The sequence below is a fragment of the Hydra viridissima genome, unplaced genomic scaffold (assembly GCF_058129835.1).
Source record: "Hydra viridissima isolate aposymbiotic clone 2 unplaced genomic scaffold, HvirCarnegie_v1 scaffold_1, whole genome shotgun sequence".
Lineage (NCBI taxonomy): Eukaryota > Metazoa > Cnidaria > Hydrozoa > Anthoathecata > Hydridae > Hydra > Hydra viridissima.
Genome location: NW_028324300.1, coordinates 638360 through 699307, shown reverse-complemented (window position 1 = coordinate 699307; position 60948 = coordinate 638360). Strand labels below are relative to the sequence as shown.

General features: G+C 29.5%; 3 protein-coding genes, 1 long non-coding RNA gene and 2 pseudogenes across 8 annotated transcripts; 3 read left to right on the top strand and 3 right to left on the bottom strand.

Moving 5' to 3' along the window:
- Positions 1–5031: 5031 nt before the first annotated feature.
- LOC149892785 (zinc finger MYM-type protein 1-like) lies at positions 5032–7305 on the top strand. Its single transcript, XM_090076645.1, has one exon. It carries the CDS (start codon positions 5065–5067, stop codon positions 7303–7305), a length of 2241 nt encoding a protein of 746 aa, XP_089932771.1. The 5' UTR covers positions 5032–5064.
- A 5091-nt stretch (positions 7306–12396) lies between these two features.
- Positions 12397–13806, top strand: LOC149892784 (uncharacterized; annotated as a pseudogene).
- An 11-nt stretch (positions 13807–13817) lies between these two features.
- LOC149892783 (uncharacterized) lies at positions 13818–27708 on the bottom strand. 2 transcript variants are annotated; one of them, XM_090096571.1, is made up of 2 exons: positions 27555–27708; positions 13818–15058 (listed from the first exon to the last, which is right to left on the bottom strand). In XM_090096571.1, the coding sequence occupies exon 2, from the start codon at positions 15035–15037 to the stop codon at positions 14111–14113; it is 927 nt and encodes a 308-aa protein (XP_089952697.1). In that variant the 5' UTR covers positions 15038–15058; positions 27555–27708; the 3' UTR covers positions 13818–14110. The 2 variants fall into 2 exon arrangements, with proteins under 2 accessions (XP_089952697.1, XP_089952153.1); XM_090096027.1 differs by lacking the exon at positions 27555–27708 and adding an exon at positions 20978–21142 and having other exon boundaries at positions 14093–15058.
- An 8036-nt stretch (positions 27709–35744) lies between these two features.
- On the bottom strand, positions 35745–38790 carry LOC149892782 (extracellular calcium-sensing receptor-like). 2 transcript variants are annotated; one of them, XM_090098740.1, is made up of 2 exons: positions 38763–38789; positions 35745–38488 (listed from the first exon to the last, which is right to left on the bottom strand). In XM_090098740.1, the coding sequence occupies exon 2, from the start codon at positions 38427–38429 to the stop codon at positions 35874–35876; it is 2556 nt and encodes an 851-aa protein (XP_089954866.1). In that variant the 5' UTR covers positions 38430–38488; positions 38763–38789; the 3' UTR covers positions 35745–35873. The 2 variants fall into 2 exon arrangements, with proteins under 2 accessions (XP_089954866.1, XP_089954863.1); XM_090098737.1 differs by having other exon boundaries at positions 35745–38790.
- Positions 38791–41960: 3170 nt separating this feature from the next.
- Positions 41961–44387, bottom strand: LOC149892781 (uncharacterized; annotated as a pseudogene). The gene is made up of 3 exons (XR_016454102.1): positions 43830–44387; positions 43479–43551; positions 41961–43141 (listed from the first exon to the last, which is right to left on the bottom strand). The product of XR_016454102.1 is annotated as an uncharacterized LOC149892781 (transcript).
- A 1223-nt stretch (positions 44388–45610) lies between these two features.
- LOC149892780 (uncharacterized) lies at positions 45611–47787 on the top strand. Of its 2 annotated transcripts, XR_016445157.1 has the most exons (4): positions 45611–45734; positions 46411–46446; positions 46727–46750; positions 46966–47785. It is a non-coding gene; the product is annotated as an uncharacterized LOC149892780 (long non-coding RNA). The 2 variants fall into 2 exon arrangements; XR_016445156.1 differs by having other exon boundaries at positions 46727–47787.
- Positions 47788–60948: the final 13161 nt, after the last annotated feature.

The window sequence follows — 60948 nt, the reverse complement described above, 5'->3', positions numbered from 1 at the left end:
ATATGTGACTGTGTGGCCAAATTTTATTTTCACGGTTGAAACTTTGATAAAATATCGATACTTTAATATTTTTTCACAGCATTTGTTGATTGAATAAAACGTTGGTAAGGTATAATAAGAATTGTTGCGGCCATGACATGAATCTCTATAGCCGCAATCAGTAAATTACGGCAGAAAAATTTAAATTTTTAGGGGATATTCCTTAAGCGAAAAAACCCATAACTTTCGTGGCTGCCGTTAAACTTAAACTATGTGGCCATCGCCATAATGGCCACCCCTTAGATCGGCGCCTGTATATATAAATATATCAATGATATATTATACAGTGAGCAAAAAAATTAATCATGCAGCCAATAGAAATTAATAAAAATGCATTTTTCTCAAAAAGTATAAACATTTTGAAAAACTAATTTCACCAAAAGATAGCGCTTAAAAAATACATTAAAAATCATATGTTTGAAAATAAAAAATTTGAATTTGTTATATTTAAAAAAATAAAAAACTAACTTTATTGAAAATTCCTGACAAAAAAATTAATCATGCAACTAGAAAATTCGAATGGTAAGTATCAAAAATTATATTATATTTAATTATATTATTTATTTATATTAATTTAAACTATATATTTATATTAATAAACTTTCCAGCAATGACCAGCATTGAAAATATAAAATCTAAAAGAAGCTACACATCTCATTCGATCGAGCTTCGTGCACGAGTAATTGCGTTATGGCAAGATGGCAAAAGCCAAAGATCAATAGCTAAAACGCTATGTATATCGCCTGCAACCGTTCAATCCATCGAGGAAAAGTTTAAAAAAGTTGGAAACCTCGAAAATCAACCTGGAAGAGGACGCAAACGAAAGATTATGGCGCGTCAAGATTGATCTTTGATCAAAAGATTCAAAATTAATCCAAGATCTTCAACAACAGCAGCAGCAAAAGAGTTGGAGGAGAGTTTTGGATTGTCTCTCACACCGCAAACAATTAGAAATCGCTTGCATGAAGCGAATTTGCATGGACGAACACCACGCAACAAGCTGTATATAAACCCAATCAATAGAAAGAAGCGGCTCGAATGGGCAAAAAAGTACGTGGATAAGCCACAAGAGTTCTGGGACTCAGTCATTTGGTCTGACGAGTCGAAATTCAATTTATTTGGCTCTGATGGAGCTGTAAAGATATGGAGGAAGCCAGTAAAGATTAAACATGGTGGCGGTAATATTATAGTCTGGGGATGTATGGCAGCGAGCGGAGTCGGGAAATTGGCGTTTATTGATCAGAGAATGGATCAATATTTATATAAATTAATTCTGTAAGATAATTTAAGCTCATCTGCAGAAATTGTCGGGTTGAAAGATAATTTTATCTTTCAACACGACAATGATCCTAAGCATACGGCTCGTTCGGTCGTCGAATATTTAAAAGTTTCAGGGTTCAAAATGCTCGAATGGGTTGCTCAGTCACCAGACTTAAACCCAATCGAGCATCTTTGGGCTCACGTCGAGAAAAAATTAAAAGATCGACGAATTTCGAAGAAAGCCGATCTGAAAAACTTAATTTCGAGTTTTTGGTCGGAAATCGGGTCAGATATTAACAGAAACTTGGTAAATTCAATCCGTAGACGTTGTTTAGCCGTCATTCAATCAAATGGTGGACCTACGCGTTATTAATTTTATATTAATTTTCTTTATATTTAACTTATATTAATTTTTTATATTATGCATGTTTAATTTTTTTGCCTTGGCTTTTTGATTTTTTATTTCTTTTGTAATTTTTCGTAACTTATATTATTAATTTGTAATTTTTTAGTTCCTTTTTCAATAAATTTATATATAAACTTTAACTATTTAATATAAAAATCATAAATTTTAACTTAATTTAGTTTAAATTCAGTTATAAAAAGTTTTTACTATGGTCCATGATTAATTTTTTTGCTCACTGTATATACTAGATGTCTAACTTGCGGAATTTTATTGGACGAAAAGTGAAGCCGCTTTTTTTGTTTACAAATTGAATCCGCCATTTGTAATAAGGGCAAAAGCTATATCCGACGTGTGAAATAAAAGTTAAAAATGCATGTTTTTGCCCGAATTAGAAATGGCTTCCACGGCTTCACTTTTCGGATCGAAGTTAGACATCTAATATAAATAATATATCATTGATATATATATATATATATATATATATATATATATATATATATATATATATATATATATATATATATATATATATATATATATATATATATATAAAACGAAGAAACAACAACTATGTATGGTACTTAAAGTTTCATGCCTAGCAGCAATCATCAGCCATGAAATACAAATCAAAAATCTATATAAACCGTTACAAATTGCAAAAATTACTGTATCGTGTGCTCTGACGTCATATTAGGAAAAAGAGGAGGAAAAGAAAGAAAGAAAGAAAGAAAGCAATAAAGAAGTAAAGAAATGAAAGAAAGCAATAGAGAAATAAAGAAAAGAAAAGAAAGAAAAGAAAAGAAAAGAAAAGAAAAGGAAAGAAAGAAAAGAAAGAAAAGAACGAAAAGAAAGAAAGAAATAATATAGGCCTAGTCACCAGTATCAAATTTCGAAAGAAGAAATTTATTTCTATGCCTGCATTTTGAAACCAATTCGTTCTTCTTATTCAATAAGGTACCTTCATTAAACTTGATAATCATGTACTTCTCATGCAGGCATAGCATGCAACATTTTGTGGCCGGGTTGTACGATTTGCAATGTTTGATTATCTTCCACTTAACGATAGGTGTGAAATTTTCTTCTTTCATTTTCCATATTTCTTTCGATAGTTCTGTGTCGTTCTTATATTTTTCAATGTTAAAGGATTTTTGGTGGTTTGCATACCTTAGTTTGAAAGGTGTTTCGCTGATGCCGTAATATATTTTTTCTTTTATTACTGGGTTGCTGGAAGAGATGGTGGCTTGGTAGACTATGTTTTTTGTAAGACAATTTTGATGTAAAGGACACTTAGTTTTATTGATGCAATTACAGGTTTTTTCTGTAATGTTGGGGTTTTTTGCTGCTGGTTTTTTTGCAGAATGCTTTGGTTGTGGGAATTTATGATGTCTTTTATGTTCGGCATGCAGCTGTAGCTCACTTTAATGTAATTTCTATTGAAAATCTTATGGAGTTTGTGGGTTACTGGGAAATGTTTGTCGACCAGGTTTAAAAACCGCTTTCCTATATTTGTGCAAACATTTTTGCTGTAAGGAGGATTGAACCAGATAATTCTTCGCTTACGACTTTTGTTGTTAACAGGTTGTAAATTGGGGATGTATATAAGCTTTCGGTCGTAACCTGATTTTTCTAAGGCTTCCTCGTACATAAGAAGAATTTCTGAAGATTTTTTCGCTAGATGAATTGGCAGACAATCGTAGCTTGATGGAATGCGGGATCTGCTTTAAAATGTTAGGAGGATGGTTGGATTCAGCATGAGTATAGCTTAAAACATTTTCAGGTTTACTATAAGGCCGGAAAGAGCAGTCATTGAGGTTTAAAGTGACGTCAAGATAATTGACAATTTTCAAATTACATTGGATGGAAATAAGTAAGCCATTGTCTTTGAAGATTTGAACAAAGTGCTTTTTTATTCTTTCCATTTGCGTGCCGCTGGTGTTTCTAAATATAGCTAAACCATCGTCTCGATATAGTCCAAAATCAGCTTTGTTATAATGTTGCGATAGTTGGAAAAGTAGGAAAATGCCAACAAGTTCACAAACCTCGGCACCGTCAAAAGCACCCATGGTAACATCAAACAAACCGCTTTTCTTTTTAACCCAAACTTGATCATTATTGAATAGTATCGATTTTCTTGCGTGTTTGATAATCATTTTTTGATCATTATTAATTGTTACGTGCTTCTCAGCAAAGCTAATTGCGTTGTTTAAAAGATTTTCATTGATTGAAGGGTAGAAGTCATTTATGTCAAAGATAAGAAACTTTAAGTGGAAGATAATCAAACATTGCAAATCGTACAACCCGGCCACAAAATGTTGCATGCTATGCCTGCATGAGAAGTACATGATTATCAAGTTTAATGAAGGTACCTTATTGAATAAGAAGAACGAATTGGTTTCAAAATGCAGGCATAGAAATAAATTTCTTCTTTCGAAATTTGATACTGGTGACTAGGCCTATATTATTTCTTTCTTTTCTTTTCTTTCTTTTCTTTTCTTTTCTTTCTTTTCTTTTCTTTATTTCTCTATTGCTTTCTTTCATTTCTTTACTTCTTTCTTTCTTTCTTTCTTTCTTTCTTTCTTATATATATATATATATATATATATATATATATATATATATATATATATATATATATATATATATATATATATATATATATATATATATATATATATATATATATATATATATATATATATATATACGGTAAATTGGGTTTATCACTAAGTGATGCATCCATGGCCGCCGAGAGGGGGGGGGGGGGGTAGACGGGGAAGATTCCCGGGGCCCCGTGTGTGTACAAATAATTTTTTTTCATGAAGTCAAATTTATTCATCACTTATTAAATCTTCTTTATCGCTTCCAAAAAATCTTAAAGACTAAAAATGTTTTTAACAAAAATGCTTCTTTTTATTCTTACTATTTTTCTTTTGTAATATTAAAATTCAAATTTTTTCAATCGAATTTCTTTCAATTGAGTTTCAATCGAAATTAAAATTCGAATTTTTTCGAGCGACATTGTTAACTTTTCATTTGTTAATTTTCTTTTCAAACGTTAACAGTTGTAAAGATTGTATGACTTGATCTCTCATTAATGCTGCATTTTAAAATTTTCGTTTTAGACACTTGTGATGTTTTTTGTAAGCGTATATTTTAATTTTAGTTTACATTTTGTAAATAACATATACGTGTTAAATTAAAACTTTTGAAAAATATTACAATTGCGTTAAATACAAAATATTATTATTCAAATATTAATATTATTTTAAAAAAATGTTATTATTCGTAAACTTTAATTTGTATTATTTATTTATAAATTCTGTATAAAGAGCTACGTTTTAATTTCTGAAATACAGAATATGATTTCTCGCCATAAATCTGGATACGAAAAACGAAAAGAGCGACAAAAAAGAAATGAAGAAAGTTCTAAAGGTATGAGAACACTAGAAAATTTCGGGTTTAAAATTTCTTCAAAAAGACAGAACGATGACTATTGCGATAATGGAAACATTGATGCGGACCCATTAAGCGCAAGGAATGAAACTGAATTTGTTGGAATTTCCGCGCAATCTGATATTTCGACACTTTCTTTGAATACCGACTGTGCCAACATCGATATTGGAGTGTTAAAAGTAAATTTAACACCAAAAGACGTAGAAGATGCCATTCTAAGAGGCCCAGTACCACACCCAACAACATTTCCTGTAGATAAACGCGGTTGTCAATTCCCTACCTATTTATTAAGCTTTCGTTTAAAAAATAAAGAAATAGTTCCTCGTGATTGGTTAGTTTGGAGCAAATCTAAAAATGCTTTGTTTTGTTTTCCTTGTCGTTTATTTTATAAATTTCATGAGCAAAGATCGACTTTTGCTACAGAAAATGGTTGGCAGGCTAATAGAGGGTACAAAAAATTATATGACAGAATACCTGACCATCATAAATCTTGTTATATCCAGTGGCGAAATTTAGAAAAAAATATTAATAAACATACCACAATTGATTGCTTTATAGTAAAACAAATACAAAATGAGACACAGAAGTGGAAAGGTTTATTAAAACGATTATTAGACGTAATTTTGTTTCTTGCTGAGCGTGGATTGGCCTTTAGAGGTGTTACTCATTTGATTGGAGATTCGAACAATGGAGATTTTCTAGGATTGTTAGAACTTTTAAGTCATTACGATCCGCTTTTAGAAGAACATTTAAAAAACGTAAAGCAGACACAAAAAGAAAAGCAGAGATTGCAAGTACATTACTTATCGACAGACATTCAAAATGAATTCATATCATGCTGTGCAGATTACTTGAGAACTTGTATTTTAAAGGAAAGAGAAACTATGAAATATTATTCCCTTATTGTAGACGCAACACCCGATTCTGCGCATATAGAACAAACTACATTCATTTTACGGTACGTTACTATTAAGTCCAACAAATTCGAAATTACGGAAAGATTTCTTGCATTTGTTGACTGCAATAAGAAGACTGGAGAAGATATTGCTAATTTAATTCTTGAAACTCTACAAAGGTATAATATTCCTATAAGTGACTGTCGCGCACAAGGATATGATAACGGATCTAACATGAGTGGATCATATAAAGGTGCACAAGCTCGCATTTTGCAAATTAATCCATTGGCAATTTTTTCTCCTTGTGCATGTCATAGTTTAAATTTATGTGGTGTTCATGCAGCAGAATCTTGTATTCAAGTTGTAAGTTTTTTCGGCACTATACAAAAATTATACAATATATTTAGTAGTAGCCCACAAAGATGGGAAATATTAAAAAATAATACTGGATGTTCTTTGCATACTATGTCAAATACACGGTGGTCTGCAAGAATTGAATGTGTTAAGCCCTTTGCTGAAAAAATTAATGAAATTAAAATAGCAATAAACGCTGTTTTGGAATTAAACTTAACGTCAGAAACTCGATCAGATCTTATCAGAATAAAAAAATATATGGAATCTTTTGAATGCTTAGTACTGGCAAAAATATGGCACAAAGTTCTAGCAGCTATAAACTACAGAAGTACTGTTTTACAAGCTCGCAATGCAACAATTGATGTAGAAATAACCAATTTGTCAAGTCTTCTTGTTGAATTAAATACAATAAGAGATGGTTGGGATACTATTTTAAATGAATGTAGATTGTTGGGCACATCTTTACAGATAAACACAGAATTTTCGGGGAAAAAATATACTAAAAGAAAAAAAACAACACACGAGTTAAAAAGAACACTGGCAGAAGAATTTAGAATTAATGTTTTCAATGTTTTCATGGATAGCATTATTGGAAATATGACAAGAAGATTTAATGCAGCAAAAGAAAGAGATTCTTTATTCAATGTATTATGGTTGTTCCGTGACTTAAATGATCAAGAAATACAAAGTAAGTGTGAAAAGTTGCAAAATGTGTATGAAAATGATATTGATGATCATCTTAGAGATGAAATACTACATTTAAGATCAATTTATGATGCCAATATACAAAATATTTCTCTTCAGCCCGTTGAGTTGTTAAATGAAATAAAAAACAAACTGGATGTGCTATTTCCAAACATTATAATTGCAATAAGCTATTTTGCACAATTCCAGTGACAGTTGCCCAAGCAGAAAGATCTTTTAGCATGTTGAAAAGAGTAAAAAATGTATTAAGATCAACAATGACACAAAACCGTTTAAATGACTTAGGACTTTTATCTATTGAAGCCGAAATGGCTATGAAAATTAATTTTGAAGAAGTTATTAATTTGTTTGCGAGTCGAAAGGCTCGCAAAGCTCTATTATGAAACAGTGTTTAACATTATTTTTTGTGCACTTTTTCCAAACTTTAACTTTTAAAAGATTTAAATAGTTTTGACTTTTAAAAGATTTAATTCATTTTCATTTTTAATTTTCAATGACCAGAGCACGCTTCTAGCGGTCCTGAGTATATGATTGATCATATTGAGGGCCCGTTAAGAAAACTTCCCCAGGGCCCCAAATTTCTCTCGGCGGCCCTGGATGCATCCAATTTATATATAACACCCAATTTATATATAATGTAAATACATAATACTTTTGGTAATGGTGACCATTACCAACAGTATTTACATTATATAATAATTATCTAGTGGGCATTTGACGCCCTTGGACTTCCAAAGACGAATAAATTTGGTCCGAGCTTCCGCGACCGCGAATTAGACGTCTATGGAGGTCCAAATTAGTTGAATTTCGTCTTGATTTGTAATTTGGTCGTCTATAAACGTCCAAATGAAATATTTTGAACATTTTTTTTAAACACGCTTGCGTGAACTATTAACCACCATTGTTTTTTTTGTTTTTGAGTTTAACAGCGCGCTAGCCAATAATATATTTGAACCAGATATCTAGATCGCGCTTCTATCATGAATTTTTTTATCAATAAGGTTTTTTTATCTGCCAGACAGAAACAATGATATATCATATACGATATATATATAATGTATCATAGGACAGAAATGACTCAATTACAAAAACAAAGTAAAACAAAAAAAAAATTGAAAGTTTATATAAAGCGGCTATCGACTATAAAAACTTTAAAAACTTGCTTCACTTTTTCTTACGGAATTTCTGTGAAGTTAGACATCTAGTTAACATATATAATTGGTGCTAGCTGCTACAATTATCCTGGCTTCCTGTAATATCATAGAATGGAGCGTAAAACATATAATTAAAGATTTCAAATCGATTTAAGTGAAAAATATCAAAGGTATAAATTATATAATATAAATTTTTAGTAAAAGTAAGCTGAAATAAATGTTAGTTAAAAAACTTCTTACAGTTTTAGTACAGATATTTTAATCTACTAGATTAAAATAACTGTAGACATTAAGTATAAAAGTAGACTAAAATATCTGTAGATTATCCACAGATATTTCAATCTACAAGATTAAAAGAGAGCTTCCATCTTTTTTTCCTCTTTTAAAATTGTGCAGTTCTTATCAAAATTATATTCCTTTTTTTTTAAAAAAAATTTTAGAAAAATTAATGTTAAGTATATTTGCCATTGATACATTCATTAGTTCCATTAAGTTTTTTTTTATTCTCAGGCTACTTTAGTGCTGTCATTATAACTAAAAATGTTCTACCAACCAAGACAATGGTTCCTTCTCATTGGGTTAATTTAGCCAAATGTATTGTTTATTTCCCACCCAGAAGTTACAAAACTCTTGAAACATATATTTCTGAGTGGGTTGTTCCAGAGCCAGGATGGAAAAAGTTTAAGTTTATTGCATTTATTTTGGAAGCTGGGACATTGGAGATATGCAACCAGATGCTTTAACTTCAAACAGAAAATGACTCAGAATTAGGGGTGGTAAACGATTAACGATTAATCGATTAATCGATTAAAAACCATTAATCATTAATCGATTAATTAACAAACGATTAATCGATTAATTTTTTTTTTAATATGACAACTTTGCGTTTTTTTGTTTCAAAGATTTTTACGAACATTTACAAGCGTTTTTTTAACGAACAAGACTTGTGTTGACTTCTATGTTGATTTGCCTATATTTTCCGGCATCCGGTCAAATATTAGTATAAACAAACAAAAACAATGCTTTTTTCATAGTGCCGTTTCTTAACCACCATTTACAATGTCGTTTGGAAAAAACCGCTCTGAAGTTTGGAAACACTTTTTATTGGAAAATAAAGGCAAATCAACATACAAGTGCAAACATTGTTCAGTTGAACTTAAATTCCATTCATCAACTTCAAGTTTCTTGTATCATTTAGAGCACAAACATAAAATTTATTTGACAAAAGTTATTTTAGAGAAGTCTAAAAATATACAGCCAAGTATTGCTACCTATTGTAATAATACAGGTAGCAAAGCTGAAGATGTATTAGCTCGTTTAACTGCTGTTGATCGTATCCCTTTTACAACTTTGGCCAATAGCAAAGATATTAAAAATGGCTGGAAAGCTCAAGGACTTAAAATCCCTGATGATCGACATGCTATAAAGACAATTGTTATGAACTACGCAAACTCAATTAAGTTCAAAGTTGTTCAAGAGCTTCAGCAAAAAAAAATTAAAAGGAGAAAGGTTTTCAATTTCTCTTGATGAGTGGACTTCTGGTAAAACTAGAAGGTATTTATGTCTCAATGTACATTGTTCAGACAAATGTCACTATGGTCTTGGGATGATTAGAATAAATGGTTCGTTGCCTTCAGAAAGAGCTGTTAATATTGTTATTGAGAAATTAAATGAATTTGGCTTAAATTTGATTAATGATGTTTTTGGATGTGTTACTGACGGTGCATCAGTAATGAAAAAAATGGGACGAGAAATGGGAGTTATACACCAACTTTGCTACTCCCATGGAATTCATCTTGCTGTATGTGATATTCTTTATAAGAAAAAAAGTTTAGAAATAGAAACAACTCAAGAAGAAATAATGACTGATGAGATTGAAAATGAAACATCTGATTCCGACCCTGATGATGAAAACAACACTGAAGAATGCTGGAATGAGGAAAGTAATAGCTCTGTTTCACAGGAAATCCAGTTTAATGAGGACTATGGCGTTATCATATTGAAGGTTCGTAAAATAGTCAAACTTTTTAGAAAATCTCCTCTTAAAAACGATTCCCTTCAAAGTATTTGTAGAACAGATTTAGGAAAAGAACTCAAGCCTATTTTGGATACTAAAACAAGATGGAATTCGCTAATAAGTATGTTAAAACGGTACTTAAAATTAAAAAATGTTATTGCAAAGGCTCTTGTTGATATATCTAGAACAGATTTAATTTTAAAAGAAGAGGAAATAAAACACATTTCTGATATTGTTCAGGCTCTACACATTGTAGAGTTAAGTGTTATGGAACTAGGGAAAAGAGACTGTGATCTGATAAAATCTGATAAAATTATTTTGTTTTTACTACAAAATCTTAAAGAACAAAATACTAACATTGGTCAAAAATTATTTACTGTTGTCTCGGAGAGAGTTGTTGAAAGAAGAAATTGTAATATTGCTGGTTTACTGTGCTTTTTACATAACCCAGCTGACTATAAATCAGACTCAGAATTTCCAGATAATCTTTTGAAATACCCACATAAAAATAAAATTGCTAAAACTGCTAGAGAAATATACCTATGTTTATTTCTACATGAGGAAGTAGAAGCAGCATATCAGTCTGAGTTAGAGTACACTTGTAATGAAGAACCATTAAGAAAAAAAACTAAAGGTAAAGAATTAGCAGAAATAATAGCTAATACAGCTTCAGCAGCAGGAAAAACTAAAGGGATAACTTTTAAATCTTCCCCTCAAGAAGTTTTGACATGCATTAAACGTGAAATTGCAGTTCTCGAAAGCACTGGAAACAGGCCAAGTTCTTTAGAAAAGATTTATAATGCCATGCTAAGTCTTCCCCCGTCTTCTATAGAAGCAGAAAGAAGTTTTAGTGCAGCTGGTTTATTTGTTACTAATTTAAGAACTAGCTTAAACGATGATACTGTTGATAATTTATGTTTTTTAAGATCATATCTGATTAAAAGAGAAATAAAATCATAAAAAATATAAATTACTTTTTATTAAGTTATAAACACATTTTTTCTAAAATTAATCGAAAATTAATCGATTAATCGATTAATTTTTCGAAATTTAATCGTTAATCGATTAATGTAAAATACCGATTAATCTACCAGCCCTACTCAGAATATTAAGGTTCATTTTTTTGGCGCTACTGCAGTTTCTCCCCCCCCCCCCCCCCTCCTCCTTTTTTATGATTGATTCTGATAGAGAATTTTATGCTGATTCAGAAAAATATAAAAGCATATACCAGAAAATCAATGGAAAGTGCTCTAATTCGAAGTCAAAGTTGTAAAAAGTCCCACTAAAAACCCTAATATTCGCCATTTTGAAAATAATAAGTTAATGATCTTTTTGCTGACAAAAGCAATACATTAATAGCAAGGTTTTTACGTTAAAAAGTCGTAAAAGTATGTTTATCTAGTTTTTTGATTTATTAGAGAATAAACTATAATGCAAGTAATGTACTTTTGTAATAAATTAAAAAAAAGAATTTAACAGTTTTTTTTCCTAAAAGAAGAACTTTTGAAACTTAGTTGATTGTTGTTTTATCACATGTAAAATTTAGAAATAGTAACCTTCAAACCGTTTTTTTAAATAAAAAAACCAGCGTACGATACAATGATAATTATTCATCAGTTTGTCTGCATTCTCAAATTCTATGTTCAACCTTTATTTGAAATCTTCCATTAACTTCATTTCGTTATAACACTTTCGTTATAATACTTTAAAACAAAAATTCAGAGGCTAATTGAAACAAGGTTTATTGCGCAATGTAACGGTAATTAGTTTTCGTTAAAAATGAAAGCGTTTTGAAAAAAATGGCGAATATTAGGGTTTTTGGTGGGACTTTTTACAAACTTTGACTTCGAATAAGAGCACTTTCCGTTGATTTTCAGGTGTATGTTTTTATATTTTTCAGAATCAATCATAAAAAAATGGGGGGGGGGGGGGGGGGGGGGGGGAGAAACTGCAGTAGCGCCTATTTTTTTTTATTATTATTTATATAATCATTTTTCATGATAAAAAAAATTATAGTATATAAATAATTTTTTTGTATCAACTATTAGGAAAGTCAAAAATGTTTGTACACCTAGTCCAGAGCTAGACTCCAGTTCTCATTCTAATGAACCTATGAGCAGTGGGTTTTCTCATAAGCTGAGTGATAAATATTAAAATAAAGGTGATGAAGAAGATTTATTTTAAAATACTCCATCTAAAGTATTTCGTTTCTTATATTTATTTCAACTTTATTATTTTTTAGAATTATAAAAATTGAAAGCAGCACTAACTCCTGTTTTGGTTTAAAAAAAAAATGTTTGCATTGAATTTTCAATTTAAGATCATTTTAAAACTGGTAAATTAAAAAGGAAACATTAAAATAGGTGATGGTGGAGTTTCTTTTAAAGAAATGACAAATAAACGTAATTACTTCCCATTTACTTTTATATACTTTATAAATATTATATTACAGATAATTTATTAATGATATAAACTTTTCAATTGTTTGATTTAATTTCAGTTTTAGAATTAAGAATTTATCATATAAAAAAAACTAATTAAATCTAATCATTTTTGAAAAATGAATGTATAGAAATTAAAATCTCAGCTTTTATTTTCAGAATTCTAATATGCTATTTTTATGGAACTAACAAGTCAGTTTGATCAAATTAAGGAAACTCAAAAGAAAATCTTTGATCGCCTTGAACTTCTTGAAAATAATGAGGTAGGACCTAATGCGTTCATAGCTGATAACATTTTTACAGAACCGCTTGATACGTTAGATGAGGTTAGACGAGGAGGAAAAATAATTAAACTCCAGTAAAGCAGCGAGGTTTCGGAAGATAGTTCTTTTTTTTTTTTTTTTTTAATCTAGAAAACTAAATTTTATCGATTAAAGTTTATTTACATTTTAAATTTTATTGATTAAAGTTTATTGAGAAATAAACTTTAATCAATAAAATTTAAAATGTTTCCACTATAAACACAGCTCAAAATTTAAAACAAAGTTTATGTTATTTTAATCTAAAAGCATTCCTATACTGATTTAGACTGTTACTATCTTTCCTCAACTATAGATTTGTTTGGAATGGACTTGTTTTAAACTAACTTTTTTATTTTCTGTAGATTACACAGATTAAAGGTGTCGGTGGTTCAATGCCACATAGAATAGTTAAAAAGGTCTTAGACAGCATAATGACATAACCTTTGCAAAGGTGTTTTAGTAAAGATGGGATAAAGGGAAAATGGAAATTTGTAGCCGCAACATTATACAAATGTTTAAAAAGTAAGTTAGTTTACATATCAAATTATGTTGTAAGGTTTCTGCTGAGTGTTGCTATAAAAAACAAAGAAGTTATAATAAAATTTAAGTATGTATTTAACTAAATATTAATATTGAAAATAAAAATAGTTCTATATTTTGCTTGTTTTAGCGTGCTTATTTCAGAAAAAGATGGCTTTGACGTAGGCAATATCAAAACACTCGTTGGCGACTTGTTATAACAAGCAATACTTAAATTGCAAAAAGAAGAAACTAAATAATATAAAAGGTCTTTTTTTTTTTTGTTATAGCATTTATATTATCTAATCTGTACTTAAATTAGTAAATATATTAACTTAAAAAAAGTAATTATTTCTAGATTTTAGTGTAATTAATGCCCGAACACAACGACCATAAGTTTAACTTTGACGTCTGCCAGACGTCGTAATTCGTCCTAAAACTGTCTAAAGAGGACGTCCGTGGACGTCTAATATGGACGGACGAAAGGTATTTCATTTGGACGTTTTCTGGACGTTCTAAATAGACGTCCAAATTCCCACCGGGATAGAAACAAAATAGAACAGTTCAATAAGTAGGAATTCCACCGTGGATAAAACAGGTCGATTTAAATTTTTCAGACATTTCATTCACATTGTATTCTGTCTTCCATAAATTTTGAATAAGTTCGGTGAACTGAAATTGATGTAAAATTCGTCTCGTCACATCGTAATTATTCATATCCAACATGTATTCAAAAAAATCTGTATCATACGCATTTAGGCTATCACCATTTTTTTCAACTATGTACTGTCGCAGTGTGTTAAAATAAAACAAAATAAAATCTGTATTGGCAATATTGTAAATAGCATTGCCATTAATATGTACGTAATTCGGATAATAAGGATCGTTTTTTGCGAATTTATTAATATCGCCTCGGAATACACTTCCTTTAAGCCAAAAATGACCAGCACCGATTTCTTGGCTAATTGAAGTCAGCCAGTTGGATCGAATCGGCCGTACGTCAGGCTCCATATAAAATACAAAAGAGGTGTTCATAAAACTCTTGTATGCTTTCATCAACATCGCTTCAAACATGATGCGAGAACCAATGACGTGTTCATCTTCGGTTTGATCGTCATACCTGTGCAACGTTATTGAGATTTTAAAAAAGCAATCAATACTTTGAGGCAATTTAGCGTACAAATCAGTGAGATTAGACTCAAAGTAGCCAACATAAAATACAAGTTCTACACTTGTTTGATTTTCACACGGCTTAAATCGGTTCCAAGTTTTTATATTGTCTAAAGTTTCGTTCAGTTGCTTTATGTGAAATGGCATCACAATCTTTAATGGAATGTAGTTTGTTTGATTTGCGAAGATGGTGAGGTTAAATTTTGCTCCAGTTTTGTTAAACCTTTTTTTCTTGGACCACAAATTGATAGAAACAAGTAAGAAAAATAATGATACCAGAAGAATAACAATTAAACGTCTTCTGAAATATTTTAAACGCATCGAATGCTGTTTGTACAAAATCTAAAAACAAAAATATCAATGTTTTTGAAATAGCACTTAATCATATAATAATATCAATGTTGTGAATCTAAATTTAGGATCTACTACATCTTTACGGCTGGGTATCTTGCTAAACGTAGTGAAAAACCAGAAGTGTAACCTACTGAAGTAAATATTTTCCATTTTTATCAAACGCTCCGCGATTAAAACTAATAATTTGGTTAAATTCAGTTTAATGAACGCTTTATAAGATCTAATAAATTAAAAAAATTAACTTACGGTAAAGTGACTAAATTCCAGTAAGTAACCAAATTCTAGTCACATTTTAAACTATTGGACTTTATGTAAATTAATGCTTTTAAATAAATTTACTTTATAAGGATTTATATTTACTTTATAAGGATTTATATTTTTTTAGAATGGCTCATGATCAAAAAGATCTTAAATCTATAACAAATAAGAAATCCAAAGTTGACCGACTTATGGAAAGTATGTGATATGATTAGAGAAAGTGCTATCTCAGGCTATAAACAGTTGCAATAATGAGCCTAAAGCTTCTAAAAGAGCTTGTGTAAAATTTTTTCAAATACTCAGAGCATCTTTACAGACCAGGAAAAATGGAAAAAATTGAGATGGACGCAAAAGTAGAAAGAAAAATCTTGATGCCAGTTGAGCTTGAAGAAAATTTACTAAATTTTAAAGACAAATAGACATTGAAAAATTTTTCCTTTGTGATTGCAAGCTTGCAAACAAATACGACCATTCTTTCAATAATAGCAAAACATCTTAAAATGGTGGCCCCTTCTCAGCAATAGTATAAGAAAAGGTAGCCCTTCAACAGCTAGAATCAATAACAACATTGCGCCATCAGTGTATGAATCCAATACAGATGATTTTTTTAAATCACTTAAAAAGGTCATTAAACACTATGAACAAATATGAAACAAGGACGAGAGCTGCAACTAGAGTTTAAAGCAAACTAAAATGTTGTTGCCAAATGTACAAAATATTTACACATGAGAACTCGAAGTCTAAAAAAATGATTACTATTATCCCTTCCCGGAATGCAGTTAAAAGAGCCACCTCATTTGAATTTGAAAAGAAAGACAATAAAATGCCAGCGCACACAAGAAAATTTTATCAATCATGCATTTGAACAGTATTAAAACGGTTCAGAGATGCTTATAAATAATGCAGCCTTAATTATAAATTCTAATCACCTGGGGTCCTAACTAACAATGCAAATTTTCAACAGAATTGAGATTTTGTCTAGACACTGCTCAAATTTTCAGGGCTTTTGAGCCAAAAACTCTGTTCTGAGACAGAAACTCAATTCAAATAAAAGAGACATTCTTATAATTAATTAAACACCAGCTATCACCATAGCAGCTGTGTAAATTAAAGCAGAGACTGAAGTTGGACCTTACATACCATCAAGAAGTCTCATATGAAGACCTTTTTGTGCAGGCTTGCCTATTGCACCAACTAATATCAATATTAAAGAAATTGATATTTGAATGGAAGCAATTTTTTTTTATTAGAAGATACTAAAAATATATCATTAACTTCAAAAGAACCACATAACAACCATATTAATAGTATTCGTATTAAAAATCCAACATCCCAGTTTTGCTTATAACCATTGCCTTAGTAACTTATTTATTAGCTTGAATTCTGGAACCAAAATCTAATTAATAATTAAGAAAATGACCCGAACCCTTCTCAGTCTATAATTAGTTGAATTAAATTAGCACTAGAAACAAGAACCAACATAAAAAATGTAAATAAAGATAAATAGGCTATATATATATTTAACAAGCACCACAAAAATAATTACACCTGATGATATACTGGGACACATTAAGACTTGGGTAGGTTAAAGTTGATCATCTTTTAATTTTGTTATTATACCAACAAGTTTTTCGATAGTTTAACAGTTACTCTAAGCTATGATGTCCAACTACCTATTATTGAGAATACTGTTGATCTTACAGTTTGACGACTGTCATTTTCTAGTGTAGAAGCTACACCTTCTGCACCTTACGTTCTTTTCAACAATTTATTTTATTTAGGATATGAAGATAATAATAATTTGCCTTACGCAGCAATATCTTTCAAATACTGCAAAAAAACTAAAAAAACCAGATAAATTTTGTGTCGAAAGAAGTATATTAATAAAAAAAAAGGCACAAAAAAAGCATTCTTAAGTGTTTATTGATGGACTATAATTTTGATATGAATATATTATAAGATATATTCTGCCACACAATAATATGAAAGGTCTGTTAAAGAGTTCAGTTATTATCATTATATTTCCTATTAATCTTGTAAACGTGAATATTACATTGTAGTGATCTCTTATCTCTTGCAATTGATTTTGTGTTAATTAAAACTGTTGGCCGACAGGAAGTTTTATTCAGGGCCTTTGAGAGTGCCGATGGCGCCCGGGTCAATGTCGAAAAATAGCGCTCCTTTTCAAGGCTAGAAATTTCAAAATTTAAAGTTTTGCGAATGAAGCAGTTATCAACACAACACATTGAATTTCTGCGTTACTATCAATTTTCAGGATTAACAAACGGTTCGCCAATCAAAACTGATATTTGAATCAACATATTAGTTTTAAACCAATGAAACGATAACCAACAAAATTTTGAAAAAGGTGAATAAGGTGCTTAAAGATGAATTTTTTGAGCTTTTAACTGACCAACTAGTTATTGATGATATTGTCGTAGCTCACCTTTTTGTCCAAATCTTCTTCAATCAAAATGATCAAAAAATCAGTAATTCAATCCTGCCCCATGGTCAAATAGAGAGAGTTTTTTACGATCTTCAAGTTAGTGAACGATCGTTTACCCTCAGCAACTGACATAGAAATAGTGTTGAAAATCCGGAGCATAATGCAAATGTAGGGAAAAAGGCGTTCAAGCTTCTTTTGGAAGATTTGGTTGAGTAATTGTGTTGGATTTCCTTACTTGAAAATTTTTTTGCGGACTGTGTTAAAGCAGCGAACTTCTTCAATGAGATTGTGCAACATATCGCAAAGCATCCTGCTTGCCTCAAATCTTGAATTAATCTGCTGGATCAGACTATCAAAACTAATATTAAAAATGTTCAATTCAAATTATTTCTTTTTGCTGTCATGGAAACGGAATGTGTTTGATGCCTAATTGTGAAAGCGATTCGGTTTATGCTTTCTTATAGTAGCGAGTTCAGTTTCCAATTCTAGGGGTCCAGCTACAGCTACAGCCTCTTGGAAAATCTGCGAGCAAGAGCCCCTTAATCTGTTTAAGTTCTTCCAGCAACTTTCCAATCAAAAGTAGCTCGTCATCCATTTAATGGCCTCAGATTGTAGAAAACGAATACCGTTGTTGACAGTTGTACCAAATCGTAATTAGTAATAAAAACTCAATACATGATAACCATTTTTCGAAAGCTCTCTCTTGACTACGCTGCTTACTGGTCAAATCAAGGTTTTCCATGGGATGTTTAAGAGCAGGCATCACTTCTCTCGGCCTTTTGGCAAGTGGTTTGATGGCATTAATACAAGAGCTCCATCTTATCATAGAAAGCCTGAGGATCTTCCATCGGTCAGAACTTGCACCAAAAAATACGTACAAAGGTTCGAAATTTCCAACGAATACTTTGATCTCAACGGCCGATTCAACTGAGTGCACACCAAACAAATCCAGACTGTGAGCGCTTCAGGGAACGTACAGAGCCTCCTAATGATTTTGACTTGTTAAAGCTTGAGCTCCCTTGTAAGCACCTAACATATTGTATCCAAAATCGTATTCTTGATCGCGACAGTTTCGAATATTCATATCTAGCCTTGCAATCACGTCAGTGATAAACTAATCACATCAGTGATAATCTAATCACATCAGTGATAAATAATATCGGCTCCTTTCTTTTTGAGACAGAACATGGCATTTCTAATCCAAAAGTGACACTTTCACCACTGTCTTTTTTTCGAAGTACAAAAATAGTTGCTTCTCTTCACATTAGACATCAAAGAAATGAAAGAATAAAAAACAAGACCCCAGTAAAAGATGTTAATTTCATTTTCTGAGGTTTAGCAGATGAAAATTGAGGCCAGCATACTTATTCGCTCATAACATGGATTCTTATGCCATCTATAATCTAATTGAATGCTGTATCGTGATATTTTTACAATTCCTGCATTTTTAATTCGAATCCAAAAGTTTAAACTTCATATGCAAAAACTAAGCAGACTTCACATTATCAGTCATTAAAATGTTTTCTATATACTGTCAAAAAAAAAAATTGCGACCGGTTATCTGGCGTCCCTTCAAGTTTGGTGCCCGAAGTTAATTTTCCCCCTGTGCTTCCTCTCTCGAAGGTCCTGGTTTTACTTATCTATTACACATTACTTAATACAGACACATGGTATTCTTTCTAAAAATGCTAAAAAATTCCAAGTTATTTGTTTTTCTTTTCTCTCTGTCTCTCTGTCTCTGTCTCTGTCTCTGTCTCTCTCTTTCTATATATATATATATATATATATATATATATATATATATATATATATATATATATATATATATATATATATATAGAACTAAGATCCAAAACATTTGAAAAATCTCATGGACCACTTGTGAATAAACTTGACAAAGTTCTATGAGGTCTTAATGTTCAAAGATAAGCTCATCATGGAAAATGTTTTATTGGAAGCCATGGGAACCATGTTCAAAAAAAATGCAGGTTTTTCCTTCCATATTTCTGCATACTTTTAAACATGAAATTGTATAAATATCTTCTTAAATACATTAGTTCATAAATGCTTAAAGGTTTTTAAACATTAATTTTGTAAATGTGCCCTAAAATTATCTTTATTCATTGAATAAACAGCGTCCTTGATTTTTGCAATTCAATACCTAAGATAGTAAGCGATCTTGGATATATTGATGCAGATGTTCATAAAGAGGCAATGGTCTTGAGTTAAAAATTTCCAGTTTTTCCACGTTTTTGCAATTCAATACCTAAGATAGTAAGCGATCTTGGATTTATTGATGCAGATGTTCATAAAGAGGCAATGGTCTTGAGTTCTGCAAGTATACAACATGGTACAACTTTATTAATTCAAGTGAAATCATTAATAAAAATCTATTATCAGAATTAGGTGAAATTACTTTTTCTTTAAAATTTATAGTCTTGCATTACAGTACTCTTACTAAAATTTACTCTCATTTAAATTACTCTTGTAAGGGTTATCGTAGTTATTCTTTTCTTTGTTTTCTACGTTCTTTTATTTATTTACTTTTTTGGAGTTAGAAAAAGCCATTGAAAAGTTAATGAGATACTTTCGTAAAACATGGCCTATTGAGTCCATTACGTCAAAAATGCATTTGTTGGAAAGTCATTATGTTGATTTTATAAGATATTGGGGTTTGGGTCTCAATATTTATGGAGAGCAAGGTATAGAAGGCATGCATGCTGAGTTTAATAGTATGAACAACCTTTTGCCATATGAAAGGATCACAGCGACGAAAAAGTATTGTCTGAACATTACATCAAAAACTCCCCAGAAGCATTGAAAATCAGACCAACCATAAAAAAAAGAAAAACTTTGTAAATTTTTTTAGATGAATTGTGTAAACCAAATATAACATTACAACTTAATTTCAATGTTTTTTGTAAGAAATTTTCATAATATATATTATATATTGTATATTTCCAAATAAAATAAGTAAAAATAGTTTATATTTTGAATTTCAATCGTTGGTATTAAATCAGCAACGAATATTTTATTTTACTTATTCATTATATTTTAGTTTTTATTCTTTACGCTTTACTTAACATCTTGTTCAGTACCTATAACAAAATGGAAATTTATGGAAAAAAAGTATTTTTTTAACGAAAAAAACTCTAAAAAAAAAAAAAACCGGTTCTTCAAAATTTTACAAACTCTTTAAATACCTTAACTCTTTCTCTTGAGCACTCCAGATTTTGCCAAAAAGTTTATTAAAGTACTTATTAAAGAAGAATTATTGACTTCCTTGAACTTCACACCAAAAAAATAGGCAAAGTTCTAAATCTTGTAAAAGTTTGACAAATTCTTTTGTTTAATATTTTTCTCTCTTGAAAGCTAGTAATAATAAACACTTATTAAAAAAAGAAATTTTAACATGCCATTGTTATAAAAAGATATATTAACTTTATTTATTATAGGAAGACTTTTCAAAGTTTTTTTGCGTTTTGCACGCTTTATTAAAAATCAAACCGAAAAAATATTTGTTAATGCGCATGCCCACAATAAAGTTGCATAACGAAACTGCCGTCATATATATATATATATATATATATATATATATATATATATATATATATATATATATATATATATATATATATATATATATATATATATATATATATATATATATCAACTGTGCTTGAGTTCTTTACTTTTAAAAGATTCAAAAGAAAATGGTTGAATCGCATATATCGTCCACCAAAACCATGAGTGATATTATTACTCACTACTTGTAACAGCCTAAAGACAATTATTGCTGACGGACTTCATTTTTGATATTTTAGAGATGACTATAGAGAGTTTCTCCAATTAACCGCACGTTTGGTAAGTTTTGACTTGTGGCAATGCTTTAAAAACATGGTGCCCTCAGAGAGCGCTTTGAATAGCAAAGGGCATCTGCTAAAGGAAAATGGAACTGCATATTAACGGGAATTAATCGGTTATAAAGCAACAGCTGATGAAAATACAGTAAATCTGGCGATTGGATAGGTTTTTGGTTAGCATGGTTCACATCTGAAAGAGTTGTTATTGCACCATATGATAATATTAAACTCATCCAAAGGTTCGATGCCTGCGATGCTGTGGTTTGCACAATCGGCCTAAAAGATGATAAAGCGTCACTCGTGGATGATATGTTATTGTTAAGGCATTGACAATTTTCAAAACTGTTGTACTGAATTTAGTCAAACAAAATAATATCCAAAGTAAGACTTTCACTTTCAGTTTTGTATTTTTAATTTTTCGAACCTTTTGTTTTGCTTGTACATTAAACTATATCCGGTGGAGAGAAAATATCCGCTGGTGTAAAAATATCCGGTGGAGAGAAAAAATAAATCATCCATTAAATCTACTGAAATAATGTTGGCACGGTGATAAACAATCCGTAGCAGAATATAAAATGACTTGTAGAAAACTTTAGAAAACTGTCAAACATTTCTGAAAATGTTGAGCGCAACTTTTATCAATTTGCAACTCACTTTGCTAACGTCTAAAACCTATAAACCTACAACTCGCGTGTTGTTTTACATGGTTTAGGCGTTATTGCCACACTCGGGTTTAAATCGAGTTACCACTTTGTTTTGAATAAATTTTTTACAATAAAATTTATGGCAAACAACATTGCTTACACAATATCTTTTCTTTTTGAAAAAAATAAAGAAAAAATTATATCTGAGTGACGGATATTATACAAAACAATCTCTAACGCAACACTTTAAAAATCGCACGGTTTAAAAGTTTTAATTTATTAAGTCTTTCGGGCTGGAAAAAAATGGATTAAAAAAAAAAAAATTACGGGAAAGGTGCCTTTGATGGCATAGCGCCTATGATGGCATACTGGTCATATTTCTAAAAATATTAGTTTTGGCGCATAAGTGATTAGACCAACATGTGTTTATTAGTAATTCATTACTTCTGGTGAAAATTCGTCCCTCTGTCATAAATAATGCTTTTCTAATCAACAAACATAAATTTTGGCATGTGGTGTTGTAGTTTTAATGCCCTCATATATTTAGGATTACGATTTTATTATACATCATACAGAAGTAAAACTTTCATGCATTTCATCTGCAGGCTTTGTACATTTATTAGAATACTTATTTTAATGCTATGTGTGGAATAAGGTAGACACAGCTTGTTTTAATAAATATGGTGACTCTTTCCTATGATGGCATACTGAGAAGTTGCCAACATAGGAAAGTCTGCAAAATGAATTGAAAAAAATGCCTGAAATCAATTTGTATGCTAATAAAAAGGTGATCAGGCTAAGAACAAAGATGAAATACAAGAGTTTCAGAAACCAACACATTTGGAAATGAAATCTCCTCCATCAGAAGCTTCCATATACATTGGATCTTCTGTTTCAACAAAAGGATAAGATCTGTTATACAAAAGTTGTGTCCGTTGCCTTTAGCAATCCTTAAAATCGAAATGAAAAGGGCACGAAAACGTGGAAAAACTGGACCTCTGAATACCACACCGGGTATCCAAGAACTAAAAGATAAGACAAAAGAAAAAGATAACAAAGAAAAGGAAAAATTTGTTAGAAAAACAAAAAGAAAGACGACTGTTGAAGAAAAATACTACAGTGAGGAGATTAAAGGAAGAAATAATAAAATGAATTTCGAATCTGATACAGCATTTTTGTATTGTTATGAAATTTATACGCTGTCTTGCTCTAAAGAAAGAACTGGATTTGTTGTCAAAAACCCAGATCTTGATGTCATTGTTTATGTGCAGGCATATAGAGAAGTAGAAAAAAATTTATATGTGAACTATGCTTATAGACCAAATATTTATTATTAACTTTGTTTTCTTGATAAGTTGTGTTTCCATTATTAAAAAACAAAAAAAATTCTTGTTTGTCTATTTTCTTTAAAGTGTGCCATCATAGGAGCATTTAGTTGCCTATGATGGCATACTTGTATTTTTTTTTTTAATGGTATAAACTTATAAAAAAACAAAGTAGTAAAAATTCTAAGGTTTATTATTATTTTGCATGCTAGAGGGAATACACCCATGTCAAAAATTATTTTTTAAGTTTTCAGGTAATGGCTCAGAGAAACGTTAAAGTTAAGTATGCCATCATAGGCACCTTTCCCCTATTTACTTTAAAATATTTAATTTTTATAAGATTTTGTCAGATTTTTAGATACTTTAACAAGCGATTTTCTTGCTGATTTTTTTTGTCAACTCGTATACAACTGAAGAAGACCAAGAAATTTCGCGCGCCAAACTTTAGAAATAAAGAAGAGTGTCACCTCGAGGAATAAAGAAGCTTTATCGAGTTTCTCGAAAAAGCGTCGAACTCCACTTTTAAGCAAAATGAAACGCGACAGTAAATTAATCAAAACACGGTTTTACGCAAATGGACGATTTTTTAAAAAATATAAAGTAACTTCTAAACTAATATTGGGAGTGCAATCTATTTTTTTGCAAATTAAATTTTTCCTCACGCCCATGACCTAACCATGCACAAAGCTTAAAACTTTATTAAAAAAAATAAAATAAATAACTGTTTGGTATTTTGATGTGATCCTGTTTAGAAAGAAAATCTAAAGCAAACGAAAACACGGAGGCATTATTTTTCTCGTTTTTAACATGGCATACGTAACAAAAATTATAAAAGACAATCACGTGATAAATTTGGAACCCATGTTCACATCATAACACTTATTACAAATGGGAAATGCCCGCGTTACCCAAATATGCTGACTCTCATGCTTTCACATGTTACAAAGAATTATAAGTAGAGTGCTTAGTTGTAAAATGTTCTAAAATTTTATAATAGTTTTTATTTTAATTTCTGCTGTAATTTTCCTTGCAGGCGCTAAAGTCGCCTGCCACTGAGGACTATATTTGTGGTAGTTTTTGCTATTTTTTCGGCTAGATTATTAACAACAGTTAATGTAATTATTAATTAATAACTATTTTCTAATGTGATCTTTTCAACTTTTTTCATAAATTAAAGTAAAAAAAAACTTATTCAGCTATTGGTTCGGTTTTGGTAGCCTGGTAACCTCCTTGGTTGTAGATACCCTAAGGGCCTTCCTCTAAAGAAGTAATGGCCTTAACTTTTTTGCGAGAAGTTAAGAATGAGAAAGGTAACCAAAAGTTTTGAATTGCCACTCAGCCGATAACCGAACACCAACGCTGTATTATTTATATATGAATAAATACATATGTTTAATTCTTGGCAAATGACTTATTTTTCACGCCACTATCTATGCATGCATACATTCGGTGACATTTCGTACTCTAATTTATTTTAAAAAAGATCAATCATTTATAATGTTAGTACGAGATAAAGGAAACAAAATAATATAGTAAAAAAAACTTTGTAAATCTCATTATAATTGTTATATTTTGACAAAAGCAAAATTTTCGAGCCACAAAATATGCACTCGCCAGTAGGATGCTTTAAGACTCATTTACAAAAAATAGCGCATTGGTTGTTTACATTTGGTTCGTAGAGGGCCGTGGGAGCAAAGCATTTCTTTGCATATGCAAATATGCAAACTCCTTACGTAATAATTAATTATAATAAATAAATAGTTAATAAATAATTCCTGACAGTAATAAAATTTTCAAAGCAAGAAAAGTACTCTCGTGAGATTGTATCTCACGAAAAAATTTCAGATCACAGAAAATCACAAAACTTTGAACAAACAAGAATTATTGTACTGTCAAATGGTAAATAAACCGTGAACGGTATTACAGTAATATAGTACAGTGGATATGGGTTAAAAGATCGCTTACCTAAAGGAAGACCAACAAAAATGCCTAAAAAGGTAGATTATATCAAAAACGCAAATTAACTGTTGATATCAAGAAAACAGCTACCAAAACAGCACGCGACCCAAATGATGAAAACCTAGCTAACGTTAGTCATAGTATTCTAACTTGACAACTTCATGTTGTGGGATTTTTTTTGGTTGTACAGGTAATAAAAAACCATTAATCCGTAAAATGAATAAGAAGGCTCACTTATCCAAAGATCATCTAAATTGGGTAATCAAAGATTGGTAAAACCTTTCTCAAACAAATTGAAGTTTAACTTTTTTGAAAGCGATGGTAAACAACCTGTGCGACGTCTTATTGGCACAAGAAATGACGTTTGCTACCAAATTGCAAATGTAAAATACGATGGTGAAATTGTGTAATAGTTTTGAGAATTTTCCCCGTACAAGGAGTCAGCCCTTTGGTGGAGATTAATGTCGGTCGATTGGTCGAGATCATAAGCTAAAGATCATAAGCTAAAGAAACAATTTTACAGAATTGGAATTTTCAGGTCAAATATTGATAAATATTGGTCAAATATTGCAAAACATCATTTTGCCCTAGACATATCTTCCTCTGCTTTGGGCAAAATGATGTTTTGCAATATTTCGAGATAAATATTTTGATCCATAACTCCATCAATCTTATGGATCGGTCCTACGCCAGAAGCAAACCCGAATATTAATTTTTGCGCCGCAATGTTTAACACATTTCAGAGTGTATTGCGGTTTGTATGAAGAGTTAGGTGGCATCCTTAGATATATCCTTTGTCCACTTGACCCAAATAAAACAAATTTGCTCTCACCAGACCACTAAATATTACGCCATTTTAAAGCAGGCCAATATACATGTATTTTTCTAAGTGCATTCTTGCTATCATGTGCCTTAATTTCATAAGGGGAACTTTTCTTGGATTTGTTGCACGCAATCGCGCAGCCATTCAAGCCTTTCACGCTTCTTTTTTGTTATCTAAGACGAGCATTTTGTTTCTCTCTTCCTTTTTATAGAAATGAAGACAGTTCTTAGCGGGCTTTCTTATAAGAAAAATATAAATTTCATTATATTTGCGTTTTATTAGTGAATTACTATTTGCAATGACCTGTGTTTTTTGTAACATCCTTAACACGAAATATATTGATACTGATTGATTGATTGATTATAATGTATTTAAGTAATACGAAAGGGCTTCTGGCGACTAGTTTACTTTTTTTTAACCGCCGACGTACTGTTCTCAAAGAAACGCTTAAACTTAAAGTCTTTTTTTATAATCAACCCATAATCTCTATTTATAAAGTAAATTTCTTTCAATTATTTTACATATTTCATGAAATTAACACCAAATTCAATCTTACTTTAAATTGATATCACTTAAAACAAATAAACAAACAGCTGATATAAATACATTAATAAGAAATTCTAATTATGTACATGTATAAAATTCTGAGCTTCATCAAAATAGTTTGAACAGTGTGATCAATTTTTTTACTCCCATTTCATTATTAAACTTTGTATTACTTTTATAGTGAAACTTATTAACTTAAACTTAAATAAAGTTTTAAAAATTAAGTCAATAAGTTTATCACAAATAATTGTTTTACTAATCACCACTTTTTTTTTATTTTGCCAACCACTGTTAATATAACATTTATAATAATAAATCTATTCGCATATAAAAATGGTATTCTTTTAATGTGTTATTTGGTTTCCAATCTTACACACTAAAAACTCATATAATTATAAATGATTAATCGTTTGTTAAAATAAGTTAGAAAACGAAATATTACTGGACGGAAACTTTCACACGTCACCATATGTGTGTATATATATATATATATATATATATATATATATATATATATATATATATATATATATATATATGTTTATATAACAAAAAAGATAGTAAAAAAGAAAACGATAAAATATCCTTAACAAACTTAGTCTATAAATTACAATGCTTACCAGCTGCTGCTTTTTGATTCTGTTGTTGGCTTAAAACTGGATTAAGTTAGGAGAGAATTTAAGTATTAATTTTGATAATGACGGATTACGACGGATGACAAAAAACACTTCCTTAAGGGTTTTCAAAATCAGTTTTAAAGATTTTAAAGTAATTCTAACTCAACAGCAAATAAGCCTAGCAGTTTTCGACATCTCATCAAAAAAAATATTATTTGGTAATAATAAAAATCATATCACATATATAAAAAAAAGAACAGCTTAAGCAGTCAGAATACAAATGGAAACATGTTTCGGTGAACTGAGTTCTAGTATAAATTGAACAAAAGACTACTTAGCAACCTATTACAGACTAGATTACCTACGTGTTATGATTACAATTTGAACTAATCTATGAATAAAGAACCAAATAACCAACACCCGCAATGCCTGCTCGTTTTTACTGCTTTGTAATGGATCGTCAAAATATAATTAGCAATCATCAAGGGAATAACACTTAACGCGTGATTGGTATGAAACTTTATTTATTTTCCAACCGTTGGAAAATAAATAAACTTTCATACCAATCACGCGTTAAGTGTTATTCCTAACGCGTTAAGTGTTATTATAACGCACGAATCATGCACGAATGCACGAATCATGCACGAATGCACGAATCTAGCACGAATGCACGAATTATGCACGAATGCACGAATTATGCACGAATTATGCACAAATTTGTTATAAAACCAATTCCAATCTTATTTTAATCAAAACTTTTTTATTGTGCATAAAACATCATTTAGCCCACCGTATAATTTGGATATAAAATAATACCGTCATTAAAAGAATTTTGCTTCTATGTATATATTTAAACGTTTTGTATTCACGAATTATTTGTATTTCGAATTATTTGTATTCACGAATTATTTTGTATTCACGAATTGATATATTTTCTAAACATATATATATATACATATATATATATATATATATATATATATATATGTAGAGAGATGTAGAGAGAGAGAGAGAGAGAGAGAGAGAGAGAGAGAGAGAGAGAGAGAGAGGGAGAGAGAGGGAGGGAGAGAAAGATTAGACTTAAAATGGAGATGCAAAGGAAGAAAAAATAAAAGACATTTGTTTGTTGACTATTTCAATAGCTAGCTTATGTCGCCCTGTTAAAAAGTCCATAAAATATTCAAGTTAAGAAAAGACTTATGGTTTAAAGTACGGGAGCAAGTGGATAATTGATAATGATAAAGAAAAAAAAAAAAGAAAAGAAGCAGAGTAAAGAAGAAGATTTCTTCTCAATAGTTATCAGTTGCAAATATAGATAAATATATTAAAAAAAAAAGATGTTTTGTTTGCAAATGCACAAATATTATATACAATTTACTGTATATTTTTGACTGCATATTAGCAAAAACAAATTCTTTGCTTCCTAAAATGAAGGAAGCAATATCTAAGTAGAAAACGGTCAAAAAATGGAACAAATTTTACAACCAGCTCGATGATTGAAAAATCTACCACACTAAGTAAGAAACCTGCTCTATCAATGTGTATGTGAGTAATAATCCAAGAATCAAATGTTGTTATTTGTTTGCTTTGACCTCATCGTTTCAGTAAATTTTCTTTTAAGTGTTTTAGATCAAGGTCATAACAACCTTTTAATGTATAGCTAGATTTACTTGCTTATAATGGTGCTTCCCATATACTCATCTTCATTATCTTTATATTTGTTATTTATATCATTCTTCTTCTTCTTCTTCTTCTTCTTCTTCTTCTTCTTCTTCTTCTTCTTCTTCTTCTTATTATTATTATTATTATTATTATTATTATTATTATTATTATTATTATTATTAATATTATTATTGTTATTAATATTATTATTATTATTATTATTATTATTATTATTATTATTATTATTATTATTGTTAATATTATTATCAACTTTATTATTATTATTATTATTATTATTATTATTAATATTATTGTCATTTTTATTATTATCATTATTATTATTATTATTATTATTAATATTATTATCATTTTTATTATTATCATTATTATTATTATTATTATTATTATTATTATTATTATTATTATTATTATTATTATTATTATTATTATTATTATTATTATTATTATTAAAATCATTTTTCTTATTATCATTTTTATTATTATAAATATTATTATTATTGTTATTATTATTATTGTTATTATTATTATTATTATTATTATTGTTATTATTATTATTATTTTTATCATTATTATCATTATTATTATTATTATTATTATTTTTATTGTTATTATTATTATTATTATTATTGTTATTATTTTTATCATTGTTATTATTTTTATGATTGTTAATATTATTATCACCGTCATTTTTATTATAATCATCATCATCATTTTCATTACTACTATTACTATTACTATTATTTTTGTTACTATTGTTATTATTATCATTTTTATCATTACTCTTATGATTATTATTAAATTTATGATTAATAATTTTTTTTATTTGCTGCTTTTAACGAATTCTTTTTTAAATTTTATTTATTTTATTATATATGAGTAAAATAATGATAATAACAATTTTATATTTAAAAAGAAGAGAAAAAAAGATGTATTTTTTCTAAATAAAATATTTAATCATTAAATTTTAGCATGAGGTTATTTGTTAAATATTTGTAGAATCTATACAGCATAATTTGTTTTTTATGCAGGTAAAAAAATCTAAAAATTTAAGTAAAATTTTTGTTCAAGTCGCAGAATGTTTTGCATCAGTAATAAAATACAGTAAAGTAAGTGGTCAGCCGTCAAAAAATCCTAATTTTTTTTATCACTTGGTGTTTTTAAAACCCCCTGAAGTTTTTTATTGTTAGTACTACTTCAATAAACCATGATATAATGAATGAATTTGTTATGGTATTTAGCTAAGTAGCTTTTTTCATTAAAACCACCCTTATAATATCACGGGTAGAAGTTTACAATCTTAATGAAAATATCCGTGGGTATCTAGTTCCAGGTTCTCATACATACAATGGCGTATCTAGGGTAGGGCAGGCAGGGCACGTGCCATGGGCGCCAGCCTGAAAGGGGCGCAAAAGAGGCTTGGTTGCGATACAATAAGCGAGAATTATATAAAATAAATTAAGAAATAATATATCATATAAAATAAATATATTATATAAAATAAAGTTTGTGTCATCATTTATTAAAAAGTTGTAATTAAGCACTTTATGTGGGGGAAGAGGGGCGCGAAATCGGTGTTTGCCCCAGGCGCTATATACCCTAGGTACGCCACTGCATACATACATGCATACATACATACATACATACATACATACATACATACATACATACATACATACATACATACATACATACATACATACATACATACATACATACATACATACATACATACATACATACATACATACATACATACATACATACATACATACATACATACATACATACATACATACATACATACATACATACATACATACATACATACATACATACATACATACATACATACATACATACATACATACATACATACATACATATTTACATATTTGTTTTATTTTTCTTTTTTTACTTTATATCATTATACTTTGATTGATTTTAAAGCTATTGCTTTAAAATACATTTTTTGGAATCTGATTGAACTCCTATGAAATCTTTCAATTCAGTTAAAAAGGTTACAAAAATGAAGTAAATAGCTTATTGAATAATACTTAAATTCTTTTTATTAATTTTATTAAAATATTTAAAGTTAAAAGCATAGCTTTAAAAACAATAATAATTTGGGACTGAAAATTTTTAAAACTAAAATGGATTTTTTAAAAAAAGTCTTACTAACCTGATTTTAAAGCTTATATTATTTAAACTTATGAGGTCTCAAATACACTTTACCAAAAAGGCTGGCTTTTGTATATATTTTTTGTATATGTTATTTTATTGCTTTACATATGTACGTATATATACATATTGTTGTTTCAAACTGCATTTTTTTGAAATACAAAATCTCATGTTCGTGTAAGAGTGATCAACATTATGTATTAATAGAACAATACAATTTGCCTCTCTCTGAAACAAGATTGATTCCCATAGCAAGCATTTTACTGTGAAAAGGAATCCATATTTGCGTCCTTTTTTCTTTGTTACAATTATTGATTAAATCATCAAGAGTTGTAAAATACTTTCTATTTATAAATCAGTTGCAGCTTCGGGTAAACAGAAGCTGACGGTATTTGCGAAAGCTCAAGATAAGTGAAACGAAACGCTGATTCCTGAATAAGTTGTGCAAAATCTTATCGAGTCAATCGTGCGAAGCATCGATTAATATAGAAAAAAAAAAGTTACAAAAATTATTTTTTTCTTTGTAAATTCGATAAACTTGAATCTTGATAAAAATAAGGATTAATAAAATAAATAAATAACAAATTAAAAGGAACTATTTATTTTATTTATAATTTCAAAAAATATATAATTTAAAAATACTTTCATTAGAACTCAAAAGTTAAATAATCTCAACTTTTATGACTTTCGATTAAGAAAGGATTTAAGTTTTTAATTCCCATTTTGCAAATGCTTTCTGTTATTTTTAAATAATTTTTTTTTAGGTTTTTTTCTGTAGTTTAAAGGTCTCCTCCATTTTTCCAGAAAGGTTCAAATCAGAATATTATAGTAAATTTAATGTTATAATAAAAGTTTTCATAGTTATCATAATAGCTTTATAAAAATGCAGTTTAAAAATTTGCGAGTTTTTAATTATTTTGTTTTATCTCCTATTTTAAAAGTTGGGAGAAAATGAGTTATCAATGTTTGTAAGTAATGATTAGCTTTAAAATACACTTTACTTTTTAAATTTTTTTTATCTCATGTTAGTGCTAAAAACTAGGGTTTAATGGCTTGTAAAAATTTTTTCAAGGTTAAACGTATAACAGGGGGAGGGGGGTGGGATATTTAATCTTACTGGAGAGTTTTTTTTTTTTTAAACAAATCATTTGTGCGAAGATTTATTGCAGTGGAAATTTTCAGAGGTTAAAAGTATTTGTCCCAAGTTTTAAATTTTTGTAAATACATCTGCAAATTTAGCCAGTTATAAAATTTGCACAGTATTTTCTGTAAAGATTTTTGATGGTCCGTCAGGTCCGCCAGGAAGCTTTGTGAAAATTTGTTGATTTATAATGAAAATATTTTAAGGGTCAAATCATTTCAAAGATCTGAAAGGAAAAGAGATCTTTTCTTGAAATAAGTAATCTATATTTCTGGGTTAAGTGTAAAAATATTTGAAGACAGTATTTTACTATAAAAAAAAATGATTTTGATGCTAACTGAAATCAGATTTATTTTACAAAATAAAAGGCTCTCGTGGCAATTTTTTATTCACCAAACACAGGGGGCTCACAGAGCGCTATTTATTCAAAATGTACCGGGGGTTTACAAAGGAATATAAGCAAATTAACAAATAAAATGTTGTATTTGTTTATTTGCTAAGCTATTGATGCATTTTTTTTTTATAATTTACTGCCGCTTTTAAACGAGGTTTATGGTTCTTAAGTTTTATAAAGTGTTTAATTTTCTTTAGAAAAATATTTAAATTTGGTTTTAAAAATGGTCAGCCTAAACATCAAAAGCGAAATTCACTAAAGATCAAGTATTTAATAAAGATGAAGATTCATCAAAGACGAAGACTCCCCAACAAGGAACAAAAAATGTTTATAATACCTACAAGTCAATATTAAAGTTTTTGTAAACCTTTTTTTTACCAAAAAGTAAAAAAAAGGTTTACAAAAACTTTAATATTGACTTGTAGGTAAATGGTGCCATTGGTTGAAAATAAGTCAATTACTGTAACCCTATCTCTGAGACATCATTATAGGAACTTATCATTTTCTTCCGTGATTAAAACCTTAATTTTCAATTAGGCTCCTATTTATTTCGTCTGGAAAACGTGGCTCGTTTTCAAAACTTTGCATGGGTCATCTGGTCCTTGGAAACTTATATGACAGCTACCCGCCCAATTTGAAAAGTTCCGATGAATTTTTTTTTTATAAAAAACAAGAGCGCGAGTGTGGAGTTTGGAAAAAAAAACAAAAAACGCGCAAGTGTAGAGTTCATAAAAAACTTCTCTTTAAAAATTATTTTTTATTTTATAAACAAATCTTTGCAAGAACATGATTTTTTTCTAAAACTAACATCTGCAATACCGTAATTTTCTGCCTCCTGAGGAGACTGACAAAGAGTTATTTAGAGATTTGCTGACTTTAAAACCGAAAATAAGATTTTGGACTTAAAAACCCAGGCATGGTTTTATAAATGGAAAGAAATCACTATACAGACCAATCAAAATAACCTAATAAGACAATATCTTGAGACGCATAATTTGTAGACAGCTTTAACTACACAAAGGATCAAAAGCTAATTCAATGAAATACATGGCACTAGTTTTGGTTTAAAATCTCCTTTGTCTGAATCAACGAGACAATTCGTGCTTAAAAATTTGTGCATAACTTAAATTCGAGACAACTTAATTTCGTGCGTAACTTAAAAGCTACCGAATCAGAAAATGAAGCCTCAGTTTAAAGAGAAACCTTTTAAGAATGATATAAATCAGCTGTAATTCATTTTTGAAAGATTGAATACCAATTTGTTTCTTAATGAAATGTAGATTAGGCATTTTTAGGCTTTTTGTTCGGCAGGCTTTATAAATTTACTCGACTTGTTTGCTTGTTTGTATATTTTTTAAAGATAATCAATAAACAAAATATCAACAAAAGAAGAAAAGAGTTTCAGACAAATGTTAAGCTAAAACTTTGAAAGTCGCTACGTGATGATGGTGTTGACATAATTTACAACAAATAACAAAGACAGCCGCCGATGCTGCCCATTCACAACTTTCCGTTCACAACCTTGAAATTACAGTTGTTATTTAGATGTTCTTTTAAGACAGCAAACAAACAGCTCCTACTTTACAAAGATCAGAGATCATCTTCAGTAAGATCAACAAAAGTTTGGCTCAATGAAAATTGAAAAAAATAATTTAAACAAAATCATTATTGTCAGGTGACACTGAGACGCAGAATTAGACAAGAATTTGGATGGTACCGATGCACATGATGATCAAAGTAAAGGATTCAGTTACTTCTTAATTGAGATAGAAATCGAAGGGCTGCTTTCGTGGTTTTATTTCTTTTTTTTTTTTAATTTTTTTTATTCTTTAAAAACTTTAAGCATTATTCCGTTTGTATATATGATTAAAGTTTACAGCGTTTTCATTTTTCGGCTCTCGTGATTGAGACTTTCTAATTCTTAAAATAAAACTTTATATCTTTTTTTTTACAATAAAGAGCGGTTTTTGTGTAGCATTCCGTTACGATGGGTAGCATGACTGGGTATTAAGGCGTAGGAGAACTCCTAAGAGTTTAAAGGTTTTTCCTGATAGGCCGAATTATAAATGTACATTCAACAGACCGCAAAATTTCTCAAACATGTTAGAAAATTTTTTATCAAAATTTATTGCCGTTGCATATGCACTACTTTTGCTGCAATCAGGCCGCGAGCCGCATGCCAGACATTTAATGCCATGCCATCCTGCTTTAGACATTTAATAATCACAAGTTTATTATGCTCCCAAAAACGAAACTTTGCAAGGAAATGCAAAAGAGATATGGATAAGAAGGAGGAGGGAAAAAAGCAAAAGATATGAGGTGTTGTGCATAGGAGGTTTAAAAAAAAAAACAATAAGTAGGATTAGCGCTGCAAAAATATCAAAGAATTAACCATAAATAAATCAATTAATAAAGTAAAAATATTACAAATATTTTACATAAAATTTAACTGTAACAAAAAGAAATCTATAAAAATTTATGAAGTTGGAAAATGACTGTGTAAATATAATTCTTTATAAATGCTATATTGCTTATTAGAATATAAATTTTCACAACATATTAACTCATATGATAAATGCACGTAATATATATATTTCAAATAATATAAAAGTATATTTTAATTTATTATAACGGTGTTATGTCATATGAAACTGAAACATTTTTTTTATACTGCTTTTTTATCATTCAACTTTTAATCTTTTACACAAAAAAAAGATCAACTTTAAACCTTTTATTTTGATAAGGAGCTTTCATCTTTGTGTCAGGTTTGTGTCAGGTTTGTGTCAGGTTTGTGTCAGGTTTGTGTCAGGTTTGTGTCAGGTTTGTGTCAGGTTTGTGTCAGGTTTGTGTCAGGTTTGTGTCAGGTTTGTGTCAGGTTTGTGTCAGGTTTGTGTCAGGCTTGTGTCAGGTTTGTGTCAGGTTTGTGTCAGATTTTCTCTGTTTGAATCGATTCTTTTTTTTTTTCCGGAGAAGAATTTGGCGGCAGAGTTTGAATGAAAGAAGTTACATTATAAAAACGAGCACATACCACATACACTTTTGGTAAAATAAAACATGCCATAAACATGAACCCAGAAGAAGTCAATAAGAAAGCCATCACCAAGATCTTAAAGCTTCCTTTCAAATACTTGTAAGTTGAAACAAAAGCAATCATTTTGATGCACAAGGCAACACAAAAAAAACTTAAAAATTTTGGTTCGTAAAACACATGAGCACAATTCCGCTCACGGAAAGCACAAAAAGTTGAAACTAAAAGTAAAACAATTGGAATAAAAGTAGAAACTAATCTAGCTGACGTCAGCTTCCCGTAACAATGTTTTTCAATCTGAGTGCCGCTATTAACTAATTGAATTTCAACGGCTGATGTTCCTGAATCAATTCTGATCCACGCAATAATTGAACCTATTTGTAAAAGCAAGAAAAAGGCAACAAGCATCATTTGAGCACTAAACAATCCGCCCTTTAAGAAGCATTTAATGTTAGTTTCCAGGTATTCTGATGTAATCTTTGTTTTTATGAGTAAAAAGGAAGAGAATTCCATTAGCAATAAATTGAATGCAGCATTCCTCACGTGACACAACTGAACAGTAGGTTCAAATACATAAAGAAATCCGGATGAAAAGGTTAAAAACAAGATGATGCATGCAAATGTAGTAGTGTGAGGAGACGGCTCGTCTGTTGCGGCTTCACGTCTCAACTTATAAAGAATGATAGCAGCGGAAATAGTTAAAAAAAAACCAACAAAATTAACAATAACTATTGCCGCTCCTTCTGAGTCTTTATAACTTAACCAAGTTACAGGTGTAACAACGCAAGTTATATGATCCACGGTATGATTACCTGCTCCGCAAGGCAAGCATCGATCAGCCATTAATACGTTGCTATAGCTGTTATCTATACAATTTTCACAACTCCAACAACAACCTATTTTTGCAGTAAAAAACTGGCCCTTTTTGCAATATGGACTACACCGAGAACCAGGGTGGTCTTGATCCCATAATCTCTGAAACCAAAAAGGCCATTTTATTTTATCTTTCTCAAGCCAAAGGCGTTGTGTGCGATTGTTACTCCAATTTCCTACAGTAACAAATTTAAATGCGCCATCATAAAACTGCAAATTCTCAATTGTGTATAAAACGAAATTAGGATCTCCTTTTTGGTCAAAGGTGATTGGCTCTCCTACGCTATTTATAAAGGATACGTTACGGACCATAGAAGTTAAAGATACCGGATCAATAGCTGAGATAGAACAGACTTTACCTTTTACGCAGTTTTCGTCAAGAAACTTATGAATAGAAAGAGTGAGTGCAGTCACAGCATCAATTAAGTTACTTACTTTACCAAAGGGACCTGAGATTTTATGCATCACGTCTTTAACAGAAACTGAACAGTTTTCATCACCAAGCAAAGTTTCCTTGTTGCTAGAAATATTTTTTGGTTCACATTGAAAATTGTTTTTAAGGTAATTTTGCAGCCACATGTTACATAAAAAGTTTGTTTTTACCTCATGTTTAACGTATTCTTCAAACGCTGGCAGTTCGTATCGTTTTATCGAAACGGATATGATACCGTGCGTTTCATTCTTTAGCGCTGTCACATTTAAATTTTCCGCTGTGGGACACCACGCATCACTAGTCAACCAAATTCTCTTAACATCCCTTTCTTTAGCTTCGTTTAATATCAAGTCACCTAAATCAAAAACATACAAAAACAGAACAATGACCTTTGCTTTTGGTGTGTTGATTATGAGTTCCATTAGATTTTTAACATGTTCAATTGTATTTGGAGCTTTAAACGGAATGTAAACGGTCTCAACAATGCAAATGTTTCTTTTTTGCGCTTTTGTTTCCAGTTCAAAAAGAGCAAGCTTGCCGTAGTCGTCATCAGAACCTACTGCTATGATTAGATTCCATTCAAAAGTCTCCATAACATCTAGCATAACAGACACTTGGTGAATGTCTGAGGGTATGGTCCTGAAAAATGATTTATAAACATCACTGTTACTCAGCAAGCTGCTAGAAGCTGTATGACTAATATGTGGTATCTGATATAACGATGTAAGAGTTGCCAAAGGAATTGTTGTAAAACTTAATGTGGTCCCAATAATTCCAGTAGCAGCCTGAAAATAGTCTGGATTAACTTGATTAAATGAATTATTATTTGAACAATGGAGAAAATCAGGCCGACAAATAGAATTTTCGCGTAACATGGACATCAGTTCAATACCTCTAGACATTGTAACTGGAAGACTTCCACAATCATCATCAAGACGTAAACCAATTTTGGCCATTTTTGATATATTACCGATCTTGTTTGCGTTATGAATTGCATAACTAATGGCGTATTGACGTATTAAGCCGGAGAGGCTTACCTTTTTACAAAGAGCATCTTCTGTAAAGGTCATAATGGCTTGTATTGTATAGTTACCATAAAAAACACTCGTCAATCGGGTGGAGGAAGAGTGCAAAACATAGTTCTTCATTTTTTGGCATGTAGCTGAAGGTTGAGTTTCCGTAGAAATCGCTTTAACTGTTGCAATATCTAGAAGAAGAAACCAGGTGTTCATCACATAAAGCTTCATTATTTCCGATGAATCACCTATTTCGAAGTGATATTAAAAATTAAGGACATATATCGACAATATTGCTGTTAATATTTTTTGAAAATTTATCTGAATAAAAAAAGCAACATAAAACAGCTTCTTTAATTTCTCTGTAAAATTCTTCTCATCTTTATTTTTGAAAGAAGCAATTAGTAATAAAGAGAATCATAAATAGGATACAAATAAAAGCAAAAGAAAACTTATGTACCGTACATCGATTTGCGTTTTATTATTCAAAATACCAATTGAATTTTCTCTTATTGTTTTTGATTTTAAGCTGATTTAAAATGCACCTGTGTGAAGTTTTTATTCTTAGGTCTTCTTGTTTATCTTCATATCTATAAGGCGGAAAATCTAAAAGAATTGTTATCGTTTTTTCCCCATTTGTGGTCTATTATTAAAGTTTGTTAATGGAGGCAGAAAAAAATTTAAAGAAAGCAAAAAACAAACCATAAAAAAATAACGTCGTTTTGTTAAACAGTGTAATTTGTGTTTATAGCTAATATATTGCCTTTAAGATAACTTCAAACATATTTTAAATATTAAAAATGTTTAGTAAAGATAGTTTTACTCCAGAAGGTTGCTTAAGATGGCGCAAAAACGTTTAAAATTTGGTTTACTTTAAAATTTTAGTTTCTACTATTCTTTATTTATATAGCCATGTCTCACGGGGAAAAAAAAGGATAAAACTGGCATGGTTACGACAAAAGGGCAAATTTTATTCATCATAAACAAAATAAATTTTAACTTAATTCAGATAATTAGCTAATTATATATATTAGTATACCGCAAGTTTTGCAAATGAATGAAATGAAATATTCGGTCGTTTTTATCGCACAATAAAAAAAGAAATTACAAAATTAATTTAATGACTGAAATTGATGTTACATTACCTGACGGGGAAGTAAACCTGATCAATAAGGGGCCCGCCCTCCTATAAACGGTCATCAGGATGGTAACCCAGACGACGGTGAGTCTTTGTCTACTTCCTGAAGGAGAGGCAAACTCTGGGACGACGCTCACAGGGTCTCCTCTGGACTGAGTAGGCATGCATCCATAAGGCAATTAGCTGGAGGACGGTAAACAACAATCCATGAATTGATTTTAAATTCATTTTTCATTAAGACTTAAAAAAATTTTGTTCAAAATTTGATTTACGCTTTAAAAAAAATATTTTATAAAAATTAAAAAAGCACTTCGTTTCATAAAAATAAAGAAAAACTTCGTTTCATAAAAATAAAGAAAAACTTCATTTCATAAATATTTAAGTTGGCTTCTTGATTTTTAGAAAGCTAGCAAATAAATATGTGGTAAAAATATCTTGTGCAGATATTAATGAAGTAATCCTGAGAGCATGTATTCAGAACTCTAAGCCATGCAGAGATACCATATATCACTATGATGAAACAAATCCAACTAATGATTCAGGCTCCAAAAAAGTCTGGTATAGAGAGAAAGTAAATGCCTCACAAAGTGGATGGTTTGATGAAGTAGCTATAAAAGTGTGGTCTTTCTCTTTAGTTTTACCGCATTTAAGATTAAAGTCTGAAAGTTAAAGTTTTGTTGGCCAATAACTAAATCTTATTTTTATGTCTTAGAGTTATTGAAGCTTATGAAGAAAATGTAATAAAATTAGCTTGATAACCACAAAACAGCCCGCATACTTACAATTGGATTTCAGAAATTGAAATGTCTAAGGAACGCCAAAGAACTTATTAAAGAATTTAAAGAATCTTATGCTAAACAAAGTCTAGAAGACAGTTTTAAATTTTTTAGCACAAACTTATTTCTTTTGGAACTGTAGGAATTGAAGAGCGTTTTTTCAAAAGCGATATAAGTCCATTTTTGTCAAAATTGAGTTTTTTTTTTACTTTTGAATTCTATAGTGTAAATGGCACAAATCTAACTATAATAACATGGATAGAAAATTATTCATCCACTTTTCTTTCAATATTAAAATCATCAAGTTTTTTCAAGTCCCAGCATTAAAAAAAAGTATAGCAAAAACTTATGTTAACGCTTGCGCACAAGCAACTTCCGTAACAAATTTGATCTAAAAATGGTTTCTAGACAAATAATAGATTCAGAACTGGAGATTAGGCCACTGCCTACTAGGTATTTTTTTTTAAAATCATAAAGAGTCACCCTGGCATTTGTTTATTGCAATGTTAATAACACAAAACAATAAGATTTACTTTTTTAAAAGTTATTTTCACTTCGGGAAATTGGATTTCATAATCACACTTTTTAGCCATTTTGATTTGCTTTAAAGCCTATTTTTTAGTGGTCTAAGCCCGGTTTACTACTTCTGGTGCCCGGGTGCAATAATAATTTCAGGAGCCCACAGATAAAAATATAATTTTATACTAACAGTCTTCTTAAATTTTTGCAGTTGGTTGAAAAAAAAGGTTTCAAAGATAAAAAACAGAAAAACTATCGAAAACTAAGTTTAAACCAAATTTTCAATAATTACAATAATTTTATGTGTATTTTTAGTTATTTTGAATAGTTGTTAAATTAATCATAAAAAAAAAAGTTTTAGTAGGAAGTTCATTAGCATTTGGGGGCCCCTAAATCGTGAAGCCTGTGTCCATTTCAGCAACTGCCCCCCTCCCAAGAAAACCGCCCCTGGAAGTCGATATAATTAGGACATTAATGTTAATAGAACTATACTTAGATAACTGACTATAGTAAATATTTCATTCAGCAGTTAAAGAAACAAACAAATAAACAAAACGTATAACTAACATACTAGACATTCATTTTATAAAATAGTCACACTTTTTTACGTTTCTTTTATTCTCTCTTCGACTTTGGGTTTTAGTCAAAATGAATTTGTGTCTCTTTTTGTAACCAAAAACCTGTTTAGATGCCTCTGAGGTTAATTTGACTGCTCTCTCCACAGATTGAGAATTGTTTGGCATATCTATTACATTAAGTTTTAGGTTTGATTTAATGGCCTCTCTCAGAATTTCTGATGTTATGCAAAGAGTTGTTGGGGGCTTAACCTGAATATCATTAACAGAAACAAGATAATCCCACGACTCAGCATCAAAATTTATTTTCATTATGGATTTCGACTTAAGCTTTGGTTTAAAAGTAATGTCTTCTTTCAATGCTCTTATTTTAAGGATTTGGTTGAGGGCTTGATTTCTTATATTCAGATTTTCATCCAGCAGCATGCAGTACAGGAAATTTTCTTGCAAACAACAATATGAATTTCCTTGTAAGTTCTTAAAAACAATGCTCTGAATCCTGCTGTCTTGAAGCTTGACTAATTGAATGGTTTTATACAGAAGTTGACAAGCATCTTTGTATTTTCCAGAGCGCTTAATAGCAAACCACATTACACAATACACTTGGACAATATATTTAGTCATTACTAATAATTCAGGAGATGGTTTATCAGTCCTAACATAAACCATCATTATTCTTAAGGCTAGAGTTAGCCATCTAGCATGAAAAATTGGTCCAGGTTTTTTTGCAAGAAATTTTTTACATATAAAACCTTTTGAGATACCTACACAGTACTCATAAAGCATTCGCTGGTCTGTACTAAGATTGCTTATAACCTCACTGCTAACAAACAACTCTATTTCCGAATATATGGGAACAAACTCAATCAATACCTGTTCATGAAGAGTTTGATGAGATGCAGCATCTCCAATAGGCCCCTTATAAGACTTAGGACCATTTGTGTTTCCATCTAATTCACATATGATGTGTCGCAGTGGAAGTTCAACTTGATGAAGCAAACATCCTAATAGGTGCAAACTTCTTTTATGAATTTTTTCCAGCTTTACAACCAAACCGCTATCTGCACCTGTATTAGAAGTTGTGTTATCTACAATAACAGCGACTAAGCTCTGAACACTATTATATTCTGTTAAAACATCTGCAGTAGCATTTGCCATGGTAGCGCCAGTTCCATTAGGTATAACTACATGAGTCAAATAACTTTGTGCTGTTGGTCCATATTCTGCTGTAAATGTAAGATGATGTTCTTATTTAGTTGAAGCAACAATAATAGGATCTTCATCAGTGTTATAACTGACAGAATGTACTAATGTAGACTTGTCAATTTTTCCATCAATTCCAATAACCTTTAATTCTTTAACATCAGCTAAGTGTTTAGAACTTATGATAGTGCTGATTCTTTTTTTTTCTCCAAAAACCTTTTTTTCAGTTATTATTTGTGATTTATTAAATTTTTTTACAATACCATAGTTTATTAATACAGCTGTTGCTAATGCAGCTGTTGCAGCATCGCTTATTTCAAGTCGTATAGCAGCTTTTGCCAAATTTGTTAAATGAGTATAATTTTTTTCAACTGGCATGGTTATAGAAAAGTCTGGATCAGATTCAAACTTATTATTGTTATCAAATAACTCAGTATAATCAGATTGGGAATCACATTGAATTTTCACAGCAGGCAACTTAATACATCTTTTTATCTGCTTATTAGTTTCTCTCTCTTGCTTCCTTTTTTCTCTGGCAGCTGTTATTTTATCTACTGTACCAATTTGAAATCTGCCTGTTATTCCAATTTTCAATTTTTGATCTTTTAAATATTCTCTATCCAATAGTGGTACCTAAAACAATTTTAAACTTTTTTAACAAGGTGTTAACTCAGTTCAATAACAAACATGTTAAACTAACTCTAGAATAGAATAAATACAATAAAATAGTTTCAAATATATTTTACAATATCCTAAACACTTAAGAAAATCACAGTTTAAATCATCTCTTAGGCTTTTTTTTATTAACAATAAAACAAAATAAAGTATTTAGCTGACAAAATGGAAGAAAAGTACACTACTTTTTCACTCTGACGTGTATTTGATTGTTACTAACAAATTCAAAGCTCTCCAAATTACTACAGATTAAAGAGTTAAATAAAGTCTAATTTTTAAAATTAAAATTATTTACCTTTTTGCCACTTTCACAGAGACAAGCAAAGTGTGTTGTTTTGCAATTCAAAGTATTCTTACACTTAACAGATCTATGCATTAGAAAAATTGCATGCATTATAAAAATATTTAAAATCTATTAGAATAATTTTAATATCATTTTTATAAAAAAGTATTACAGAAAAAATGAAAACAAAAACATATCATTAAAATTATAAAATTATGTAAAACTATCCAATGCAATCTATTTAATTTAGCATTTAACTTATAAAAAATATCATATCAAGTTATAAACAATTATTTGTATAAAGTTTAGCACAAGCTAAAAATAAGTATTGCATATAAAAATGAAATTAACAATTTTTCTAACCTATTATTGCAAGCTACTACTGGAAGTCCACAACCACAAGAAGACAAATCAAACAAATGCTCAAAGTTTTAATCAAGATATTCCTTGTTTTTGTTTGCATTTTTGCATTTTCCTTAAGCAGATGAAACTCTCTTAAGAAGTCTAGAAATTTTTTTGGCTACTGACTTCTCATGGATCAGAGGAAGCTTAGGATTTACTCTACTCCAAAGACTGATCAACTCATTTGTAACTTTTAAAATTATCTCTGGAGAACTAATACTTGTAACTTCATACATATTTTTACAAATAAGATATGAATATTGAATCACTTGTCTGTAGGTTGGAAGATCGCTTATTGGAAGCTCTGATGGCAAACCAGCATCTCTTGCTTTCATTACGAGTTCTTAGGTTTTTTATTATTATAGGCATTTCCCTTCAAGTGTGTGTGTATATATATGTTATATATATTTACACACACATTTATTTAATACTACATTAGAAATAGTGTAAAATAATAACATAAATACTAAAAACAAAAATTCCAGCTTAAAGTGTTTTAATTATGACTTCGGAATTCTAAATATAAAACTTTTTGTTCACCAAAATTTCTAGCGCCCCTCATCCCTAAAACAGATGAATCAATATTTATTTGAACTCAAATCCCTAAATAGTCATTAATTTTTTTAAATTTATATTTATTGGAATTTTTTTTATCTATAGCATAAAAACATTTTCCAGGGTGACTCTTATTAAATCTTAATCCTGGCAGCGGCCTCCTGGAGATGTTTTCTTACTCTTTAACCCCCTGGACATGATCGGAAAAGATCGAAAATAAGCAAAACAGAAAAGGAAAAACGCCATCTCTTGGAAAAATACCTGTTATAGCTTATAGGCACAACAACAAAAGATGTAAAGCAGGCAATCTTGGCAACCTGGATATTGTTGGTGAGCTCAGTTATATTACACTAGTCACTTTTGCTAGTTCAGAATTATTATTTTTAGCTATGAGTTTCAACCTATACTATTAGGTACGCGGAAATCGCGTTTTACGGAGCCGATTTTTGTGCTAAAATTTTGTTCCACGTTTTTTTCACTTTTTTTTAGGTAGCGTCAGACAAACGTTTTTTTGTGGTGTTTTTTTTTAGAAACATATGTAAACCTAGATATTTTTCTAAAAGAAGAAGGGTTAATCTTGATTTTTATGTGGCTTTTAATGTATGGTTACTAATTTTTCATGGTTTGTTATGGTCCTGAAAATATAGTGTATGTTCTCACATTAATTTATAGTAGCAGAAATGTCGAGCCCGCTTTTTTTATTATTGATTTAACTTTTTACATGCAATTTCTAAGCACATGCCAATTTTCAACGAAAAAAAAATGGGAGCAGATAGTTTACTATGTGTTATTCTATAAATACCACTTTTTTTAGGTAGCCTTAGGCAAACGTTTTTTTGAGGTATTTCTTTATAGAAACACATATAAACATAAAGATTTTTTGAAAGAAGAAAGATCAAGCTTGATTCTTATATTTTTTTAAAATATGGTTGCTTAACTTTTTTATGAATTTTTTTGCTTACAATTTTCCATGAAAATTTAGTCGATGTTCTCACATTAATTTCGTATCGAAGAAATGTTGAGCCCGCTTTTTTTATTATTTATTCTATTTTCTACATGTATTTTCTTTTTGCCTGCCAAATTTCAGCCAAAAAAAATGGGAGCAGATATATAACTAAGAACAGCACTTTTGGTACCTTATTTCTGTTTTTATGAATTTTTTTTCGGTAACAGCGAGCTATAAAAATACGGGGGCGGATAGGGGGGCCAGTTCTTAGAAAAACATTTTTTTTTCTTATTATTTTGGTTATTAGATAACAGTAAAAATGGAAAATAAAGAGGTTCAAAAATATATAGATTCTTTACCAGATAGTAAGCAATTTTTTTTTCATAATTATATTATTGCTAACTATTTTTAAAACAATAACATAAATGTAAAAACCATATTTTTTTTGTTTATCTTAGTAAGATAATCTTAAGTATAAAGACTTTATACTTAAGATTATCTTACTAAGATAATCTTAAGTATAAAGTCTTATCTTACTAAGAATTAAAACTGTATTATTAAATATGGATTATTAAAAATGTATTAGTAATACATAAATGTAATAATATTAGATTAAAGCTGCTTTGATTTTATTGATAGATAAAAGTATCATTTAACAGATTCATTAAAACACCATATAAGTATAAAAATTTGTTAACATGCAAGTAAGTATTAATAATACTTATTTGTGTATTAACAAATAGTATTTGTTAATACACAAATAAGTATTATTAATACTTAGTATTTGACAAATACTTTGTTTAGAATAAATTATTTTATGAGATGTATAATTTGCTTCTTTCCTTCTAATTTCTATAGAAGTCTACAAATCAAATTTATATTGATTTATTCTTAACAAACATATTTTTTAGTGTTTAGTTGAAAAATGATATAAAAATTACATTCATCTTCTTTTATCATTTTCCTGTTGTATACTACTTCATCCTTTAAATATTAAATAAATATTTATACAAACATGTCTAATATTTGCTTCTTGTTTAGATCATAGCACTATTATTAACGATTTCTTGAGATTTTGTAAGTATAGTTCCCATAACATTTTTCCATTAACTCAATGTTTCTAAGGTTTTTTTTTAAATATAAGATATAATTATTATTGTCTATACCTTTTTTATTGATGTACATTAATTTATATATGTTTATTGTTTACATAAGTATATACCCATTCTGAATGTTAGCTTCTTGTTTATATACATATAATCTTTATATTTTAATTTTTTAGTTGTTATTTTTTGAACTTACTATTGACAATTACAAGGTGTTATTTTTTATTGTACAATTTTTTTGTTACCTTTAGTTGAATCGACAAGGTTTACCATTGGTAAGTTTGTATATTATAACTTTTGTTATGAATCATAATAACAAACGTTTAAACATGTGTGTCTAGGTTTAACTCATATTTTGTTTAATTCTCCTTTCATTACTTGCTATAGTTAGTAATTTTGAAAACCAGTAATTTTTATTCTGTGAATATATTTAATGCTAAACTTCTTTTTTTTTTTTTTATGCGGTGTCTTACTCCTTTTTTAACTTTAGAACCATCTTCATCTGTTACAGTTGGTAAGTTCTAAAAACCTGTTATGCATTCCTTATCAAATACAACATTTATTTTTTATAACAATCTTTTAACCTTAGTTCCAACTTTAACTAAAACAAGTGGTAAGTTTAAAAACTATTACTTTTTAATATGTGTGCGCATTTCTCAGCAATTGCAATATCTTTAAATGACAACTTTTTATACCTTTAGTTCCACCTGCTCAACCTTCTGCTGGTAAATTTATGTATTAAAAATGTATCTGAATGGTTATCAAATTTTTATTATTTCTATTAATATACACTGTTTAATACATTTATATTGTGCTCTCATTTGAATTCTCGTAAAAGGAAAATCACTAGCAGTATTAAAATTTTTACTCTTATTAAAAATTTGTTTACCTTTCAGTGATTTATTAGTCAATAATTTTATACATTTAGATAAACTTTAACAAGTAAAAAATTTGTATTAAGTGTTACATAATGCCATTTGTTACTAATATAAATATTATTTATTTGCTTTTAGAGCTGTTTATTTGCTTTCTCTCTGTTTAAGACAGCATTTTAACATTTTTTGTGAAAATTGTTATTAAATTTTTTTTTCAGGTTTATGGCGGCAGGGGGAGGGGCGGCATACGCCCCCTCCAAAAAAGGCAATTTTATACACCACTAGTTACTATTTTTCAAAGAATTAAAATATTATATTTTTTTTTTTATAATTTACTCATTTTAGTAAATATTACAATATTTAAAAGAATGAAATTTTGATAGGGTGTGTTAAACCTTACCCACACCTAACACCCAACTTTAAGATTGACCTGTTATACTCGCTAGTGATGTAGAATAAAATAATACCAACATGTTATTCATAAATATTATCAGTTTCATAAAAAAAACACTCTTTTATGGAGAAAAAGTGTTTTTTTATGAGGTGTTAGTGATGGATTAGCACCCCCTCTGGAGCTCTTGATGCGCCATTTATTTAGAAAAAAGTTTAAAATTAAAGTCCATTTTTACACCTATTTTTTGATACCAAGTTATAGATTTTTAAATAAGAATTGATAAAGTTATAACAATTTATGTAAAAAAAAAAAAATTTTTGACCACAGTTTTATCAAGAAACCCATATATCGAAAATTTGCTACTAAAAATGTCATAACTTTTTATAGAATTGTCCGATTTTTGTAATTTTTTCACCTTTGAAATACTGTATTTGAGGGCTTTCTAATGATATATAACATTCTAGTATTTGAATAATTTAAAAAAATCAGTCCACGTACCTAATACTATGAATTTAAATACAAATAATTTTTTATTATATCAATCTTGGCATAGCAAAATTATTTTTATGTTTTTTCCAGAAGCTGTACAATGAAGAATTAAAAGTTAAACAGATGATTTTCTTCTGAACTTTGTTAAATTAACTCAAGTTAAAAAACACAGGCCAAGGAGTGAATATTTTTGTTTAAGAAAACATTCAATAAACTACAGTATTGCTGACAGCAGTTGTAAAACAGTTCCAGTTTGTAAAAAAAAACATTCATAACATGTGTTGAAATAAAAAGATTGCATAATCTTATAAAATACTACTTTAAAAATGGGTGTCTGAGACCTGAAAAACTCGGAGGATGTAGACAACTTATAGGTGATAAAGAAATCACCAATTCAATAGTGAATTTTGTAAGTCAATATACAGGTTGCGTTTCACACCAAGTGAGAGGAAAAAGTGTTAAGTGTATCTTTCGCCTGAATTAAATATTGTAAAATTATGGAGAAACTGGAAACTTCATAGAAACCAAGAAAATATGGGTATTTCATCACTTTCTAAATTTAAAAAGATTTTTTATACGAAGTTTAATGTTGGATTTGGAAACCCAAGAACAGATACCTGTTCTTTTTGTGAAGCACAAAAGAAGTTGATAGATAAGAAAAACATTTGATATAAAACTAAAGGTAGAAGAGTTTGCTAAATATTGTCTGCACAAAATAAGAGCCAAAAAATTCTTCTCTCTTATGAAAGAGAAAAATGAAATGTCATTAAAGTGTGCTTTGAAATGCAACAAAACCAACCAATTCCTAAATTAAGTGTTGGTAAAGTGTTTTATGCTCGATAAATTTGGCTCTATAATTTGACGTTTGTTCGACATGATCAACCAGTGCAAAACAAAGATAACATTTTTATTTATACCTGGTTGGAAACTCAGAATAGTAGAGGATCTAATAAAGTTTCTTCAGCCCTGGTTCACTGTTTTTCTAAGTTAGAAAAAGATTTAATTGCAGAATGAGGAGCTAAAGTGAAATTAGATCTACATTTATTTTCTGATGCTTGTTTATCACAGAACAAAAACTTTGCTGTTTTGTGTTGTTTGAAAAATGTTGTGGAAATGAGTATTATGTTTAGTGCTGTTAAACATTTTTTTCCAATCAGGGGTCATAGTTTTTTACCTCTGGATTGAGTTTTTGGGTGTATAGAAAAAGTGGTATGCAAAAAAGAAACCATTCTTTCTCCTCTGGAATATTACAAAATTTTTTCAGAGCATGGAACAGTTCAAAAACTAGGAGAAGATAGGTTTCTTAAAGATTACCAAAAAATGGCTAAACAGATTCTTAAAAAAAAAAAAGCCATTTCCAATGAGAGATCAGAAAGTTATAATTTACTCTCAAAAGAAAGTTGAAGTGCAAAGTGCATATTCTGCAGAACCTGGTCTAGTTAGTTCTTTACTAAAAAAAGGACAGTTATTTGCAAAAATGACTGAAGCAATACCAAGACCATTAGAAAACAAAGTCAAGAAGGAAAAGAAAGGAGATGTAAAAAAGTTAATGGCTTTCTTTGAGGTACCAGATGATGCAAAGGATTTCGATGCCTGTATTCTTGATGGTATTGAAGGAGTAATGCAGAATGATGTTGATGAGTTTGATGAAAATGAATCATTTGTTTAAATTTAATTAAAAAATTCTACTAAACTTTTGTTTTATTTTTGGTATCATAAAATGTTCTCTATTGCTGTCTTAAAATGAGATTGTCTAAAAATATATACTAAAAAAATTTAATAGTAAATCCATTCAAATAAACTTTTGTCCCAAACATTAAGGGGTCATACATTAATGGCGTCTTTGCTAATGGGGGCAAGAGTATCTGTAAATTAATTCAGATGGTAATTAAAGGTAAAATTTTGAATGAAGAGAAATTTTTTTGATTAAACAATTAAATCATATCATAGGTATCTTTAATTCCTTAAAAACTTTGATTAACTCAATTGAGCATTTTTATGAAAATAAAAAACTCTGATCTGCAGCACTCTTTGAACTGGTCTGGCTGAAAACCATGAAAAAACGTTTAAAATATTTTCACCTTTCAAATCTCCATTAAATGGATTTCTGACATCAAACAACAGTCTTTAATTTTTTAAACAGTGTATCTATGAATTTTAAATTATTACAAAAAAAGAGAAATCACAGGGAGGCTCTTCACTTATCATGTAACAAAAATGAGGTGGTTAAAATATTAGGAGTGTTTTAAGAACTTATGTTACAATTTTATAAGTTAATCCAAAAAAATTTAATTCGCAAACACTTTGAGACGTAATTTTGTCACAAAAACTTATTTTGCCCTAAAAAAATGTGGACTTATGCCCTTTTTGAAAAACTTCTTACATTTTAACCCGTTATTAGTATACTTCAAAAAGAGAAAAAATTTTAAAAGAGAAATTATTTTTATGAAAATCACAATAAACTACAACTTACAAAAATAAAAATTTATATTTGTTGAAAATTTAAATAGATTGTTAATTTTCTTTATTTTTCTCAAAATATTTGAAATGTGACTTATATCCCTTTTGAAAAAACGGTCTTCTATTACAAAACGAAAAAATAAGCTGTCTGCTGGTAAAAGTGTTCTCATGGATGACGTAAAAGCATATGATGAAAGTTATGATGTTGCCTCTGTATGTAAAAACAGACACTAAACATGAATAACATTAAGTTGAAAGTTCACTCTGAATGAGATTCAAAAGTTCTAGTTCAAAAGCATTCAGAGACATAGAAACTAAACAAGACAATCAAAAGAAAGAGAATAAATAAAAATCTCAACCAACTGGCAAAAGCAGAAAATGGAATTTTGTGGTCTTTGATTTTGGTGATAAACTTTTTCCTTCATAAAGTCGAATTTTGTGTTTTTTTATTTTAACAAGGTTATGTTTATTGCTGTTTATCATGTCACTGCGTTTAATTCTTTATTAACCGAAATATTTGAACTAAAATTGTTCTGTTTTGGCTAACACCAAACTAAGAATTATTATTTATAAATCAATTTTCTGTGCAGAGTGATACACCAGTTTACGGCAGTCCAAACAATTCTTTACGAAGTTTAAATGTCTGATTAATGACTAATTAACAACTGATAAATGTCAGACCCATTTAAGTTGCTTGACCGAACACCTGTTTATAATACTACGTTACTTTTTTTACTTCAGCTAACTTCAGTTATTCTGTGTTTCGAACTAGTCATGTTAAATTATGCTTATCCGCCATGTTGGTTTATTTACAAATATTAGCACTGCGCGTTCAATCTTTGTCCTCAGAATGTCTGAGCGCAAGTACTTCAAACTTGTAGATGTAAAACTGAGATCTCAAACATGTACAACGTTGATCCATGATCGTTGAAAAAGACATTAACTTTCAGAGTTAGAATTCAATTCTAAAATTCCCATGTTGACATTCTTACATATGGATGGTTTGCAACAAACCCTGCCACCGCAGAACAACTTAAATGATTTAAACCTTTCTTAAATCGTTGGGTAAGAGATGTTGACATAAAACTCTTCATTATTAAATGTTTATGAGGCGCTACTACAGTTTCTCCCCCCCCCCCCCTTTTTTTTTTTTTATGATTGATTCTGATAGAGAATTTTATGCTGATTCAGAAAAAATTAAAAACATACACCTGAAAATTAACGGAAAGTGCTCTAATTCGAAGTCAAAGTAGTAAAAAATCCCACTAAAAACCCTTATATTCGCCATTTTTTTAAAAACGCTTTCATTTTTAACGAAAATTAGTTACCGTTACATTGCGCAATAACACAGACCTGGTTTCAATTAGCCTCTGAATTTTTGTTTTAAAGTATTATAACGAAAGTGTTATAACGAAATGAAATTAATGGAAGATTTCAAATAAAGGTTGAACGTAGAATTTGAGAATGCAGACAAACTGATGAATAATTATCATTGTATCGTATGCTGGTTTTTTTTACTAAAAAAAACGTTTTGAAGGTTACTATTTCTAAATTTTAGATGTGATAAAATAACAATGAACTAAGTTTCAAAAGTTCTTCTTTTAGGAAACAAAACTGTTGAATTCTTTTTAAAAATTTATCACAAAAGTACATTACTTGCATTAAAGTTTATTCTCTAATAAATCAAAAAACGACTGTTTTCATTGCCACAAAAAATTGCGTTAGATAAACATACTTTTATGACTTTTTAACGTAAAAACCATGCTATTAATGTATTGCTTTTGTCAGCAAAAAGATCATTAACTTATTATTTTCAAAATGGCGAATATCAGGGTTTTTAGTGGGATTTTTTACAACTTTGACTTCGAATTAGAGCACTTTCCTTTAATATTCAGGTGTATGTTTTTATATTTTTCTGAATCAGCATAAAATTTTCTATCAGAATCAATTATATATAAAAAAAAAGGAGGGGAGGGAGGGGGAAACTGCAGCAGCACCTATTTATGATTGGTTCACGGAAAAGTGATTTAATATTTATTCTCTTTTTGGCAAGCTATTTTGATATTTTTAAAGATATAGTGTTTTGATAGACCAAGGACGTATTAATAGATGGACGTTCACCACATTGTTTCATAAAAAAGATATGGGTGTTACGGTATTGTTTAGATAACAAAAGCGAAACAATAGGTGATAATTGCGAAACCGGGGAGAATTTTTATTTTTTTCGACGTCGGAAAAACATGGTCTCGAACTAAATAACTAAATTTACCTGTCCGAAATGTCACAATAAGTATCTTAGAGAATCGAATTTTGAAAAGCATGAAAAGAAATGTTACATTGGTACTAAAGGTGTGTTTATACTCACATGTTGTGGAACTTAGCGTCTTAACTGGTGCTATTTTATATTTACGAACACTCCTAGATTATGAAAATATTTCAATAAATCTTAATTTTGGTTTTAGAAATTATTCAAAACTATAAGCTGTTGTAATGTACTATTGAACTTGCATGTAGAAGAATGCAAGTTGTCTTTATTACATTTATTACATATACTGTTGTAAGAAAATGTGCACAGTTACAAAATGGCTAGTTAAAAGTAATAGATGATTGACTTTCTTTACTTTTTAACCTGCATTCCATTATACACAAGTTAGTACGGTAGATGGAGATAAAACCAAGACAGACTTCTGACCATATTAATCAACAATCTTTATTTCTAATAAATTTAAAGTTTTCAACTGTATTGCCTTCTTTCGTTTCAATTATTCCAACATCCTCATTTGATGTGCTTTGGATATTTTTAAATCAGAAAATTTACTTCTGATTAGAAAAAAAGATAGTAGAAGTCATTATTACCTTTACAGATGTTTATGCATGAAATGTTGGAGAATATAATACTAGCAGATTGAAGATTTTGTAGATCTGGAAGAGATTTGTTAATATTAATGGATAATGGCACTTTACGATTTAAAATAATTAGTCTCCACATGCCATTTGATTGGCGAAAACTATTGATTTTAACTATTACAAAATAATTTTTGTTATTTTCATTGTAACAGTCTAAACCATGTCTTGATGCAAATGCTTTTAACTGTTGATGAATACTTATCACACGTACTTTTTTATTTCTTCCAACTCTTGTGAGTTTATTACATACATAACAAGTTTCTGTGTGTTCAGATAAAGTGAAGAATTTATCATTCCTGTCACCTTCAAAGCTTTTTTTTTTGATTTTAAATCTAACCTGCATAAGACCATGTAACATGATTTGCATAAATATTCAGGATGAATTTTTTGATACTCTGAGGTTTTATCCACCTTGTAAAAACTAAGAGTTGCTTGTTTAAAGATGACAACAGGTTTTATTTAATAGTGACTATCCTGTTTTATTATGCAGCCACACTTTAAACATAAATGTTTTAAATATTCCTAATGAAGACTCATTATTTATCCAGTAATGAGATAATAGATTGGAATATAAGATTACTTCTTTTGATATATCTAGAAAAGGTTAAGAAAAAGGCTGTACATCACTTGTAGAAGGCTCAAGAATATGCAACGAAAGGTATGGTCTTATCATTTTTATTATCATATGTTGTTACTATTAGTAACAACAATAATAATAAAAATAATAAGATCATTATAAGTTAAAGTAGCTTTACATGACTGACTGTTTAAAAATGCTTTATCAAAAATCCTCATTAAAAATACATACTTGATATTTCTTTCCAACTTCTGAAATCAATAGCTGTTTATGAACTTCAACCCTTTCATGCTCCAATTATTTTCCCATAACTAACATAACCCATAAAAAAATTATCTACAAAATGACAGCGGTACTATGAAATGTTAATGTAGACTTTTTCTACAGTCTTTTTCAACTCTCCTTTATAAAATGATATTGTTTTCAATCGGTTAGAATGCACCATTTGAATTGGGGAAGCTGAGTTTAATTTGTTATTATACAACAACTCAGCGCATGAAAGGGTTAAGATGCTTTTAGTTATAATGCATGTAGACAAAATGCGATTTAGGTATCGAAAATAAGAAAATTTATAACTAGGACGAAAAAAAAAAATCACAAGTTCAAGAGAAAAAAAGCGAGGCAAATAAGTTCGACATTTCCGACAAAAAAAAGAAAAACTCTCTGATTTTAACCTTAAAGTGGCAAGCATAATTTGAGAGTGGGGTGAAAAGAATACTAAAAATATCTTTTTCAACCTTTAAACTATATCATAGCAATTTCAATTTAACAAGGAAAATTTGTTTCACTTTATTCTATCCATTCTAGTAAACCATACATAGCCTTTTTGCAAAAGCCTAGTTTTAGACGTCAAAGTTTAAACACAGTTAAATTTTTAGCAAGTAAAGTTTATAGCTCAAATCAACCTTTTTCAGATTTTTGAGCTATTCTTGATTAATTTTTTTTTATCTTTTATAACCATGAGCTTCAGAAAATACATAATTATAATGGGTTTACTGAGGGAGGTTTTTTGACGGAAAATTGACGGGTAGAAGTCGGAATATCTGTTTCATGATTTTAGAAAATTGACGGTAACACGCATATTTTTTGGCTAATTGGCGGCACCTATGATCTATAACAATGCGTTAAACGTCATCTATTAATACGTCCTTGGATAGACTTGTGCTAAAGTTATATAGCTGCAAAAGTATAGCTACTTATCGCAACTGCATGATTAGCTGCGATGAACCTTTTTCATACATTGGAGCTACTTTATTTTTTTATTGATGCAGCTCTGAAACTGTAACCAAGAATTATCTCCCATAGGATGTTGCCTACCTTATTAAAATCAGTACCATAAGTTGAAGTTGTTGATATAGACCTTCCATAGTTAAATAATCTTAAAAGAAAACTGTGCAAATCCTAGTAAACACGTTGGTAAAAAAAAAAAAAAAAAAGGTATTAATCAGTCATGTTTTGAAAAGTGTAAAGAGCCCTTACAAGAACAAATTGGAATAGTTTTCAAGCAAATGATTCTCTGTAATTCTAAACCTACACTTTTATCTCTAATACCTTTTATGATAATGTTTATGTTAATTAAACGAATACCAAAAAGTATCATACATTGATGTTGTAAATTAACTAATTATGAGTTCTTTAGGGATGAACAATGTGAAAACATGAAGTTTAGTAAAGTTAATACTGAGCAACTTTTGAGATTGGAAAATAATAGCCACAAGCTGATCTCAAAATGTTTTACCAAATGAACAAGTCATCTTTCTAAAAGCTGATACACTTGTATTCAATTATATTTAATCTATATATTAATTAATAGCAATGGTTTATTGTAACAAATCAACAGTTACAATTGCTACATCAAACTGCTGAATTGTTAAAAAAACTGAAATTAAATTTATGATGATGCAACCAATTATTATCATACACGTGGAGATAATTTGAATTGCCTAAAGAGAGGATGAACTTTAAATCCCTAATAACGCTCCATTGCAATATTCATTTTTTTGGGTTCTATTTTTTCAAGGTGGCACTCACAGGTCTTCATGCAGGACATTTTGTGTAACGGAAGTATGGTCTTAAAATGACAAAAAAGTGATGTAGAGCGATACATTCCAATATCTTGTGGAAAATCATGCCCTTATTACGACTGCTGGCAGTAACAGAGAGTCAACGGTTAAAATACTGAAGTGATTGTATTTTTTGCAATTCTTAAGGGTTTACATTTTTTTAAACTTCCTGGTTACATTTTCTTTTACATTTTTACTTCTTAGCCTACATAACTTGATATGTATTGTAAATTTTTTTTTAAAAAGAGATATATACTCTACCGACAAAAGATTTGTAACATGGTAAAGTTATTTTACATCTAGAAAACATCTAGAAAATCTCAATATCTTTTTCAAAATGTTATTTTTTGTTAAATATATAAAATTTGCAAAGCTGAAATTTATAACGTTTATTATAATAAAAATTCGGTTTTAGCTTTGTCAAAATATTTTCAACGGTTTTTCATTGCTGCAGCGCAGATTTTTTACGATGAGCGGTTATTGAAGGAATTTGGTCATAATATTTTTCTAACCGCCAAAATATTCCAGAGCACATTTTTAGAGGTTGGACTATCCTCTCTACCCTTCCTATCCAGTTCATCTCAATCTGGTTGAGATCTGGAGATTGGGTTGGCCAATTCACACGAGCATGGACCTATAAGAGATGGAAGTGCAACCTATTGTTTTTTTTTGCGAACCATGCTCGTTGCGTATTGTTACAAATCTTTTGTTTTAAGCAATACAAATTAAATTATATTAAAGTCTGTTAGATTTGTCGAAAATTTTTAGTCTCGTCTAACCAGTCAAATTAACTTCCTTTTAGTTATTCAAGATAACAGTAATAGAATCAGGTTTTTAGCTTAACTTTATATAGCTAGAAATTCCTAATATTTTAAGAAATAACGATGATGATAATAAAGAAATTGAGATCATTTACTTAACTACTTTAGCACATGTATAACTAGAGATATAATAAATAATACAAAATAGCAACTAGTTTTGTAGCTACCTAGAGCATACTGGTTTCATGTCCAGGGAACTACTCCATCTACTATATTGCTGAAGACTTGAATATTATAGAATTTTCTATTTTTATGTTTCACAACAGAAATATATACAGTTAAGGATAAATAACTTATACTTAAAATTAATGTGAATACAATAAAGAAAAAAAAATTTGTCACAGTTTTAAAGAATTTAGCAAACAAATTTATGGCCAACCGCAAGAATAACTAAGTATTTAATTTTAACATAACATGAGTTACCAGCTATATATAAACTAAATTTTATTTGACAAAAACAAATGGGTTATTATATGCTTTTTACGACCAATGGAATAATATATGAAATATGAAAAGCGAAAACATGAAATATCTGGCCATATTTTACAAGACAATTATAAATTTGAATAACTTTTTAAAAGGTTTTGGATTATCAAATGAATTATAAAAAAGCCCATTAGGAAATACACCTACTAAAAAAAACAATACATAAAGGAATATATATTATAAAGCTGATAGAGTGGTCGAGACAAAAAATGGCAACATGTCGGAAAAAATACTAAAAAAATACACAAAATTAAGGCTGGTGAATAAAGTACCAAGGAGTTGAATGAAACCAGATTTTGACAAAAAATTTTCTTTAAGCTTTTTTATATTTCGCTATACCTTTTTTAGTCATTTTAAAATTATCCTAACAGGTCTATTTTATTATTGACGGAACTTTGTTTACACGAAAAAAGTTCCCTAATTTACAAACGTTTATCTTGGAAAAATGATGAAAATCTTTTCGTGCCGACAACTAATTTCCTTTTCCTTGGTGTAATTTGTTTAATAATTTGTCGACGCGTGAAGTAGTTACTTTATCCTGAATAGTTTTATTAAACAAATGATATAAATGTTTAAACTAATACCACGTGATCAGAGTTTCTGTTTTAAATCTGTGGGCAGCCATTTTAGTAGTTTTCTTTGTTTACAGGTGAAAATTTAGAGTTTGTCGGAAACTCGCATGGCTCGCTGATTTCTGCGGCCTCTTTGATGTAAAACAATAGGTTGCACGTCCATCTCTTATAGGTCCATGACACGAGTCAGAATTTCGCGATCTTGTAATTCTTTTAAATAGCTTGTACTCGATTGCTGTATTACGAACGTTTAGTTCCGTAGGATTACAAAATTACATTATTACGAAAAAGTACGACAAGTTGTAAATTCTTAAACTATTCGAAAACTGGGAACTTTTTTCGTAATGCAGATTTTTAGTTTGTACACAGTTTACTTTTATGTTTTGGATCGTTGTCTTAAAAACAAACTTTCAAGAAAATAACTTATCATATGATGTTAATATTTAGTTATCCTGAAGTTAGCTTAGTTCAGCTGCTGTTTACTTCTTCCTGCTACCCATTTTAGAACACGTCTTTGCAAAAAAAGAATTGAACAATATAATATGAAAATTTTTTTGATTTGTCTTAGAAAAAAAATAAAGAAATATAACAAAAGTACATGAACAACCAGGCAAATTATTGGAGAAACTAATTATTATTAAAAACACGTTTAGTTTAGTCAAATTAATTTTTTTTAGTTGATATCAAGCAGCAAAAGTTTTATTCGGCCTTTTATTTTCGCGGTCTCTTGCCCAATGTTAAGGCCTGTTATAATTGGTCGCACTATTGACAAATCTATTTTGTTTTTTTATCAATACAATGCATGTCCGTGCTTGCTTCTACAAGTAAATTGGATGTACGTTTCAGTTCCAAAATGTTTAAGTAACTTTGTTTTAAAATTTTAAGAAACTATTTTTCAAAAATGTGAATCACAAGTTTCTTTACGTAATTTATGTTTTTGTGATGTATGCTTTTGTAAATGTAAATGTAGGGCGGACGGGGGAAGCATTGTGTGTTTCGATAAGAAATTAGAAAACAAAAATTTCAGAAAAAATCGGAAACAAATATATTTAGCTATTTTTCAAATTTATTAGCAAAATTTTATTATAAATTAAGCTCAGAAATATTAATGGTTAAGTGCAATACTTTTGGATTTTCTAAACAGCGTTGTACACATTATGAGGAGATCATTGGTACACTTCAAGGGGAGTATTGGTAAATATTAAAGGGAGCATTGGTACAGAACGCGTTTACATTAATACATTGAGAAATTTCATTAAAAATAAGTACAGCATTTATGAAAAGATATTTTATAAACAGTATGAAGAAAATGTGTACATAAAAAGGAGAAAGCATATCGAATACATCGAATATGTGTAAATTGAATAAACGATGTTGTATATTGGAAAAACTCTGCTAAAAAAATTTTTGTTTTTGTTTTGATTAAGTTTAGACACTAGGTTATTGCTACGAGAGTCTTTTCAATTTTTTCTCTTCAAGTCTCTTTTTTTCTCAGAATTATCTGTGAGTATTATAGCTTCACCTCCGTTTCTTTCCTTGTTAGTTTGCTCGTACCCTGCAGTTTTGGGATATGGATAATTTTTGGAGTTAATAAACTTTTTGATGTTCCTAGTAGTGTATTGTCATATAAGTCAAATTGTAGTGCTTGTCCTTTTTCTGTTGTAACAACTACAGCAGGAGATTTTTCTCCAACTATAGTTTTAAGATTAGGGCAATCTGTTATAAACGCAAACTCAAAATCATTTTCAAAAAAAATTGAATTACAGAATGCCTAGTTACCAGTGTTAGTAAATGCTGATATGATATTGTTTTAATGAAAATACTCCTAAATAGGTGTTAATTAAAGCAGACAAGTTCTAAATAACCATAGTTTTACCCGGATTACTTAGCATCCAATCGTTAAAAACAATTTTTAATTTCCCTATAAATGCCCCATATAACCCTACATCAAGAAATTGTGGTCGATGTGTGCAGTGGGTATGTTTCAAATATAACTCCGTTTTTTCTGCAAAACTTAATTGCTTCAAGAGTACCTTGAGATTCATGATTGTCTAGTAAAATTAATATTGGATTATTTTTTGTGTAGTTAATTTGATTCTGGATATGCCTCAAAGCTTCAATGAAGCAAACTCCATTTATCCAACCAGAAGAGTTAGCTAATCCTATGCTACCTCCTGGTGCACTGTTTAAAAATTCTTTTTATGATGAACTTGTAGAAATATAAAAACCGGCTGTGTTGCTAGTTGCTCTGAACATGGAATAAAATGCGATCATTTCTCCTTGTTCTGTAGATACAGCTCGTTCTGCATAATCTAAACAAGGAGTTTGCATCAACAGTTAATTAAAAGATTCCGTGGTTCTTTTGATTTATTTTGCAGTAGTTTTCATATTTTGATGCGATCTTTTATTCGGTTTTGCATAAGATTTGAAAACACTATGGCAACTTTTAATTGACACATACGTAATATCTGGATCGCCAAAATAGAAGATCGTCATGTGGGTTTAAATTAAAATGAAGGAGGCATTCCAAATCGCACAAATCTTTATGGTGATAAATTTGTTAAAAAAGAGAAATATATTGGAAAGAGAAATCGCTTTGATTAAACCAAACTACTAATTAGATACTGATTTTATAAATCAGTAAACTTTTTTTTCAAAATCAAAAACCCATTTCACCTATATTAAAAATGTGGTTGGGTGGAATTTTATATTTTCACAACGCTTTTCTCAATAAACAAAAAATACACATACATTGATCTGATTGAAGCTTGTTGCTTGTGAAAAACTTTTTCAGGTTTGCGTAAAATAAGTGATGGATGACTTTTCATG

Excerpts from the sequence above, each read along its gene's own strand:
- LOC149892785 (XM_090076645.1), top strand. The coding sequence starts at position 5,065 with ATGATTTCTCGCCATAAATCTGGATACGAAAAACGAAAAGAGCGACAA.
- LOC149892782 (XM_090098737.1), bottom strand. The coding sequence starts at position 38,528 with ATGAAGCTTTATGTGATGAACACCTGGTTTCTTCTTCTAGATATTGCA.
- LOC149892783 (XM_090096571.1), bottom strand. The coding sequence starts at position 15,037 with ATGCGTTTAAAATATTTCAGAAGACGTTTAATTGTTATTCTTCTGGTA.